This window comes from Salvia miltiorrhiza, chromosome 3, assembly GCF_028751815.1.
Source record: "Salvia miltiorrhiza cultivar Shanhuang (shh) chromosome 3, IMPLAD_Smil_shh, whole genome shotgun sequence".
Lineage (NCBI taxonomy): Eukaryota > Viridiplantae > Streptophyta > Magnoliopsida > Lamiales > Lamiaceae > Salvia > Salvia miltiorrhiza.
Genome location: NC_080389.1, coordinates 26,494,895 through 26,566,983, shown reverse-complemented (window position 1 = coordinate 26,566,983; position 72,089 = coordinate 26,494,895). Strand labels below are relative to the sequence as shown.

At 37.4% G+C, this 72,089-nt stretch overlaps 4 protein-coding genes and 2 non-coding genes across 7 annotated transcripts; 5 read left to right on the top strand and 1 right to left on the bottom strand.

Moving 5' to 3' along the window:
* The first annotated feature begins 13,369 nt into the window (after window positions 1-13,369).
* LOC131013957 (NAD(H) kinase 1-like) lies at window positions 13,370-24,217 on the top strand. 2 transcript variants are annotated; one of them, XM_057941893.1, is made up of 11 exons: window positions 13,370-13,783; window positions 14,365-14,512; window positions 14,598-14,717; window positions 17,040-17,236; window positions 17,814-17,927; window positions 18,052-18,146; window positions 19,468-19,574; window positions 20,357-20,430; window positions 21,630-21,708; window positions 21,858-22,165; window positions 23,712-24,217. In XM_057941893.1, exons 1-11 carry the CDS (start codon window positions 13,739-13,741, stop codon window positions 24,018-24,020), a joined length of 1,596 nt encoding a protein of 531 aa, XP_057797876.1. In that variant the 5' UTR covers window positions 13,370-13,738; the 3' UTR covers window positions 24,021-24,217. The 2 variants fall into 2 exon arrangements, with proteins under 2 accessions (XP_057797876.1, XP_057797877.1); XM_057941894.1 differs by lacking the exons at window positions 13,370-13,783; window positions 14,365-14,512 and having other exon boundaries at window positions 17,027-17,236.
* On the bottom strand, window positions 22,330-22,401 carry TRNAC-GCA (transfer RNA cysteine (anticodon GCA)). The gene has a single exon. It is a non-coding gene; the product is annotated as a tRNA-Cys (tRNA).
* A 4,708-nt stretch (window positions 24,218-28,925) lies between the features above and the next one.
* Window positions 28,926-28,997, top strand: TRNAM-CAU (transfer RNA methionine (anticodon CAU)). The gene has a single exon. It is a non-coding gene; the product is annotated as a tRNA-Met (tRNA).
* Window positions 28,998-43,038: 14,041 nt separating this feature from the next.
* LOC131013956 (uncharacterized) lies at window positions 43,039-48,134 on the top strand. The gene is made up of 3 exons (XM_057941892.1): window positions 43,039-43,821; window positions 44,585-45,130; window positions 47,897-48,134. Exons 1-3 carry the CDS (start codon window positions 43,048-43,050, stop codon window positions 47,990-47,992), a joined length of 1,416 nt encoding a protein of 471 aa, XP_057797875.1. The 5' UTR covers window positions 43,039-43,047; the 3' UTR covers window positions 47,993-48,134.
* A 3,196-nt stretch (window positions 48,135-51,330) lies between these two features.
* Window positions 51,331-53,531, top strand: LOC131018599 (uncharacterized). The gene is made up of 2 exons (XM_057947310.1): window positions 51,331-51,654; window positions 53,049-53,531. The coding sequence occupies exons 1-2, from the start codon at window positions 51,331-51,333 to the stop codon at window positions 53,529-53,531; spliced, it is 807 nt and encodes a 268-aa protein (XP_057803293.1).
* Window positions 53,532-55,688: 2,157 nt separating this feature from the next.
* Window positions 55,689-68,223, top strand: LOC131013955 (uncharacterized). The gene is made up of 4 exons (XM_057941891.1): window positions 55,689-56,572; window positions 57,042-57,370; window positions 57,503-57,716; window positions 67,995-68,223. Exons 1-4 carry the CDS (start codon window positions 55,802-55,804, stop codon window positions 68,088-68,090), a joined length of 1,410 nt encoding a protein of 469 aa, XP_057797874.1. The 5' UTR covers window positions 55,689-55,801; the 3' UTR covers window positions 68,091-68,223.
* Window positions 68,224-72,089: the final 3,866 nt, after the last annotated feature.

Below are 72,089 nucleotides of genomic sequence, written 5' to 3'. Positions count from 1 at the left end.
ACTACGAGATATGGAAGTTTAGAGTCAAGAGCTTTCTCACCGCCCAGCATTGCAGGATGTGGGAGGTGATTACAGACGGTCCAATTATCATCAAAGAGAAAATCACGAGCACTTCCACATAAATAGGGAAAGAACCCTACTATGAATCGAGGATCAAGGAGAAACACGAGTACATGTTTGAAGAAAAAAAGCAAAACGAACTGGACAACCTCGCGAAGAACATCATCTCGGGTACCATTCCAGACAAACACGTGATGAAAATCATAAAGTGCATAACCGCCAGAGATGTGGAACACCCTTGAAAGGATGTGTGCTGGATCCGAGAAGATTAAAGAAAACAAGCTGTCTATTGCATGTCAAAAGTTTGACAACTTTCTAATGCTGAAAAATGAATCAATTGATGAGATAAAATTCAGATTCAACCAAATACTGAACGAAGGACAAGCCATTTCCAAGGACAAGTACACTCAACGCGAGATCAACTTGAAGATTATAAAAAGTCTAACTCTTGGAGATTGGCAGATGTATGCTATTACTCAGCAAACCAAACCCAATTTCAACATACTGAGCACAGAGCAGTTGTTCTCAAACCTTAAAGCCAACAAATTTGATATCCGATGAAACAAGGACAACAAGAAAGCTAGAACCTCATATGAGGATGCTCCCTCAGCCTCCAAAGGAGCAGCATTGAAGGTTGCATCGAATAAATATTTATGAGAATTTGTACTTTTAGTTATTTGCTCAAATAGATATTTTTCTAAGTAAAGCTAGTTATTGATGTGAAGAAAAGTAATGTTATTTTCACTCGTTAATACTTTTATTCTTAACTATTTGGTCAAGTAATTATTGTCATAATAAAAAGTAATTATTGTTACAATGAAATGTAATGTTTCTATATTATTACATTTGTTGACGATAATTGTTACTTTTATTCATGAGAATTTATACTTTTAGTTATTTGTTCAAATAATTATTATTGTAAGAAAAAGTAATTATTGATATGTATAAAAGAAAGGGGTTATTGCCAAAAAATACTCATAGTTTGCCAATTTTCTGATTTATAACATGACTTTAAAATTTGGCCAGAAAATACATCAATTCAAAATTTAAAAAAGACATCCCCCCCAAGCGTTACCCTTTAGAGGTAAAGAAGTTTCTGCTCTCCTGTCATAACCATATAGGAGTTGTAATATATTTTATTATGAATTCATAACTAATATAGGGTGATCAACTTAGTTATACCTAGCCTAATAATATGCACTTGGCTCAACTCCTATGAGTAGAATGCTAGTGAACTATTAGTCATTCTAATATAGTTTAGTTCATGCGACCTTTTAAAGGCGAGGTGCCTCTAACGTCTTGCGGTTTCTACTATTGCAGGTATATATTATTAGATAGATGGGATAAAACTACGTTTTAGCTATCACTTTTACGACTCTTAAACTACGCTAAGAATAGTTGATTTTACGACTCTTAAACTACGCTAAAACTAAGAATAGTTTTTTTTTATGACTCTTAAACTCAATTTTAACATACTTTAAATTTGTGGTAAATAAAAACATATGTGGCATATTAATTTTTATTTTAAATCTATATGGCATGACACAACACACACAACTTACACACACACACACAAACACACACCAGACGCACACAACACACACACACCCACTCACACACACACCTCTCTCTCGATGCTCCTGCCGCCGCCATCGCCGGAGGCGGCATCTCCGCCTCTCCCTTTGTTCTCTCTCTCTCTCTCTCTCTCTCTCTCTCTCTCTCTCTCTCTCCTCCCTCATCTCTCGTCTCTCAGCTCTCCCTCTCTCACAGATCCAGATCGGACCTCCCTCAGTCCCAATTTTCATCGTCTCTCGCAATCGCCGATTCAGATCTTCAGAAAGCCCTAATTCAACCGCTGGAAAATGATGGGGAACTATGGCGACGCCATGATGCGCAATCAGAATGTCGCCGTTCAGGCCTGCACAAAAGCACAGAACCTCGCATCGCCGCTGGACAGGGACCGCGCACTGTCGCCGGTCACCGCCTGGTCTCATACACGTCAGGCGTCGTTGCCACGTCCAGGGCTGCGCCCCACAAACTCTGATGGTGCCCTGACCTGGGGAGCAACCTCCTTCATCCTCTCGCCAGTTACCAGGTCTTGAAGCTTTGCAGCACACCGACCTCTGCCGGAATCGCGCCGTTGAGGGGTTTCTTTAATTGGATAGGGAAGATTTTCATTTATTAGCAATTTTCCCAATCCATTTCATGCTGGAATCAATTCCCCCAATTTAATTTGCTTCATTTCCTTACAATCTTTGGTGATTTTGTTCAATATTTGCAGAGAGAGAGAGAGAAAGAGAGAACGAATGGGGAGGCGGAGACGCCGCCTCAGGCGGCGACAGTAGCATCGAGAGAGAGAGGGTGGGTTGCGGTGTGTATGAGTGTGTGTTGTGTGCGTCCGGTGTGTGTTTGTGTTTGTGTGTGTGTGAGTTGTGTGTATTGTGGTCATGCCACAATGGTTTAAAATAAAAATTAATACACAACATAGATTTAAAATGAAAATTAATATGCCACGTAGATTTTTATTTCTCACAAATTCAAAATATGTTAAAATTGGGACTAAATTTAAAATTAGTGTATTTTTTGGCCAAATTTTAAGGTCATGTTATAAACTAGAAAATTGGTAAAATATGAGTATATTCCAGCAAAAACCCTAAAAGTAATGTTATTTTTAATCGTTAGAACTAGTAATTTTGTATATTTGGTCTAATCATGGTCGTAAGGAAAAATAATTATTAATATGATGAAATGTAATATTTCTAAATTATTACATTTGTTCACGATAATTGTTATTTTTATTCATAAGAACAAATGTATATCTTTTGTTTATTAAAAGTAAATATTCCTATAAGGGTTCAAGATTTAGTGTTTAGGGTTTAAAATTTAATTTTCAGGGTTTAAGGTTTAGAAAATATAATACTTTGTATTGAATGAAGGTAAATACTTATATTAATATAAGTATACTTTGATGTGAATAAAGGTAATTAAAAAAAAAACAGAAATAGATGACAAAACTAGAGAAAAAGTTAAAAAAAGTGTTGAAAAAAAAAAGTAAACAGAAAATAGAAGGAGATGAAAGAGTTAAAAAAAAAGAAAAAAAAAAGACAAAAAAAACTTAGAAAAAAGCAAAAATTGTAAAAAATCAAGAAAAAAAACAGAAACAAAGGGGAAAAAAAAAGGGGGAAAAAGAGGAAAAAAATGCCCAGCAAGAATATCCTTGGAGATAAGAAAATAAGATGTTGTTATTGCCATTGCACCACACCACAATTTTAATTTTATTTACTAAAATATATTCTATATACACGAACCGTGCTGTTCACGGTGGAAAATGCTCTCTACTCGGCTTTTGGTAAGGTCTTCCGCCGCCGCTGCCTAGGCGGCTCCGTTCGGGCTCTCGTCTGGCTGGCCGGCTTTGGTTTTCTCCGGTCGGCTTCATGTCTTCTCTTTCTCCATCAGAATTTCCCCCGCTCTCGGCTCCTTATGCGGCGCTGCCTAGGGTTTCTCAGCCCTTCGTCCAAAACCCTAGGAACCTTGCGAAATCGGCGGGAACGGTTCCGTCGCTGGTTTCGCCTGTTGTTACGATGCATGGAACTTCAGTCGATCAGGCTGAGGTTATGTTTGATTGGAGTTTTTTTTCGGCTTCTGTTAATGGTAGGGCTCCGCCGCCTTTGATGGAGGAGGCGCAAGTTTGTTCTAGGGTTCCATCCTCTCTTCCTCCAAATCGGGATAAAGTGGGATCTGTTCAAGATAGTTTCTGTCCGTCAGCGGCGACTGCGATTATGGAGTCGATCCCCGGTGATCTTCCGTTCAAGGACTCCTTAATGGTGGAACCTTCATATTCTCATGGATTTCAGGTTTGCAATAATAGGGTTTTGACTTCGGATCCGGTCTTATTTGGCTCTTCAACGCCGCTGATTATTGTGAGGCTCCCAACCACCTCTGACGGTGCCTTGATGGTGGGTTCGTCGGCGTCAACTTTTGCTTGGCGGCCGGAGCAGGTCTTTACTGGTCAATGCAGTGCCCAGTGTAAGGGTCTTAGCAGTGATGTTGCAGAGTTCAGAGCTGCGTCTGCTCTGGTACTAGAGCTGCCCTTGCTCTCTAGCCAGAGCAGAGAAGGAACCGAGTCCAGAGCTGTTTTAGCTCTGATGCCAGAGCAAACTCTTCAGAGCCGTTCCTGCTCTGTCATCAGAGCAGAGCCCACCAGGCTTCCAAAGCAGAACGACCCCCTTCGTCAGAGCAAGGGGTTCACGGAGGCCAGTTCTTCTTCTGTGCTAACGGCAGAACATCTTCAGCATAGGGACCAGAGCTGTTTTAGCTCTGGGTCTGGAGGCTCGGCTGTGACTCAGTGCTTTCCTGAAGTTGGTTTCTTCCCCGGCGGGATTTCTACGAGTTCTACAACTGGCACCTTGGGAGTGCAGTCGTCTGCCGGTATCGCTGCTATTTTCTCTTCATAATTGATGGGAAATGACCGTGCTCCTCTTCCTAAAGGAAAGTCATTTGCTGATTCCTTCAGAGCTGGCTCTGGACGTCCCGCTGATGTCCCCGCTCATAATTTTACGATTCTAAAGCCTGGCATGTTGGCGGACCGCCCATGCTTGTCGATTTCTTCTGCTTTCCGACAAAGGTAGATTAAGTCCTTCCAACATTCTCTTCATGGTCGGATGTTTCTCAGAAAGGGTGAGGGGCCACGTTTTGCCGTGGATCTTTTTTCAGAGCTTTCTGCCATTCGGAAGCCGTCGTCTGCTTGGAAGGTAATCCATCTGGGCAAGGGCTATTTTACGCTGAAGTTCACCTCTCCAGAGGACTTTGCTGTTGCTTTTGCTAAGACTGCTTGGCGTCTTCGTGTCGGGATTCTCTTTCTGCAAGCCTGGACTCTGAATTTCAATCCTAATAAGCTGGAGTCCTCCACGGCACAGGTTTGGGTTCGTATCTTTAATTTACCTCATGAATTTTGGCATCCTGAAGTTTTGGTTGGTATTGCTAAGCATGTTGGCACCCCTTTACTTGTGGATGGCATGTCTGCGAGGGCGTCGGTTGGTTATTTCGCTAGAGTGCTTGTAGAGATGAATTTAGCTCTTAAGATTCCCGAGTTTATTGATATGCAATGCGATGAGGATGTTTTTGAAATTGAGTTTAAATATGAGGATTTGCCTTCTTTCTGCTGTCTTTGCTATTCTCTTGGCCATTCTACTGAGTCTTGCAGGAAACTCAGTTCGGAAATGGATAAAGAGCCGTCTTCTTCGACTCAGCTGGCAGAGCAGAATGTTGGTAGGTGTGGTAGGCGGCGCAGGACTAGGTTTCGATGCAGACGTGCCAGGAGCCGGACAATTTGGCGAACACGTTCTGTGGATCCTCTAGATGGCAGAGCTGAACCGAATAATTTGCCGGTTGTCTCGTCGGGGACGACGGAGAATCCTACCTCGGCTCATGAGGTTCCTTCGGAAGAGACACTTCGCACTCCTGTAGTTGTTTCATCGGGCATCTCCACGTTCAACTCCTTCGAGGCTCTTGATGATGGGATGGAGACGGAGTTAGGGAAGGGGCCGAATGATATGCGTATCATCAAAGACTCTACTTTGGTTCCTTTGGAAAGCTCTTAGCTGTTGTGAGTTCCCTGAACAAGAATCTTGATGTTGCGCTGGTGGATGTGGCTATCTCTGGCTCTGACACTTTGGTTGGTTCTTCTTCCCAGAAGACCTTGCAACTGGTGCAGCAAACGATTACTGGTACTCTTGCGTCCGGCTCTCAGCGAAGCTTGGGCCCGCCTTCTCCTCACCCGAAGAAGGTCTTGGCTGCTCGTCCCCCTTTACCTCAGGGTCGTCGTGGGAGGGGTGGGCGGACTTCGTCGGCCACGGACTCTGGCAGGTATAACTATGTTTCTTTTAGAAGCTCTTCCTTGACAGGAGGAGTTTATATTGATCCCCCTGGAAAGAAAGGGGGGAATAAGCCTTTAATGACAGCTCGGCGTGGCTGTTCTCCTGAACCTGTAGATTTCTTGGAGAAAGTTGCAGCTGCTCAATCGGCTGGCGCAGTGATTCAGAATTTCACCATTGATTCCTCATCTTCTGGAGCCTTATAACGAATGTCAGAAGTCGCTGCTAGAGTCTCTCCGTAGAGATGGGGGGATGATGAGGCTGACGTTGATGTTGATCCTCTTCAGGAGAATGGCCTTCTTCCAGTTTCCCGATGAATGTGTTGTGTTGGAATATCAGAGGCATCTCTTCTTCTATGCCTCTTCTTTCCCAGTACTGCAGCACTTATAGACCGAGTTTTCTTGGTGTTCTCGAGCCTAAATCTCGGTTCTCTGGTATCCCGAGCTCTTATTGGAGTTCTTTGCATCTCTCCCCAGTTCATCAGAATGATCATGGCAGACGTCGTTCTAATATCTGGGTTTTCGCTGATCCCTCTTTGACTCCGGATGTGGTTTTCTCTTCTTCTCAGGTTGTGATCCTTAGATGCTCTATCATGGGGATTGTCTGCACGTTAACCTTCACTCATACTTCCTGTAATTACACTGAGCGACGTCAGCTCTGGCTGGATGTGGATCCTTTCATGATGGGTCATTTTCTTATGATTGGTGATTTCAATGCTGTCTTGGGTGCTCATGAGCGTCGGGGTCGTAGGAATCCAGCTTCTAAGCCTTGCTCTGAGTTTTGTACTTTCATTGAGGATCACGACTTGATTCAGCCTGATTCCTCTGGTCCTTTCTTCACTTGGACAGATCGGCGGAGGTTCCCTTCTCCGATTGAGTCTGTTCTAGACAGAGCCCTTTTCTCTCAGGATTTCTCAGATGTTTGGTATTCTGCTTCTGCGTTGGTTCTTCCTAGGCTTGGTTCCGATCACTCTCCTATTCTTTTGAGATGCCAGGATACGGCCTCTACCCCGGCAGCTCGTCGATTTCGGTTCCTGAATATGTGGTGCTCTCATGAGTGGTTTTTGGATCAGATTCATGCCTCTTGGTCTTCGCCGTTGGATTGTCTTTATCATATGGTTCGTGTTATGAAAACGTTGAAACGTCTCCGCTCGACTCTCAAGGCCTGGAACCGGGACACTTTTGGGAACTATAATACTGCCCTGGCTGAGCTGCAGCAGGATTTGAGTCTCCTTCATGAGGGAATTGATGAGCAGGGCTACACAGATGATCTTTTTGACCAGGAGGTTAGTTTGCAGGCTTGCATTGGCATGATCCTCTTGCGGAAATCTGAACATCTGCGGCAGCAAAGTCAGGTTTCTTGGCTTTTTGACGGTGATAGAAACACCAATTTTTTCCATTCTATGGTGAAATGGCGTCGTTCGAACCAAAATAAAAAGAAGCTTAGTATCGATGGCGTTATTTCGGATGATCCGGCCACCATGGCGGCTCATGTGGTTCATTTCTATGAGGATCTTTTTTCTGAGCCGAGTTCTGGGGTTGTGGACAGATCCTGGGTTTCTGGATACATTTCATCTTCTGTCAATGCGACTCAGTCTGCTTTGCTTACTACGCTCCCCTCTGCTGATGATATTCGCTCGGTGGTCTTTTCTATGGATGGGAATAGTGCCCCTGGCCCGGATGGGTTTAATGGTGCCTTCTTCCATCATTCTTGGGAGGTGGTGGGGGAGGATATGGTTGCCGCGGTGAGACGTTTCTTCTCTCTTGGCTATCTTTCTCACGGGCTCAACTCCAATCTTCTCTGCCTTCTTCCCAAGAAAGCGGATGCGGTTCTTGTTTTGGATTACCGGCCTATTGTTCTTGGTAATTTCTTCTTCAAAGTCATCACCAAAATTCTGGCCCCTCGACTGAATGCGGTGGCAGCAGAGATTGTTTCAGCCAACCAGTTCGGCTTTATTTCGGGACGTTCTATTCAGGAGTGTATTCTGCTTGCTTCTGAAGGTGTCAACTGCATGGAACATTCGATTCAGCGGAGGAATATGGCCCTCAAGGTCGATATCCGGAAGGGTTTTGATACTTTGAGCTAGGAGTTTGTTGATGTAGTTTTGGACAGCTTTGGGTTCCCTCTTCTTTTCTGTCAGTGGATCAGCGTCATCTTCCAGTCGGCTAGGATCTCTGTCCTCTTTAACGGGGAGCAGCACGGGTTCTTTAGCTGCTCCCGTAGGGTTAGGCAGGGTGATCATTTATCTCCGATTTTGTTTGCTTTAGCTGAGGAGGTTTTGAGCCGCCTTCTTTTGGATACTACGGATAGGGCTTCATTGGTCGTATGAGGATGTCTCGTTCTCTGCTTTTCCCTTCCCATCTCCTGTATGCCGATGATGTTATTTTATTTTGTAAAGCTGACAGACGTAGTTGCAGGATGATTGAGTCTATCCTTCAGATTTATGCTAACGTCTCGGGTCAATACTGCAATATCCATTTTTCATGATATTATGCATGGATCAGTCTATTTTGGCAAAGGGGTCTCTCTTCAGTTACGTCGCCGGCTTCAGAGGGATTTGGACTTCTCCTCTGGTTCCCTGCCTTTCGTCTATTTGGGTCTACCTATCTTCGCTGGCTGTGCCTCTTCTGCTCGTCTAACTTGCATTCGGGATCGCATCATTGCTCATTTTCCTAAGTGGCAAGGCATGCATATGTGTGGTCACCTCGGTCATTCAGAGCGCGGCTGTTCATAGCATGTTAATTTATAAGTGGCCGGCTAAGCTGCTTCATGACCTGGATCGTGCTTGTCGGTCCTTTATTTGGACGGGCAACACCACATCTAAACCACAGTCTTCGGTGGCTTGGAATAGTATTTGTGCTCCTAAGGCCCAGGGTGGATTAAACGTTAAGTCTTTCTCTCACATCAGTCAAGGTTTCATGCTTAGGTTGGCGTGGTTGTTGATCACTTCAGATTCCTTGGGTTTCCAGCTGTCCCGGCAATGTTATTTGGATTCCTGTCTGCGGCCTCGTTCTCCTTGGTTTTCTTCTACGATTTGGCTGGGTTCGAGGGATTCTATTCGCACTTTGATCAGTGACACGCATTGTTCTATCGGATCTGGCTCTTTTATTTTGTTTTGGATGGATAACTGGCTTGGCTACCAGCTGGTGGACAGGATTGGGGTCCCGGCCGTCGATTATCAGTTTCTCATGCAGCCTATTTCGGACTATTATTTTGATGACACTTGGCACTTCACTCTAGATTTCGTGCAGACTTTTCCGGACATTGTTGTTGACATCTTGTCTGTTCCTATCAGTGGTGGGGAGGATCGCCGGGCTTGGACTCATTCTCATTTTAGAGATGTCTCCTCTGCGCTTGCCATGGATCATGTTCGTCCTAGTTACCCAGATGTGGATTGGGGCAAGTGAATTTGGGCATCGTTTATTCCAGTGCGCCCGCCCATTGTGACTTGGCGGTTTATTCTGGGCAGGCTCCCTAGGGCCAGTTCTATGAGTCGCTCTAGGTACATCGGTCCGGGTTGGTGTCCTCTTTGCAGGAATGCGAGCGAGGATATCAGTCATCTGTTTTGGGAGTGCGATGTTGCTAGACAGGTTTGGGGTTCCCTCATCACTTGGTTCAGGGTGGATAGTTCGTCGATCCAGGAGATTGGGAGCTTCATCATTTGGGCTATGAAAAGGCCGGTGAGCAAGCAGGTGAACAACCTCTGGCGGGTTGGTGTTATGTCGGCCATTTGGAGTCTCTGGAATCTCAGGAACATAGCTATTTTTGATGAGGCTCCGGTTTCCGTTGTGGCTCTGGCTATTCAGGTCAAAGCCTTCATCCTGGAAGCCTCTCGTATCAGTCTGGGGGAGATGGCTAATTCTGTTGAGGAGCTTCTTATTCTTCATGGTCTTGGGGTGCCGGGTAGACCTCGCCGTCCTACGTCTTATATTTATGTGTTTTGGCTTCCTCCTCCTCACCGTGGCAAAAGATTAATATTGATGGCTTGGTTCATGGCTCCTCTCCCCTTATTCATGCTGGAGGGGTTTTTCGTGATTCCTCGTCTGTTTTGGGTTGCTTCCATTTCTCTACAGGCTGTGGCGGAGCTTTTTGCCCTCATCATTGCTCTTGAGCAGGTTGTGGTTCAGGGTTGGGACTATGTGTGGATTGAGACGGACTGCACTTACATGGTCGATCTCTTCTGTTCGCGTTCCCACACGGTTCCTTGGAGGTTCTTCAGTCGTTGGCGGAAGGTACTTTCTTCCATTACTGAGCTTCATATTATTATCACTCACATTTACAGGGAAGGGAATCGTGTTGCTGACTTCATGGCCTCTTCGGTGGTGGAGGAAGGACTCTGGCCATTTGTGATCCCGGATATACTTCATCTGGTTAGCGATGACAGAAGATGCCTGCCTTATGTTCGTATTGTCCTTTAAGAGTGTTGTGTTTTCCAGGGAAGTTACTGTCCTATTCTTGGTTTTTGTTTTTTGGTTTCCTTTGGTTTTTGGTTGTTTCCTAAGTCCACTGGTTTTGGGTGGTTGACCCTTCTTTGCGTGTTTCCGAGCCTCTACCGTGCTTTGGTTTAGTGTTGGCTCCCGGGGGCTCTGGCTTGTATTGGGTTCTGGTGGTTGGCCTGGTCCTTTAGTCCGGCGTTCCTTGGGTGGTGCAAGGAGTCTAAGGTTTGGGAGGCAACGGCTTGATTAGCTTTCCTTGAAGTGATTTGTCCGATAGATGCTAGCAGGAGTGTCTTCATTGCAATAGGCTTAATATCTCTGGTTTGTATGGTTTGGTTGATCTGAACTCTTGGTCTCTGCTTCTCTGATGGTCGTACCATTATGAGCATAGGAAACCTCGCGGGAAGTCTTTGGTTACCCCAATTACTACATCCCATGAAGATGGCCTTCAATGTGAAGTTTCTAATAATTTAATTTAAGAATGAGATTCATAAAAGTAATTGCATTAGGAGACTCACTGCTAGCGGAGAATCGGGTCTGACCGGATTGGTTGTTTTTCTTGATGTTGCTTCTCTGTACCTTGCTCTGCACACTCCTCGAGGATAGAGGTTCTTAAGGTCTGGGTTTGGTTTGAGATGGTTTGGTTGTTGAGCCTCTTGGGTCCCTTCGCTGTTCCGGATGATGTGTTGGGGCTTGCGTGACCGGGCTGGAGTGGTGCTCTTCCCTTGGCTAGCGTCCCTGGGAGGGGGGGGTTTTGTTTTGCCGTTTTTCCTTTTGCTCGGTGTCTTTTGCGCTTTTGTTTGCTTTGCCTATTTTTTTTTACGCTTCTTGGTTGGCAGATGTGTGCGCGTCTGCTCTGGCGCTGGTTTGGTGTGCATGGTTTTCTGCTCTGGCTCTACCTGGGGCTGCAGCTCTGGTGCGGTCTGCTCTGGCGCCTTTGCACTCTGGCTCTGGCTCTATTGCTTCCATCCTGGTGCTGGTTTGCTCTGGATATGCCAGAGCTGGTGCTGGTCTGCTCTGGACCTGCCATAGCTGATGCTGGACTGCTCTGGTTCTGGGGTTCGGGTCGTTGCTCTGCTCTGGTTCTTTGCTGTTGCGGGTCTGCTATGGATATGCCAGAGCTGGTGCGGTCTGCTTTAGTTCTGCCAGAGCTGGTGCTGGTCTGCTCTGGTTCTGCCAGAGCTGATGTTGGTCTGCTCTGGATCTAATGGACTCGATGCTCTGACTCAGTCGATCGGGTCTGCTCTAGATCTGCTAGTCAGCTCTGGCTCTGGATGTCAGCTCTGTTTGGTCTGAAGGTCAGCTCTGCTCTGAAGGTCAACTCTGCGCTTCTCTAAAGATCAGCTCTGCTCTGGCGGTCAGCTCTGCTCTAGAGGTTTGCTCTGCTCTGGAGTCGGCCCTGCTCTGAAGTAAACTCTGCTCTACTAGTCGGCTCTGCTCTGTAAGTCGGCTCTGCTCTGGAGGTCTTCTCTCCTTTCGCTACTCTGGTTGTGCTCTGGTTCGGCTGCTCTCTCTGCAGTTTTCCCGGTGCAGTCTTGCTCACGTGGGTGGTTGCTCCTCCTAGTGTTGTGTTGGCTTTGCGTGTTTTTGTTCCTGCTTTGCTTGGGTTATGTTTTTTTTCCCGTTTTTTCTGTTTTTGGGCTTTCTTTTGAGGCCCCTCTCCTTGTTTGCGCATGTGCTCTCAATGTTTCTTTACATTTTTTTCTTTCTTTCAATAAAATTTCCATTTCAGCAGCGCGTGCAGGGTGGACCGCATACCATACGGCCACCCGCACCCAAGACCAACTGATTTATAATATGGTGGGACTCTTTCTTCACTCAAAATAAAATTAATTATCATTATTGATATTACTCTTTAGGTGAGACTATTTATCCACTCAAGACACATTAGCTAATTTTATTAAAATTCATCTAATCTACTTAGGGCCTGTTTGATATGGGTTTATAGGTAGGATAAATTAAATTAATACAGATTAGTTAGGCTACATTTACTTTGATGGATAAATTTATTTATGGAAAAGGATGGATAACAAAAATTTATGCCTTTAAGGCTAAAAAATGCCTCATTTCTTTTCCAACATTTGACTCAAAAGCATTTTTTCTTTCTTATTTTCACTTCAAGGATGGATAATATTATCCACTCAAAAATGGAAGGATAATATTAACCATCCTTAAAGTGAAAATAACGAATGAAAAATGGTGAATTTGTCTTTTATGTCAAATGTTGGAAAAGAAAGAAGACATTTAAAGACATAAATTTTTGTTATCCATCATTTTCCATTGATAAATTTATGCATCAAAGTAAACACAGCCTTATAGAACTATTTTTTGGGGCCATATGAGTATCAATTATGATATTAAATTATATTTACTTACAAACTTGTCATCAATTCAATTTAAAATTTATTTTAAATTAAAAGTATGTGTCATTTTAATTTTAGTGGCACGAAGTTTAATAAGTATTAAATGAATATGTTATGAGTGAAAATGAGATTTCACTTTGTTATGAATGGAGCTATGGATCAACAGTGATTTTATTATAAATAAATTAAAAAAAAAAGATAAAAAGTAAGCCTTCGCAATAAGGTAATATTTAAAAATGAAAAATAAATATTTTATAAAAAATATTAAAATGACAAATTAAGTATATTAAAATCGTATTATAATGGACTCAAATCTCAAGACTTCCTTCGTCCACAAAACATAATTTATTTTTGTCATTTTGGGGTGTTCACAAAAATTAGCCCATTTTCATTTTTGGAAACTATCTATCACTTGGTGAGCCATATTCTCCACTCACAATACAATTAATTATTATTATTATAAACACTATTTTTTAAGTGAGATTCTTTCTCTATTCATAATATAATAATTATTTTTATTAAAATTGATGTCGTTCATTTTTAGGATTATTTTTGATGGACGAATGGAACATGTTTTTGGGGAGAAAGTAGATTATAGGAAAATAATTTTGTTTTGAATAAACTAAAGAGGAAATATGAAAAACAATTTGGTAGAGATAGCTGGTTATCAGTCGTCCATGGAATTCCAAGCCACGCGTCTGTTATTTGGGTCCCAGCAGCAACTCAAACTCCCTACTCCTCTCTCTCTCTCTCTCTCCATACCTGCAACCAACATACTCCCACCCAACTAAGACTGCCTACCTCCGTTTTCCATGTCTTCCACTCCCATGGAGTATATTTTATCTAACTAATTTCGGACTGCATTTATACATATATCTAACAAAATTTAGCCTCTTTTTTTCTTTTTTAAACCTCCCATTTTCTTCCCTCTGCTAGTCGTCCGTTCTTGACCAGTTTTCAGCTGTGTGTGTGTGAGGCGGTGTATTCCACACCTACACAGAAATATATGCATAATAGACGCAGCCCCATGTCTCCAAGCAACTCCGCCAGTGTACGTGAATTATTGATTGTTAAGGGCGATTTAGAGTTTCTATTTTTATTGACTAGATTACTGCTGAATTTCTCGATTATTTTTTTACTTTTGGTACTTGTTTTACGAGTTTAGGCGTCCCTTGCTTCTTAATAGGTTGCTTCCTCTCAAGTGTTTGTGTTTTTGTTTCCTTGCCTAGAGGAGATGATTTTTTCCAGTATTTTTAGGTAGATATAGACTGTTTCTAAATAGTACGTGGTCATAAATGCGTGTTTGACATTTAATTAAGCTGCTGTTAATTGGGGATGCTGTAAAATAACTAAATCTTTCCATCATTAGTGCAAACAAACCTTCTGAGATAATCAAATTGACAGATCACGACTTGAAAGATAAGTAAGATTGCAGTGGGAATTTGTGGATCGAGCCATATGTATTTATTTTATTTTTCTGCACCTTTAGTCAGATCAATTTTCTGCATTTGGTATTTCTTTGTTCCAAAAGTTGTTCCAACGTAAATTTATGATCAAATAATTCTCCCCACTCCCTCCAAGTGTAAAAAGGAAAATCAGATTTGTTTAGTGACTAAATGGCTTCTCTAATAGGGCAATGGAATCGTGTCACCAGCAGAGAATGGCTGTCTAGATTCTACCTCGGTGTTGAGCTCAGAAAAATCTATAGAGGAACTTATTCAACAGCCTCCTCTCCAAGGAATTGAAGATAATCTGATTGAGTTCTCTGAGGCTTTGAGAAGTGAGTCTTTAGATTAATCATTTGTTATCTATATGCTACTATTGGAGCAATATGTTGATACTAATTTGATTAAATATGGTTTTAGCCGTTGCCAAGGCACTGAGACGGGTGACAGAAGGTAAGGCTTCTGCTCAAGCCGAAGCTGCTGAATGGAGACGTAAATATGAACTGGCGACAGCACATAATCTGCTGTTGGAGCACAAAGGTTATTTCGGTGTTGCTCACTCTAGTATTTTTTTTGTTTGATCTCTAATTTGGGTCGTATATAACATGGAATTCTTCTCATGATGTGAATGCTACCATTCTGTTTGTTTTGCTCTCTGTGATGAGAGCCTGTGTGCTTTTAGTAACAAAAAATTGCATTATTTCATCATTGGTTGAATAATTTTCCTGAGTTGGCCGTATCTGCCAAAGATTCTAAATGACAGGCCAATGTAGTCAATGAATTTGGAGTTTGGACGTTCAGATCCTTCGCTTTCTAAGAAGATATCTCCTTTTGCTCCACTTTTCCCTCAAAATATGACAAGGATTATTTGTGTATCAGTTCGAAATTTCTTGTTGATATTACATACCTCATCCTTTTCTGTTTGAGTCTTGTTATATTTGGGTATTTGGCATTTGGATCTTGTCTTCGTAGTGAGAAATTTAAAATTCTACTAACATTGGTGGGACTCCTTACACAGGACTTTAGGTTGGATGAATTTAGACTATAAGATGTACCTAGTAAGCTTCTTTACTGAACAAGTTAGCTTTACATTTGAATTATTTATTTATTTAGTTCTTAAGATGACCTATACTCAGCATATAGGAATATAATATAGTTGTTGCCTAACCTTCCTTTGCTGATCTGCTGATAGGAAAATCGAGTGGTAGTGCTAGCCAAGGTTTAATAGTCACCTTGTCTTGTTAAAACTTTAATCACCGTTTTTCTAAGTGGCATCTTACGGTAGGCAAAGCTTAAGAAGTCTATTATGTTGCGAAGATCTCTGTGGGTGGAAGGAACTCAAGATATTCTTTCATGCTACTATATGATCCTCTTCATATGGTTCTTAATGACATCAGAAATTCAGAATATGTGATTCTTCTCATTCTTTGCATCTCCCTTGAAAGCTGGCTTTAGGTTTGTACCATACTGATGTATTAGCTTAATCCCATGAGGCAACTAATGTTGATTTCTTAATGTCCCCTCCTCATATGTAGTTGATGGAACCTCCAAAAGAAATGAATGTTTATTACATTGTGATTTAAGTGGACCACTTTTATTCTTTTTAATAATATTGTTTAGGCCATCCCAAAGTAAATCAACTATTCGTGTATTAATTTGGCCTAATTTCTGAATTTATTTGGCTTTTCCCCTTTCCTGTACATTGTTTGACATTTATCAGTACTATACTATATTGTATTGATTATCTCCTTCTTAGTAAATTTTGCACTTCAGAGTGCTCTGCTACTATTTAAATTCTTTGATACACAACACTAACTTCGTGCCAAATTTGGATGACATGGCAGCTGGAGTTAAGATTGGGTTACTTAACCTTGTTCCCGAATTCTCTATAATGTATGAAGTGTATAGATTAGCCTCCGATTCTTTAGTCCTCTGCTTCTCTCCAACTAAATCCTTGTTTATGGCCTCTATTCAACGATTAAGCGAGTTTTATCTGAGAATCTGAGATTACCTCTATGTTACATTCGATCAACACCAGAGGCAACAAGATGGCGCTCACAGATTTCACATCCAAGCCAAGCTGTACTTTTAAGTGAGAAATCATCCAGATCGTTGAAAAACGCGGCTTTTGGCCACTAAATATTTTTTGGAAAAGGCGTTGGAGTTTGTTTCCATCTGTGTCTTCAAAAGTTTGCACTAGAATTTTGTTAGTTGCATAGAAGAGCTCAAGATTTTATTTTTATAGTTTCTATTTGGAATATGAAATTAACTTTTCAAAATTTAAGTTAGGGTTCTTAAAAGTTGTTTTTCTCGAGATCCATCATGACATCCTTGCTGGAAATCATATCGTAATTACAGCTTTCATGTCATCTCAATTTTTACTAGAAAAAAAAACTCATTGATTAAATTACTGAAAGTAAAAGCAAATAATCAAATTGCAAAATAACCAAAGGAGGTGATTTTTATTTTGTAATGAACTCCAAAGTAAACTAAGCTGGTCTTTGGTATGGTTTGGAGGTCAAACAAATTATGCAGAAAGTGAGGGAAACAGCAAATTTTGTGGTATCATTTGGTATATACATAGCACTGAAAAGTGAAATTGCAGTTGAATGTCTGAAAGATATCTGATCAATTAGTGGTTAATTATATCTCCTCTGATTTGTCAAATATCTGTCTTGGTCACAGCAAATTCCACGTGCAACCAACAAACCAAAAATTTTAATGAGTTCATAAGTTTCCTATTTAGTTTCTTGAAATGATTTGCAAGATATCTTTTAAAAGATTTTATATGCCAGTATCTAGTGATGTCTTTTATGCCTAAATAATTCTTTTAATAAAACATTCTAAAGTTTTGCTTGGCAGTACTGTCATTGGGAGGCCAATCTAGCGAGTCAAATGTTGAGATAGCCAGAAACTTGGATGATCACGCTGCTGTCTCAAATCAAAATAATGATCAATGTGAGTTATGCAGCGGTAAAGATGATATTTGCGCTCATGAGGTTCTTCAAGATGGTGAACCTGGTTCTGACTGCTCTGCTTCGCATAAGATGATGAGGAAGGTAAGTAGCTACTTCCTGAGTTTTGTGAGAAGTTAGATTCCTGTTCGCCGATATATTTTTAAAAAGACCAGTGCTTTAATTGCTTTATGAATTACATAGATTCACAATATCTACCAAACCACGATTGCACTGAAATTCTTCAAAGAAAGAAAGAAAGAAATGATAAGTAAACATGAGGTAGTCAGAAATCACAGTGTTGGAAGCACACCTGATATTTATACATCTGTCCTCTCTGTAGTTATTGCAAGCCATTGCTCATGATGTGAAAGTACGTAAACAAGTAAATATAAAAAATTACCCTTATTTTGAAATGGCTTGTTGGCTTGGCTCTAGACATCATGGTTCTTTTTGCTGAAGTAGTGAAAGTACGTAAACAAATAAATATAAAAAATTACCCTTATTTTGAAATGGCTTGTTGGCTTGGCTCTAGACATCATGGTTCTTTTCGCTGAAGTACTCAGAGCCAGCTACGTATATTTATGCAGCACCCATTTTTTTGTTAGTCATATCAGATAAGTGTTTTTAAACACTTTTCAAGAATTGCAATTTAACTTGATGTTCTGGCTTGTGGTGACAGGCATCATTTAAGCTATCATGGTACTGCAAGGGTGAAAAATCTGATCGCCACAAACATGATGTTGTGTCTTTTGAGAAGGGTAATATAACAACTGCAGAGCGTAGCAGTAAACAGGTATAACTAGTATCATATGCAATTTGTTTGCGATTCCTCAAACTTCTCTGATTAAATGTAATTTTGTGCCTGACTTCCAACTTTTAGTATCACAAGAACACTATTTTCATTATTATCATTTCAGATTTCCTTGAAGTGGGAATCACCGCCACAGACTGTGCTTATGTTAACAAAACCAAATTCTACATCTGTCAAAATCCTATGTTCTGAAATTGTCAGGTTGGATTCCTTAAACACGTTTTGTTTCCATACTTGTTTCGCTCCTTAGTTTTATTTTTTACAATATAGATTCATATATGGTCAGAAAATTAGAGTTGAGCTTTTCAAATTAGTGGTTCTCGGAATATATGAGCTTATATGTGATAACGCGTACATAAAAGTGGTTTTTGAGTATGACTGTCGACAGATTATTAATGTATTCATTAAATTACTGAGAAATGATCCTGCAGAAGTATGCATAATTTGATTGACTTCTACCTTATAAAATTTATCCGGAAGTGATAGGTGAAATGAACTTTTCATGTTCTTTGTGAAAATATTTTTTCTGTGTTCTATGTAACTTCCAAGATGTGACTGTCATAATCTTAAATGATGACCTTTTCTAGCTTTTTCTGAAGAGAGGTAATCTGATGATGGTAACTGTGTACCAGAATTCTTTGATATTGTAAATTTCAATGTCCTTTATTTTCCACGTTGGAACAGTGTCTTAGACAGTTGAACTTTACAGTGAGAGACTCAGTCACTAAATACTGTTCACTAAGAAGTTTAAACATGTTGTTTTGAGAAAAAGTTGCGGTTACGGTGCATTCCCTACTTCATCTGATTTTGTCAGTGTTAACACCACTAACACCACTACCAGTAACTTCTTGTGAGCACTAATATATGTATATTATAGAGATGGATTCCAGCTGAGTGCGTTAGTCTTACTAAATATTTACTTGTTTTTAATAAAAATAAATGCAGGCTGCCACATGGGAAGTTTTGAACCATATGGTGCATCTGTTCATACTTCATATGATTATATCTGGGGCTTTGGTCCCATCTGATACACATATGTTTCTCGTGCTGAGAATTTCTGTTGGCCAGAGCCATTTTCTTCAGATCAATATCGAACTCATCAGGAGCTTCTTCAGTGATAACAATAAACTTGAGAAGTTCATGTTGCATGATCATTCTCACATTATCTATTCCCTTAATATTAAATTGCAGAATTCTCCAATCTGTTTCTTCTTTAGTTTAGTCTCCTAATCATCATGAATGAATGTTTCTGCCAAGATTTTGAGGATCAATTTTATATCTGACTTCATTTTGGGCTTGTGAGTTTTCTCTGATATTTAGATGCCCCCCTCCCCCCTCCTGCTTTTCTTCTTCTTTAAATTCTTTGTAATTGACTATAAAATGTATCTCTAGAATGTTGGTTGTCTGTTTCAGTACTAGTTAAATCAATGGAATGTGATACTCTAACATGAACTTTTACTATGTTATTTCTTAATAAGTCTCGAATATTTTAAAATTAGAGAATCCTTTACCTCCTTTGCAGATGGTTAAAAGAGCAGAAAAATTTGACAATATTTGTGGAACCGCGAGTGAAGTCCGAGCTTCTGACAGAATCGTCGTACTATAGCTTTGTACAAACCTGGCTAGATGGTGAGCTAATTTTTCCTTTTATAGTAGGAATTAGATATATTATGATAACCTTTATACCACTCTAACTCCATTGGCTCTCAGTCTACAATCTAATCAAATCCTTAATTCTTTATACAGTTTCTGTTATTTTATCTGCTTAACTTTCTCTGTTGATATTATAACTTCTCTTCTTCACTCCATACCTGCTATGTTTTTTTTCCAGTGTGAAGTAAGGAGTACATTTAACGGTCAATCCTAGAAACTAATTTTAATTGGCTGATGACTCCAACATTTGTATGTCTCAAGGAAAAATTTCTGTAACTAACTGGAAAGGATGAGGGGATCCTTATTAGTGATTACAGAAACAGTTTTTTGTGCCCCTTTCAAGGGTATAAACTTCAAATTGAAACTTTAATCCCTTTTTGAGTTAGTTAGTTATATATTGCTGCACACATATGAAGAATTGGGCAATGAATTCTTTGCAGTTTGTCGGCGAACTATCATCACAAGAAGTTGTCAAGCTGTTGATGTCCCTTCTTCTTAGCTCATTATCCAAAAACTAAACCAATTCAGACATGTTTAATTGCAATTCCTTGTTCTGACAGATTAAATTTATTGTTATTGTTATGTTCCAAAAAAGTTCGATATATATCTGAGGTTACAGTTTCCTTGCTTTCATCTTTCTCAGGAATAATGCATGAGATCAATTCCTTTGTGCAAGCTTTGTTACGTCTTTAGTACTTTAAATATGATAATTGGTGGCAGTATTTGTTCTTTATGCTCTAAATGATCTGCTTCCACAGACAAAGATGTGCTGACCCTGCATACAAAAATTGATCTCATTGTAACGCTTGGTGGAGATGGAACCGTCCTATGGGTATGTGTCTTCTTATTCTGCAACAAATGTAATTAATTTCTATAAAAACAGAAGTTATCCCCCCAGCCCACCCCCCCCCCCCCCCCAAGAAAGAAATGTAATATGGCCAATCCTCAATAAACAAGACTGGAGCAAAGATGGATAGGAATTATACAATATGCTTAATTTCAGTATGCCAATTGATAATGTATTCCTTTGTAGAAAGAAGTTAGTTGAAAAATATTGACTTTGTTCCCCACAGTTACCGTTGCATGATCTGTCTCCAGACACAGGGAAGCATATTATTATTGTATGCAGTTTTGAGTTCAATAAGAGAAAAAGTATAACATTAATATAATTTATAACCTATTTAACTATGAAACAGTAATAGATTGACAAGGCAAAACGTTAATTCAATGACATCACCGAAAATGAATTTCTTATCACTGTACTAGATTAACACTGTAAAATAATTCATATTTAATTGAGTAACAAATAAACAATATTGTTATCTGAACCAATTTTATGTATCAATGCACTTTCTTTTAATTGCAAACCACACGTGGGGTTGGGACAATTGACATAACCTTTTGTACAGATTTTTGTCAAGTTAATTATATGACTAAGCATACAATAAGAATGAAAAGGTAAAACTTCTAAACAAACTTAAAACAAGTGCAGATCTGCTTGTAAATTTTGTGAACAATCACTTTAGCAGATGGGCTTGATTATAGAGAAAAACTGAACACAGCTAATTAGTCAATCTTCTCAGTTTCACATTGGTTACTAGGTTTTACTTGATGCAAAAACTTGAGCCAGATATAAGCTAAACTCCTGTTTATTATTCTCTGGTGAAATGCTATTTTGTTTTCATCATCCATGTTTTAAGCATCAATTTCCTACAATTTTGGATACAAATCCTCAAACATTGTGAGTCTGTAAATTAAGGTTGCTGGTTTTATTGCCCCGTAGGGCGTGATCTTGGAGCATCTAATAGTCTATTTTTTGTCAATTGCTGTTATTGCAGTTCACTAAACTGTATCTAGAAATGTTTGTTTCCTTTCCTTTTTTAACTATAAGCTTTAGGGATGGAATATGAAGGTTGTTGGAAAATTTTCATTATTACTCATTGCCTGTTCTTATATAGTTTTTGAGGATTTTATTATGATACTCGTTACCGTTTTAGTAATCAAGATAAATATATTCTCTCATTTATGCAGGCTGCTTCTATGTTCAAAGGTCCGGTTCCTCCCATTGTGCCATTTTCTTTAGGTTCTCTGGGTTTCATGACCCCATTCCGTATCCTTTAGTTTCCTTCAAGGATTCCTTATTTCACTTTCTTAGCTTAGCTTTGTTTTCTTGCATAGTTGCCTGCTGACAAATTATTCTAGTATCTTATGGAAAAGCTTTTGCCAGTCCTATCAATTTATCCTTAACAAAATAATCAGATAGTGAACATTATCGCGAGTATCTTTTATCAATCCTACGTGGTCCTTTAAGTATCACATTAAGGCATCGATTGCAGTGTCATATCATCAGAGATGAGGCCAAAAGTGATAACGAGAATGAAGGCCCTATGCTAGTCCTGAATGAAGTAACAATTGATCGTGGAATTTCTTCATTCCTAACAAATTTAGAATGCTATTGTGACAACTCTTTTGTGACCTGCGTACAAGGGGATGGTCTGATTTTGTCGACGACATCTGGGAGTACAGCATATTCCCTTGCTGCCGGAGGATCCATGGTCCATCCACAGGTACGTTTCACTCTGTAACTCGGTCCATATTTGTATATCAAAAGAAAAATTACCCACATAGAGTTATAGTTAATCTTTATGTAGCTTAGTAGTTAAATTTTCCCTTCAATTAGCATGCCAGTGAAGTGCATAAAAAAGTGAATCAGTTAAAAAATATCAATTTTAGGGCCCAACCGGATTCGAACCGGTGACCTCTTGATCTGCAGTCAAATGCTCTACCACTGAGCTATGGACCCACTTGATGATAAATTTGGTCATACTATTTTACTGAAAAAACCGAACATAAGGTTAATTGATGAAATAGTAGGCTGATATTGAAATCTAGGTGAAGCCTTTAGTTAAATCATTGGTTGCCAACTCATTGATGATCCTGTCATATATGTTAATTGCTAGGATCTTCCATTGGGTTCTGCTATAACAACAGAATTCTACTGATTCTTCTTGAGGACTCTACCACATTTGAATGCACCATTAACCATTGCAAGTTATTAATTGTCTATTTTCTTCTCGTGTTACTGGTTCATACTTGTGTTATGTTGATTCTTTTATTTTATTTTCTCTGTCTGGAAGTGCATTAATTTGCATCTGCTCGAGTATTATATCTTTGTCCACAAAAGCTGAAATAGTTTGATCATAAATCATTGAAATGGTCTCCTAAAAAAATAAATCATTGAAATGGACTCGACTAGAACCCACGCGAAGATTTGGAAGTTTGTTTTGTCAGGGTGCTCATCCTAGAATTCCCTAAGCCTTTTAGGGTACCTTTATTTTATTTAACAACGCACTGCAAACAAAGGACACTGTCGATCAAAGAGGATAGTGAAAATTAAGATTTTAGGGAGTATTTGGCTAAGCGTATAAGCTCTTGAAAAATGTTTAGTAAAATAAGCTCTTAAACAGTTTATAAGCCGTTAAAATATGCTCCAACAACTTATAATTTCCTTAAAAATTAAGTCCCCAACCCCAACTTAATTTCTTATAATCTAATAAGTTATAAGCAACACTCATTTTACAAAAATAACTCTACTGATTTGTTATTTCATCATATACCCTTCCAATTTGACGTCTCTTTAATTTTCTATCTCTAACTCACAATTCTTTCTCTAGCTTGTAAGCTCAATTATTCCAAACACTTTGACAACTTATAAGCTCTTGAGAGCTGAGACATTACATCTTATAAGCTTTTGATGCATCTTATAAGTTATTGGAACTTAAAAGCTCTCTAGATTAAGCTTAGGTGCATATATATATATAACACCCCATAATATAGTCGGAAAGCCTTCCCTTTCATTTTGCAGTGTCTCAAAACATGATATGGTCTTGATAGCATGAGATTGACTTGAATTCAACTTTAGTCTTGAAAAACACACATCTTTTTGAACATGATACATTTAGTTTATATTTCAATAATGATCTTAATTGTATCATTATCAATTTATCATCTCTGTTTGGAATAATCATACATGATCCCTCTCAAGCTCCCTTAACTTTGTACCTGAAACCAACATAATTTCGGACCGGAAAATAATTATTTCTATGTTTACAGGTTCCTGGAATATTGTTTACACCTATCTGCCCTCATTCTCTATCGTTTCGGCCTCTGATATTGCCTGAATACGTAACGCTGAGAGTAGTGGTGCCCTTCAATAGCAGAAGCCAAGCATGGGTGTCATTTGATGGCAAGGACAGGAAACAGTTAGCCCCCGGAGACGCACTCGTGTGCAGCATGGCCCCTTGGCCGGTTCCCACAGCGTGTCAAGTCGACTCGACCAGTGATTTCTTGCGCAGCATCCACGACGGTCTTCATTGGAATTTGAGGAAGACTCAGGCCTTTGATGGCCCTCGCGATCCCTGACTTTGTTCACTTCGTTGCAATATTGTGGAAGAGAGATTAACATTCTTATCTGGTAGTTACTGGAATTTGTAAAATTAAAATGCACCTAATTTATTTACACCCCGTGATAGATAGGGAAGAATAAACAACTATATATCATACTCGAATAAATCGTTGAGTCTATTCACATGGGACTCTTTGTTCCATTTTCGGTCTCATTTTCATTTTTATTTTTGAACAATATAATGTTTTTTCTTTTTTAAAGAATGTTAGATATTTGATTTTGTTTTTAATTATTAAATATATAAATGAAAGTATGTAAAAATCACATCAAACCGTATTAGTATATTTTGGTTTTGTTCGAGTTAGGTAATAATTATATGAGGCAGCACCTAGGGATGGTAATCGGTCCGATTTGGTTATAATCAAACTGATTTTTCGGTTAACCGGAACCGATTAACCATGAAATAGGTAATTGATAATCGAACTGATTTTTTAACCGGTTAACCAATTAACCGGTCTGGTTAATTAATCAGTTAACTAAATTAAACCGGTTTAGTTTAGTTTATTTTTTAAAAAAATTAATATTTATTAAAATAAAAATTCTTAATTATCTATTTTGATACTACAATTTTCTAGAATGACTGATTAAACACAAACCCTCGTGTTCTTAATTTCAGAATGTGAAAATAATTTACACGTTTAAATAGAAAATAATGATTATACATATTAGTAGGAGAAAAATAATTGGAAGGATATAACAGAAGAATCACATTGAAAAGCTTTGGTAATGATTTTGAGTATCCTTCTTCTCAATAACAATTGTTACTCCTCACTATTGAAAATAAAAATGTACAGCTAAAAATTGATTGGTTTAGAATCCGTTTATTGTAGAAATAAAAATGTACAGCTAAAAATAAAATATATTCCTCGCTATTGAAAATAAAATCCGTTAAAATATTATAAAATATTAGAATATAATAAATATACGTATTAATTACTCCACGCGTCTCACAAAAACATGAACATTTTGCAATTTTGGGGTGTCTCACAACTAGGGATGTCAATCGGGCCAGCCCACCGGATTTTCGGGCTAGCCCTATCGGGTTCCGGGTTAGTCGGGTGCGGGCTAATCGGGTTGGAGATTTTTTCGGGTTGTAAATCTTCAACCCTAACCCTAAACTTTCGGGTTTCGGGCTAGCCCATCGGGCTAATCAGTTAAAGGTGTAAAAATAAAATTATCATTTGTATTTTATTATTCTTAATTATCTAATGTATAATGTATAAAATATACATAGATATTAAAGATATAAATTATATAGCAAAGCATGAAATGCAAAAATATAAGATATTCAAGATTACATAAACAAAATTATATTAAATGAGATCGTAAAATTTAACATGTATCAATGCACTAGAATCAATCTGGATTATTACTGAATAATTAGTGGTTTTGCCATGCACGTCTCATTGACAGAAAAAAAAATGGTATTACTTAAAATGAGATAGTAATAATTAATTTCTAACTAATGAGATACTCCCTCCGTCCACGAATTAAAGCCCCATTTGAGGGTGGGCACGGATACTAAGAAAGCTGAAAAAGGTGTTGTGGGTGAAATATAAGGGTAGTTGACTAAAGTGATAAAGTAGTTGACTAAAGTGTTAAAGGTGTTGTGTGGTGGGTCCACTAGTGATAAAGTGTAATAAATATAGAATATAAAAATGATAAAGTTGTTGTAAGGTGGGTCCATTAGTGGCAAATGGTAGTAAATATAGGAAAAGAAGAAGAGTAAAAAGGTACATAAAGCACAATAGGGCTTTAATTGGTGGACAAAAATTTAAGTGCAAGTAGGGCTTTAATTCGTGGACGGAGGGAGTACTAATAATCAATTTCTACAAAAAATCCAAATTAATTTCACTTTTTTAATGAGATTGCACACACACACACACATATATATTCTAACTAATTAATTTCACTTTTTTTAATGAGGCTACATATATATATTTAAGCAAATACCATAGATCTAAACATAGCAGAAGTTGTAACTGGATGCATCAGTCACAATTATGTCAGCCCACCGGGCCAGCCCATCGAGTTTTCGGGCTAGCCCTATCAGGTTCCGGGTTAGTCGGGTGCGGGCTAATCGGGCTGGAGGTTTTTTCGGGTTGCGATTTTTCAACCCTAACCCTCTAATTTTGTCGGGTTATTCGGGTCGGCCCACGGGTTTCGGGCTGCATCGACATCCATACTCACAACAATATGAACAATTTTATTTTGGTACACTACCCAACCACAATCCTTTTACTTTTCTTCTCTACTTTTCATAAAGCGGGACCCATTTTCCACTCACAATATACTTTTACCTAACATTTCTTAAAACTCGTGTCACTTACAAATGTTAATGTTTTTGTGAGGCGGATGAAGTATTATTTAACCGGTTAATTAATCGGTTATTCGGTTTAACCGGTCAGTTACCAGTTAAACCGAATAACCGGTATATTTAAAACTTAATAATCGGTAACAGAACCGAACCGGCTAATTTTGATTATCGGTTAACCGATTAACCAAAATTTTGATTCGGTTACAGTTATAACCGAATAACCGGAACCGAATTACCACCCCTAACAACACTCTAATATAGCCAAAATCTTTTAGTCATAGAAAATTCTAGTCATACAAATAAAAAATATGGAAATAATAATATTTATGACCAAAATATCTTTTTTGTGTGTAACAGTGTAAAATCAAAAAAGTGTGTAATAGTGTATTTTGAACTGTTACACACTTTTTCAAAATTACACATTTTTACTATTATTACACACTTTTGCGAAAAAGTATGTAATAATATAAAACACACTGTTACACGATTTTCGCGATTACTACACGATTTAGTGAAAAATCATGTAATAATGTATTTTACACTTTTACAAATGTGCGTAATAGTCGTTATTTTGGAGGCGGAGATGGATGTTTAAAAATAAAAATAAAAATCATTAAGGATATATTTATACATTTACATCAAAACGGTTTAATTTTTCCAATTTTTCATCCTCATGATATTTTTTCCTTTTATTAAATGAGAATGTGTAGTTTGACCTATTAACTCTATTTATATAGTTTGCTTTGATTTGGGCGATAACTCTATTTGAAATTGCGAAATGAATCATACACCATGATGAATTTGGCAATTCTCCCAAAAGTTAAGCAATACCATATAATCTATATATATATAAAAGTGGAACCAATATGCCTATACTATTTTCCCGCCCAAAGTGTAGCATTAATTTTAACCTTAATTAATTAATTAATTTACACAATTCAATATTAATTTCAACATTTATTTACATAATTAATGCTGATTTTTATTTATACTAGCAAGTTCTATTTCTGATCTATTAAATTACGACTATAATTTGTTCTCACTTTCAATATAAATGCTCAATTGAATTAGCATTTATATTTATCTTAAAATATTGGATTTCATGAGAATCAATACTACAAAAGTATAATGATATTTTTTTGGTAAAAAATAATCTCTCATATAATACACTTATAACATTAGGTTCTTAAACCACATTAATTTATTCTAAACTTAATAATTATCGTCAAAATATATAAAAAATTGTTTTCGTGTAAAATGATTATATGGATAGGAAGTTAGTTGAAAATATGTTCACTGAGACATAAATAAAATTAAAAAATATTTAATTATTTATATAGGTTAAAAGATTAAAAAAAATAAAAAATCAATTTCACCCTAAAATTGAAAACGATGACATGGAAAAAAATAGTTACGATAGAGTATTTTTTTTAGGTAGTATGCATTTTCTTCATGAAATTAGATGATAATTGTTAAATTGTTTAGATTTTGAAACAAAATAATCAACAACACTAATTTTTCGTTGATAAAAATAGGTAAACAATTAAACAGAACACAAAAACTTAGGTTCTATTGGGTGCACTGTAGAATCGGGTTACACCCGCACTCAGACTTTAACCTGCATTTTGATTCAAATCATGTAAATGACACTATTCAGTTATACAAATATCACTGCCTATAATTGACATTATTCAGTTATACAAATTACACTATAACATTTTGAAACATTATAGTGTCATTTACAATTTTATGATGTCAATGACAGGAAGTGTCATTTACAATATTATAATGTCAATTATACGTGGTGTCATTTGTATAACCGAATAGAGTCAATTACAGACAGTGTCATTTGTATAACTGAATAGTGTCATTTACAAGGTTCGAATCCGGAAGCGGGTTTTTATTTGAGCGCGGGTCAGAGTTTGAACGCGAGTGCAACCGTCTAATCAGAAAGCTACATTTATATATAAAAGCAGATCATGTGTTCATTGAAAAAATTGTAAATACATTATTTTTAATGGCTATGATAAAATCAACAACAAAATATGTTTAATTTTATGGATTTCAATAATAAATTATTGTTTGCATAATTATTATTAAATTTTAAAATAAGTGTATAAAATAAATGATGTGTACATAATAGTGAAGCTTAATAAATATGATCGCAACTCATCGTTTAGTTAATTTCACTTTAAACTTTTTTTTAGATAATTTCACTTCAAACTATTGATATAGTATATGATTGGTGATTTCATGTCACTTACAAAGATATATTCCTAAATTTATACCACTTCAAAAAATAATATTAACTCATCACAATCACATTATTTTTATATAATATATATAGATTTAATACTAATATAAAATAAAAAAATATAATAATTTTTTTTAAGAAAAAAATAAAAATTATAATATCTAAAAAAATATAATACCCGTGCATCGCACGGGCAAAATACTAGTTCTTTCAATATATGGAAATTGATAGGCATTGTCAGAAACAGTTGAAATGGTATTGTGATATATAAGTGCCAATTACAATCACTAAATCAGAGTGGCGCAGCGGAAGCGTGGTGGGCCCATAACCCACAGGTCCCAGGATCGAAACCTGGCTCTGATATAATTTTATTTTTTTTCTAGAAATTTTTACCTTTTAATGCTCGTCGTGAATAGAACAAGAATATGATATAAAAATACATTTTATTTAATTAATATTGTTAACTCAAAGTAAATGCTTCTTTGCAGTTTCATTGAAGCAGCAATGCCAGTTTAAAATCTACTTGTGGTCAGAATATGAGTGCAGGTTATACTTTGATAGAAAAAATAAGCTTCGAGCAAATATTAAGTAGGTGTTGATATTATCCCTACAAAAACACAAAAATAGGTGTTGATATTTTTTCGTTCCGTGTTGGTCCCAAGACTCCCAACACATTATTGAAACTACCTTAGTACAAATTCGCTACCGAATTACTATACGATCGATTTGAGCTTTTATTTGCTACATAAGAGTTGGCCCTACATGTATTTTTGCATAGTCTTCCCCAGGTTTGGTAAAACAAAAATTTGAAAGATGAAAAGAAAAGAAAATTTATTCAAAAAAGAGTACAAAGAATTAATATTCAAATTCAAGCAATACATCAAAAAAAAAATGCATAAAATAGCGCCGATTAACTTAAATAATTGAAACAACTCATGGGAACTAAGACCCGGCCGGTCATGGGACAAGAATAAAAATTCACGAGAGTTTACAACCTTGAAACATCTCCAAGTGCATATGATAATATCTTCCATAGTTTTATCAACATCCGGGTTCCCATTTTCAAAAAATTTCTCAATTTTAACTTTCCACACCTTCCAACGAACACATCAGATAATAGTCGTCAGAAATAATAACAGAAGGTGCTCTTTTCCGTCTTCAAAAAAATATATATAATTTGTCGTTTTCAAACGTCTCTAAAAATGATCATTTTTTATATTTGAACATCATTTCACTCACAACAAAGTGAGCCTTAATCTTGAAATTTTTCAATCACATATATTCATAATACTTTTTAAAATTTCGTATCACGCGGCATATTTTTTGAAAACGCACTTAAAAGGGCAACTTTAACGACTGGACTTTTGGCTGTTAAAATTGAAAATACAGTCGTTAACAGTTAACACGATTAATGACCGATTTGATTGGCCGTTATTGCGTGGTCGTTTCAAAAATTAACGGTAGTAAATTCAATCGTAATAAATATTAATTTTGGTTGTATTTTTTTGCTATTTTTTATTCTTAACGATTGAAAGTTTATATATTTTTAACAATCGAATTTTCTATCGTTTAAAAAAAAACTTTTATTTATTTGTAATTTAATTTAGCTTTTTGCTCCACAAGTATTTCAGTATTTTTAATGTATACTCTTTGACGAACTTCCAAGTGGGTCAGCATTCTTAGTTGTGCTCTAAGTCAAGAGCAATTAATCTTGAAGTTTCTTTCGAGTAGTCATGCATATTATTGATATAATTAGCACATTTTAATTCATTTAAATTCAATTTCAATGTACAATATCATTCATGCATAACATTAGAATATGTCGAGAGGATATCTAAGACTTGTGGTGCCGACAAAAGAATAACGATAAAAATAACAATCAATTTTAAAATAATAAAAAATTAATAAGATCTGTATTTTTTTAAAAAAATTAAATATTATTGTTAAAAAATAACGATTGATTTTAAGAAGGTCCCAACAATTTTAATATAATAATAAAATATAAAAAATAAAAATAAATAAAAAATTCAAAAAAAAATATTAACGACCAAAATAAGTGTACAACACATTGTAGATAAACCTTCATTTTTCAATGTGAGATTTAATATAAAATCAACTAAATGTAGCTTTACTATTTATAGTGTACTTCACATTGTTTAGAAACTTATATTTTTCAATGTGAGATTCAATACAATATCAGTTTAATGTAACTTTACTATTTATAGTGTAGTATACATTGTACAGAATCCCACATTTTTTAATGTGAGATTCAATACAATATCAATTTAATGTAGTTTTCAAATAGTTTTAATTCTAATTTTTTATTTCTTTTTTAATTATTATTTTTTAATTTAAAAATACATTTAAAATAAGAATAAAATAGAAATAAAAATTATTGTAATATTTTTTTAATTATTATATTTTTAATTAATATAATGTAATTTTAATTTAATTAAAAAGTATATTAAAAATAAAGATAAAAAAAATTAAGAACCCGAATATAAAAAGGAAACAATATACTCGCATGGCCATTTTGAATAAGGAAACACAATATTTGGCCACTAATTGAAAAAACACAAAATATGGCCATTAATTTTTTGAGTTAATATATAAAACTATCCACTTTCATATTGTAAAGATAAAAATTGTCCACTAAAATAAAAATAATAAAAACTGTCCACTTTTTGATTGAAAAGACAGAAATACCCCTTACTTTAAAATTTTAAAAAATAGCCACTCATTCCTCTCTTTCTCTCCTCTCTCTCTTCACCTTCACGTCTCTCTCTCTCGCGCGCCATTGCCACCTCTCCCTTCCTCTGCCACCATCTCTCTCTCGGCGTCGGAAATCCACCACACTCTCCGATGCTGACCCCCGCGCCACCCTACGAGATCTAGAATAAATGTGTTCTGAGGCGCAGATCCGTAGAGGAGGTGAAGGAGGTGGCGCAGATCTGAGGAGGAGACGCTGCAGATTATGCCAAAACCTGCATAATCTGGAAGCTTCCTCCCCACACTTCTGATGCAGATCAAATCCAGCACCGTGAAATGCTCGTCGATCCAGATCCCGGCCAGAGGAACATTGCCGTCGGAGATGCCGCGGTGGAGATTCACGGCGCTGAGTCCAGCCGATGTCAATCTCCCAATCCTCACATCGATCTCGAACAGCGAATCCTCCGTCTCATTGTCTTTCTTCACGGTGGTGACGGAGATGGAGGGTGCGGCGGAGAAGAGGCGGTTTGCGAGGCCTTTCGATTAGGGTTTCATCGAATTTCAAGCGCATTCTCTCCTCCGGCGAAGCGTCGCCGCCCCGGCCTCAGAGCGTCCGCGGCGAGTTCCTGCGACAACTTCGACGCCCCGGCCGCCAGCTCCTTGGAGCGCTTTGACGCCTCCGACACGATGCGGGAGAAACCGGCAGAGCCGAGCCCCTGCGTGAACTGCTGCGATTTCGTGGCCGCCTCCTCCGCGAATTCCCGAGCTCTCAGCTAGAAATCCATTGCGAATTGGGAGATTTTGTGATAGAATTGAAGAAGAGTTTGGTTATGGAGATGGGCATTACAAATTTTTTGATGCCAAATTGTGAGTTGGCGTAATTTATGGAACTCTATACAGCCTTAATACACATCTTCTCTTCTCGGGAAATTAAACTTTGATTTTGCTCGTATAAATACAATAGCTTCATGCCCACCAATTATTTTCGATTTTATAATTGTACCAGTGCACTTTTAATTTGTTGATATTGGATAGGAAATTAAATCCATATTTTATTTTATTTTAGCATTTGTAGTTTCAATATTCGAAATTTTTTAAGTGGAGTGTTGATTTCATTAAGGGTGCGTTCTTCAATTCACAACTAGATCTATGAATTCACAACTTAATGTTCTTGATTTCATAATCAGATCTATGAATTCACAACTTAATATTTTTGAATTCACAATGAGATCTATGAATTCACAACCAAAATAAATTCTAGTTTTAATTGTGAATTCAAACTTTAAAAACCCCAAATTCACAACTACTTGAATTCACAACCAAAATAAATTCTGGTTGTGAATTAAATTTTAATTGTGAATTCACAAACAAAAAATTCTGGCTGTGAATTAAATTTTAGGGTTTAGGGTTTAGGGTTTAGGGTTTATGGTTCACAACTAGGGTTTAGGGTTCACAACTAGGGTTTACGGTTTCAGTTCAGTTCAGTTGTGAATTTACTGTTTCAGTTCAGTTGTGAATTCACAATCGTAATAATTCACAACTAGGGTTTACGGTTTCAGTTCAGTTCAGTTGTGAATTTTCTATTTCAGTTCAGTTGTGAATTCACAATCATAATAATTTACAACTAGGGTTTAGGTTTAGGATTTAGGATTTAGGGTTTAGAGTTTAGGGTTTCAGTTCAGTTCAATTGTGAATTTACTGATTAAGTTCATTTGTGAATTTACTGTTTCAGTTTAGTTGTGAATTCACAATCGTAATAATTCACAACTAGGGTTTAGGTTTAGGGTTTCAGTTCAGTTCAGTTGTGAATTTACTGTTTTCAGTTCAGTTGTGAATTCACAATTGTAATAATTCACAACTAGGGTTTAGTGTTTCAGTTTAGTTCAGTTGTGAATTCACAATCGTAATAATTCACAACTAGGGTTTAGGTTTAGGGTTTAGTGTTTCAGTTCAGTTGTGAATTCACAAACAAAAAATTCTGGTTGTGAATTCGACTGGTTGTGAATTGTGAATTCAGGGTTTTAGGTTTTAAGGTTTAGGGTTTAGAGTTGATTTAGGGTTTAGGATTTAGAGTGGGCTTAGGCTTGTGAATTCACAATCAAAAAATTTTTGTTGTGAGTTCGACTGTTTAAGGTTCAGGGTTTAAGGTTTATGGTTTAGAGTGAGTTTAGGGTTTAGGGTTTAGGGTTTAGAGTGGGTTTAGGGTTTAGGGTTTAGAGTGGATTTAGGGTTTATGATTTAGAGTGGGCTTAGGCTTGTGAATTCACAATCGTAATAATTCACAACTAGGGTTTAGGTTTAGGGTTTCAGTTCAGTTTATTTGTGAATTTACTGTTTCAGTTCAGTTGTGAATTCACAATTTTAATAATTCACAACTAGGGTTTAGGTTTAGGGTTTAGTGTTTCAGTTCAGTTCAGTTGTGAATTTACTGTTTCAGTTCAGTTGTGAATTCATAATTGTAATAATTCACAACTAGGGTTTAGGTTTATGGTTTAGTGTTTCAGTTCAGTTCAGTTGTGAATTCACAATCGTAATAATTCACAACTAGGATTTAGGTTTAGGGTTTCAGTTCAGTTCAGTTCAGTTGTGAATTCAAAACCAAAAAAACATGGTTGTGAATTAAATTTTGATTGTGAATTCACAAACAAAAAATTCTGGTTGTGAATTCGATTGGTTGTGAATTCAGAATTCACAACCAGTGTGAATTCACAACAAAAAATTTTTGGTTGTGAATTGTGGGATTTTTTAAATGGGTGATGTAAAGTGAACATTTTTTTAATTTTTAATGTGAAGGGTATTTTGGTAACACTGGCCATTTTTTAAAATTTTTATCTTAGTGGACAATTTTTAAATTTACAATATGAAAGTGGCCATTTTAAAAATCCACTCTTAATTTTTTACGTTTTAGAACTATTTTGCCCTTAATTAGGGCGGACCAGATTCGAGTCGGATTCGGATTTGCGCACGGGTTAGGCACACATGACACTATTATTCAGTGTTGCACGAATGGTACTTATGACCATATTAGTGTCATATACCTGTGTGCTGATATTATTTAGATGGATACATTTATATGACCATTTTGAACACTTCCCTGTAGGGTTTAGATTCCCCATTTAGGATTTAGATTCTCCATTTTGTGTGTTGCACGAATGGTACATCTGGCCATATTAGTATCATTAGTGTCATATACTCTCCTATGTAGTGTTGCACGAATGGTACTTATGGTCATATTAGTGCCATATATTTAGTTTTTTTTTTCGGTTGGCACGTGCCACGTGTGCCTAACCTGCGCGCAAACCCGAATTCGACTCGAATCCAGTTCATCCTAATTAAGTGCAAGACAGTCTTTACATGTAATAAATGGTCAAATTTCATGTTTTTTCAATTAGTGGCTACATTATATTTTCTTATTCAAAATGGCTATTTCAAAAGGGTTTTCTATCAAAAAAATTCCACTATAATAAAGAGACTTAAACGATAAAAACCATTTTTAAGAGCTCGTATAAACCGTCTCCACTTTGAATGCTCTTACTACTCTTCAGAATTATGTTAAATTGGATCTCATATGTCTGTATCCACTATTATTTGGAAAGTGAAGTTATTTTCTCCCTCATGTTCTGTTGACTTTTTAGTATAGCCGATGATCGAAGCAACAAAAATCTTTAGTTCATTCTGTTAAATTGGTTGTGAATAAATAAAAAAGATGACGATGCCTTTGAATGGTAGATCTTCGGCGATGTGGATCACAATTATTTTTCATTGACTTGCGATTAAAAAAAGATAAATATGAATAGGTAAGGGGATAAAATAGACCCACATGATGCAATCCAAAGCAAAAAAATGATATAAATGTGTTCCTGCTAGCTGATATATATGCATATGACCATAATTGATGCATTGAAAGTCGAAAAATAGTATTTTATTTCGTGTATCTTCCAATTAACCTAAAGTCGTTTTGCTTCTACATCACTGAAGCATGTGATTCTTTTATTGCTTTTTAACATCTTCAGTGTAGGATTAAAGCAACGAGACTATCGTACTAACCAACGCACAATGTATGATTTTCTTTTTTCTTTTTCGCCGAGAGCTCCTTTTTATCCACTACGCATTAACGGATTGTTGATAAGAATACTACTTTTAATGCGATTTAAATCGATTTTATAAAACACATAAAATCGTCAAATTTATAATTTAATGTGTGTTATTCATTGTCATATTATTTTGTATTAATTTTTTTAGTGGTAGTTAGAGGTGTCAAAATGGATAACGAGTATCGGGTATTCTCGATCCGACCCCGATATTCGAGCGGATATCGGGTACTCGATACCGGTAAAATCGGGATGTGGGCCGAGTGCGGGTGTTATATGTAGTTTTATCGATTATTGGGTATACTCGACGGATATGCGTGTATACCCGAATGCCTGTTTTTTTAATTAATAATTAATAAATATATATATATATAGGGGGCCGCTCCAATGAGACCCCCTAATTTTAGTGAGATCTAGGGCACGATCTGGTGAGCTTATTTTATCAATCCTATGGCTGATATTGTATCTGGAGGGTGATTTTTTTTCACAGGGTTCGAATCCTGGAGGGAGCAGAATATTTTAAATTTTGTTATTCATCAGCATATACTGCATTGTTCATTAGTATATACGGCCCTATTCATCAGTATATATGTTTTATTCATTACGAATTTTTTAAATTTTATTTTTCATCAGTATGTACATCTTATTCATTAGATATACGTTTTGTTCATTAGTATTATATGTCTTATTCATTGTCCTAGTGTTTCACGAAAAATAGGGGGTCTCACTGGAGCGCCCCCCCTATATATATATATATATATATATATATATATATATAGAGGATAGAGTTCTATGGAGACCACTTCTTATATAGAGAATGAAGACCAAATCTGGTTCCTTGATCTAACTTAATCTAATGGTGGCAATTTAATTGATTAAATTTATTAATTTTCATTTATTTTATAATTAAAAGGTTAAGCATGTCATTTTCTATTTAACTCTAATCCCACTCACTCTCTCTCAATTCACGCTCTCTCTCTATCTCTCTCTCTCAATCACTCTCCCCCCTCCCCGCCGCCTCCCCAATCCCCTCCATCTCTCCTACTGCTCCGTCGTCTCCCTCCCCGCCGCCTCCCAAATCGCCTCCATCTCTCCTGCTGCTGCTCCGCCACCTCCCCAATCGCCTCCATCTCTCCTCCTGTTGCTCCGCCACCTCCTCCTCTGCTCCGCCTCCCCAATCGTCGTGGGCGCCTCCTCCTCTGCTCTGCTAGTTCATGCACCCATCTGTACTTCGACCGGCGGCAGCAACGACCGCAAATCCGCCCAGCCGCCACCTCCCTTTTTCAGATCTTACATCGCCGTCGCCGCCCTTGCTCCTCCGGTGAGGACGCCGCCTATCGCCCTTGTTCATCGATTTTTTCCATGTGTTCATCGATATTTTTGTACTGTGTTCGTAGAAAAATATAATGAACATGATAATGTTCATTGTCATGTTTGTAGTGTGTTCGTAGTGTGTTTGTAGAAAAAAAATAAATGTTCATCGATTTTTTTGTACTGTGTTCGTTGAAAAATAAATGAACACGATAATGTTCGTAGAAAAATAAATGAACACGATAATGTTCGTAGAAAAATAAATGAACATACTAATGTTCATCAATATGTTCGTAGGAAAACAAATTAACATACTAATGTTCACCTATTATGTTCATTGACAGATCAGGTCCCAGAATTGGAAGAGAGTAATTTTTGGAATTTGTTCAACCAGATGCCATAATTCGTGGATTTGAGTGGACGTTTTTGCCCTTTTTGGATTAAATAAATGTAATTAACCAATATTTAATTACATGAAAAATCAAATCAGGAAATAATCTGGATCATTGATTGGATTGAGATGAATTGCCTTGATTTGGTCTTCATTCTCTATATAAGAAGTGGTCTCCATAGAAGCTGACCCTATATATATATATATATATATATATATATATATATATATATATATATATATAGGGTGTGGTTCTAGAGAGAACTACATTATTTGTGAGAACGGGAGAACCATCATATCTAATGCATTTACTGTAAAAATTAATGCATTCGCTGTTAAAATTAATGCACTAAAAAAATAAAAAAAAATGCTCCATTCAGGATTCGAACCCAGGATTTGCATTCATCCAACAAGATTATGCATCCACCGTAGATCTTGATGATCGAATGGCTGAAAATGGTTCTCCGGTCTTCTTTTATTTATGGTTCTTTCTTGAACCTCTCCCTATATATATATATATATATATATATATATATATATATATATATATAGGGTGTGGTTCTAGAGAGAACTACATTATTTGTGAGAACGTGAGAACCATCAAATCTAATGCATTCATTGTAAAAATTAATGCATTCGCTGTTAAAATTAATGCACTCAAAAAAGTAAAAAAAATTGCTCCCTCCAGGATTCGAATCCAGGATCTGCATTCATCCAACAAGATGATACATCCACCGTAGATCTTGATAATCGAATGGCTGAAAATGGTTCTCCGTTCTTTTTTTATTTATGGTTCTTTCTTGAACCTCTCCCTATATATATATATATATATATATATATATATATATATATATATAGGGTGAAGTTCTATGGAGACCACCTACTTAGATGGAGAATAGAGACCACATCATGTCCGTTGGATGAATCTAAATCAAGGGACCATAAAATTCCATGATATTAAATTAATTTGGTATGTTTATGAAATCCCGTGAAATACTCCATTCCTTTTCTGATGTGATACCATTTGTCAATGAACGTAATAGCTGAACATTAGTATGTTCATTTATTTTCCTACGAACATATCGCTGTTCATTTGTTTTTCTACGCATATATCATCGAACATTAGTATGTTCATTCATTTTTCTACGAACATAGCAACGAACATTAGTACGTTCATTAGTATTTTCTATGTGAACATTAGTATGTTCGTTTATTTTTCAACGAACATATCAATGAACATTAGTATGTTCATTAGTATTTTCTACGAACGTGTGTGAGAGAGAGAGAGAGAGAGAGAGAGAGAGAGAGAGAGAGAGAGTGAGTTTGGAGAGAGGGACGGATTAGTGAGGGAGAGATTTGAGCATAAATAAAAGATTTGATTAATTGTAATTAGGGAAATAAATAAATATGGAAAAATTACAATAATTAATGGACGGAAAATAATCACCGTTAGATTAAGCAAGATCGACGCACAAGATTTGGTCTTCATTCTCTATATAAGAAGTGGTCTCCATAGAACTCCACCCTATATATATATATATATATATATATATATATATATATATTGACAAAATTCTAAAATTAGCAAAAAGAAGTTAAACAAACATATCTGATATCCACGTGAGAAAATGGAAAGCAACCGGCCTGCTGTTCCCAACACCCTATCGCCACCGATAGTACACTGCGGTTTGCCGTCGCCGGCTATTGATTTTGCCCAGACGCCCAACTTAATAAGCTTAAATCTTAGGATCACATTATATGCACAAATTGCTCTGGCGTTCTTATATGAATTTTATATTTCAGACATGCTTTTAGTGATGCAAAAAGAAAGCAGGGGCTGGAAGATTGCCCATTAATATAGCTCATGGGATGACAAAACTGTATCACAATTATAAAGATGCAGTAAAAGAAACCAATCTTTAAATGGTTGAGCAAAGACCATTTCCAAATTTTGCATTCTGATACGCCATTATTCCATTTAGTCATGTACAAATTTTGCATTTTGATGTGCCACTCCAATTGATATGCAATATTCATTCAGCAGCAAGTAATCATTGGTCAAACTAAGAGTGCTCTGTGTATGTAATCTATAAAACAAATTAACAATAGTTAAATTAGGTCGCATCATTTGAAACTAATGTCGGGTGTGCGGGTACCCTCATACCTTTATCGGGTATTCCTGTAGAGTATTAGGGTACCCGATAATTTCCTGCGGGTCGAGTGTGGATAGAAATTGAAGGTTAAAATCGGGGTTGAGTACCCATAAGTTTTTAGTAGGGTACCGAACCCGACCCAATTTGAGGTAGTATATTCAATTTCGACCGCAGAATGATCGTATATCACCCGGTGCACATATTATCGTTTCAAACTGGTGAAATATTGTTAGTACACATGTAACTTTGCATGTGATTGACATTGATCATTTAATTTGTCTATTTATAATACATCATTTTCATATATGAATGTTGTATGGGTATTACATGGTGGTCCTTGTAGCATAATCATATTATTCATGGACACAAAATTTATTAGACTCGTTCATTTTCTTTTGTCTCATAAAAATATATATAATTTATTATTTTCGTTGGCTCCATAAAAGTGTGTAATTTTTTAAAAAAATATTAATATTTCAACTTATTTATTTACAAGAAATTAAATATCAGTTGCAAGTCTCTTTCCCCACTCACAACATTATAAATTATATGAATTCATTTCTCCACTTACACATTCAATTTACACTAGCATTTGTATTGCACGGAAAATATTTTTATATTCTATATTTATATAAAATCGATATTAACTCAATTATCATATTTATAAATACAATAAACAAATTAATTTTAACTAATATATTTGAGTTTATATTGGAAAAAAAACTAAGAAAAAATCATAATGATAAAAATAAAAATAGAAAATAATCGAAAAATATATTTATTAAAAAAATATGAGATAGGAGAGAGAATGTTTTAGAATTTTACTATTTAAATAAATATAAATTTTACATTTTAAATCAAATATTTACATAAAATATATAAATTTAAAGTTCTTATCGTGATCTTTAATTTGATATGGATATTAAATATTTTATACTTAGTCAAATTTCAAAATTTTAGAAAGAAAAAAAAAAGATAAAGAAAAAGAAAAAAAAAAGAAAAAAAAATATAGTTTACAAATAAACTTTATTATAACTACAAGATTGCCACTCAATTTTGAAATTGATTTGAAATTGAAAATTGCCTGTTTAATATAATATAGATGTTACAACGTCGGAAATTTTTAATTTTAGGATCCAGTCTAATTTCAATTTGATTTGAAAATTCGTTCCGAGATGAATGTACAAGTCCACATGGGCCTCTGTCCCATTTTTGATGTCTTGATTATACTCTTATACTATGTGGTAATTTCAATTTTTTTTTATAATTTTAGGAGGGTGTATTGGTTTGGACTTCTGTTGGATTTTTTTGGACTTTAAAATGTGCATGGATTTTCGTTGGTTTAGGAAATTCATAGAGTCTATGCAGAATTTGACTGACTTATTTTATGGATTTTCATGGATTTCCATCGGCTTGATAGGAATTAGGAAGGCAACAACCCAACGCTGGTTGGAGCCTAGCGCTATCGCTGGAATTGGAAAATTATGTTAATATATTTAGTTTTTTTTTTTTTTTTAAGATTTGGAATGAAGATCAGATTGCCAGTAGAATAACAAGATGAAGCAGGAGAGTGCAGATGGTAAGCTTTGCGTACATGGTGTGATTGAGTTGAGTCTGCTTTTTTGTTGGGAAATATTTCGTATGCAATAATTCCACTATTTGTTGAGAAGTATAGAACTCTGATTTTAATGGGTTTGACTTGAGAGGCCCTCTGAATATATGATGAATCGATGATAGGCATAATTTGATAACCATGTTTTTTGTTTCCAATAGGAATCATGGCGTGAAAAGTCTCGGGTTGAATTACTAATTTGCAATACTTAGCGTGACAAGTCTCTTTACTTAAGAAAAAAACAAAAGATGAAGCAGTAGAAGTGCAGAAGGTGAGCTCTGCGCGTACATGGTGTGATTGAGTCTGCTTCTTTTTTTGTTGGGAATATTTTATATGCAATAATTCCACTATTTGTTGAGAAGTATGGACATGAATAAAAGTTTATATTTTTGAAAGAATCAACAGAAATCTGGTGTGATGAGGTGATATTTCTCTCTTTGTATTTTTGGAGGAGAATCCATCAAAATCCATAAGTTTTAAAATCCACAAACTTTTGAATACCTAAAGATTTTTTAAGATTTTTTAAAATCCATATTGAATACCTCTAGATTTTTAAAGACTTTTAAAAATCTGAATTGAATACCTCCAGATTTTTAAAGTCCAAAAAAATCCTACAGAATCTCAAACCAATACACCCCCCTTAGATTTTTTTTTTAAAATTAATTTACTACTATATTTTAATATACTTCAAAGATAACTAATTAGGATTTACTAATTCAATTAGTATTTATTAATTTTATATTTAGATGAATTAATTCAAAATTAGAGTATTATAAATTTTTAAAATTTTAATTATTTTGTGATCAATTTTATCATTCATGATATAGTATCGTTCTTTATGAAGAAGATCAATGCACAACTTTACATAAAAAATAAATTTTTATTCTTTTCAATTCCATTAAATTAGAGGGATTTTATTTATATTGTCATAATATCATTTTTTATTATTGTGAATTAATCTTTATTTTTTTTATTTTTTAATACTCAGCTCAAATATATTCAATTAAAATTATTTATTTTAATATATTTATTAATATGGTGATTGCGTTGGTATCAATTATATATATATATATATATATATATATATATATATATATAAATGTTTTCTATGCAATGCACATGGTGCAAATGCTAATTTATAGTCCCCTCGTCCCATAAGAAAGTATCACATTTTTTTTTAATCACAACCACTAATTTCTACATAATTCCACAATCAATGCAACTATAATAACTCATTTTTACTTAACACATTATCTATCAACCTCTTCTTAAAACTCATGTCATTTTATATGTGATATTTTCTTATAGGACGAAGGAATATAAATTACTCCCTCTGTTCCGCGAAACACGAGTCATTTTTTTAGATATGAAATTTAAAAAAATAGTATTTAATGTGTTAAATGTGGTAGGTAAAAATTTGAATAAAGAAAAAAAAATTGTCATGTAAGAAAACATAACAAATTTCATGAGACGACCTAAAAATGAACATAAGTACTTACTAAGGGAAGATGACATCATTGGAATAAAAGTTTAGTCATAGCGACATTTTCTCGTATTTTCGTACAACTTATAACTTTTTTTTTTGACTTTAGGAGAGAGAGTGGTAGGATTTGATCCCTGAATCTCACTATTCGTAAATAGGATTTCGCATCGCTTGATGTCCCGTCTCCAATATATCATATACCACTGAATATGTATGTACTCCGTCCAAAGTCATTAAATGGCCCTGCCCTATCGGTTCTTACATTTACCGATATACTTAGATCAAGATTGCAATAATTCAAAATCAAATTGAGGAATTTCATATTTATTATACATTGAATATTGCATTAATATACTACAGATCCTTCCGTCCATTATTTTACTAAAAATTAAAGAGAATACGTAAACGATTATATCAATGTTAAAACTACACGCTTGCTGGTTGGCGCGCGCGCACACAAACACACACACTATATATATACATATATATATATATTAATATTAATTTCTTCTTATAATGATCTCACGAGTGCGCGCTAAGATATATGTCACATGGGCTATCAATAATCTTTACACACTCTCCCACAACAGACACATGCACACTTGAATACATATATGTGCCAAAACTCAATTCTGTAATCCCAGCCATAATTTTATCAAAATTATGAAGATGAAATTTGTAGGGCAATGCAGCAGTCTGCTCATACTCGGCCTCGCTCTCTATCTAATCAGCATTTCATGCACCAACAAACGCCTCCTTTTCCCCGCTTCCGATTTCTTCTATCCACTGCTCAAACCCACACAGTTTCCCGAAACACCACTACCCACAAACACCACTCCCACTAATCTCAGCCACCTCGTTTTCGGGCTGCTTGGCTCCGAGAAGGGGTGGTGCCACCGCAGGGCCTACATAGAGTCGTGGTGGCGGCCTAACGCCACACGGGGCGTTCTCTTCCTAGACAAAGCCCCATCGGCGGCGCTCCTGCCGTGGCCGGGGGGTCTGCCGCCATACAAGGTGTCGGATGACCTGACCGGAATATTGAACAAATCGGATATCCGGGCGCAGAGGATGGTGCATGGGATCATGGAGGCGGTGAGGGAGATGGGCGATGAAGAGTTCCGGTGGCTGGTGATGGGAGACGACGATTCCATATTTTACGTGGATAACATAGCGGACGTGGTGGCGACGTACGACCACAGCAAGTATTTCTACCTCGGCGGGCAGTCGGAGTTCATCATGTCGAGTTATTGGTTCTCGTTCAACCAGGCATTTGGTGGAGCAGGGATCATCTTGAGTGCACCTCTGGCTAAAGCTTTGGCTGCGGATATGGAGAATTGTTTGAAGAGATATGCGTTCTTGAATTCTGCTGATAATACAACCAAGAATTGCATTGCTGATATCGGAGCGAATCTATCACCCCAAATGGGGAATCACCAGGTCATTAATATTCTTTACTACATTTTCATGCTTCCGTTCTTTTCTTTTTCTATGACGTAATTAAGTTTCATCATATATATAGATTAATTACGTTAGTGGTTGTGATGGTTTTGCTGATGACATGAGAAATGAAAATATTTGGTGTACATAGAAGTACTATATTAATTAGGAGTGTTTGCGTTTGTTTTGGTGTGATTTAACATAAAAAATCAAATCAATATGGCTCAACCTTTTGAGATGAAATCGAACTTTAGTAATTAAAATCAAAATCAAACTAAATAAAAATGTATTAATACTATTTGATTGGTTTGATTTTGTTATTTACAAATAATTAAGTTTTATTTTCTAACTTAATATTAATAAATAATAACATAGTATTTAAGATCTTCAAAAAGTATAAAAAAATAATGTCACTGAAAAGTACTTGCCCTCCGTCTCATTAGTAATGTTTCATTACTTTTGGGCACGAAGATTAAGAAAAAAATGTAGTTAGTGTATAAATTAAGTGAGTTTATGGAAGATATTTAGGATTATTTTAAATAAATTTGTGTATAAAGTGAGTTGCGCCCCCATTATAATAATATTTTAAATTATTAATATTTTACTAAAAAGAATATGAGACATCACTAGTGGGACGTCCCAATATAGTAACTAGGACATTACTAATGGGACGGAGGGAGCAAAAAATATTTTTTTTATCCTCATTTTATGGCGACAAATTTACAATAAAAAAATAACACACCTAACAAGTTAAAAGTTGCAGATTGATTTACGTGGTGATATATCGGGTTTGCTATCATCCCACCCACTTTCCCCGTTACTCTCCCTCCACCACTTGGATGTCGTGGATCCGATCTTCCCGTTCAGGGACCGTTTTGAGTCCGCACGCCACCTTATGACAGCGGCGGCAGTCGAACAGTCCAGGATGTTGCAGCAAATTATTTGTCATGACAAGGAAAGCAATTGGAGCATCTCCATCGCTTGGGGCTATTCCGCACAAATATACGAAACAATATTCCCGCGTAGCTACTTGCAGATGCCCCTCGAGACATTCAAACCGTGGATGAAGACTTCGAGTCCCCCGCCATATTATCGGTTCAACACTCGACCGCGCTCAAACGACCCTTGTGAAGCCCCCCATAGTTTCTTTCTTGAGGTGGTGGAGAAAGCAGAGGAGCGTCGTGAAATCATCACCACGTATGCTCGAGCGTGGCCTCGGCCTCTGCCGCCGTGTTCCTTAACTGGCGCTCATTCAGCAGATGGTATCAACATGATTCAAGTATATTCACCGGCCTCTAAGCGGAATCAGGTTAGCACCATTCAAGTATATATGGCAACATTTGCACAAACAACTACATGAATAAATTAATAGATTTTTAGTGTCACAAAACTGAGTTGCAAATACATCAGGGTACGTACATATATGACATATTTGTGCTAATGTTTGGTATGGTGAGCATGTAGTTGGCTTTACAAAACTACGAATACAGGGTATTTGGCTAAGTTTATTTAGAGAGTTTATAAATTTTAACAACTTATAAGATACTTTCTTCATCCTCAAAAGTTTGCTTCAAATTTTTTTTTTTTTTGGGTGTTTTCAACAATTTTGCCTCAATCTATTTAGTTTTTATTTTTGTGCATGACCCCACCATCAACTTTACAAATTCTTACTCTTTAAACAATATATTTGAACATGATCCCACCATCAAATAATTTTTACCAACTTTTATTAAAATTCATGTTGTTATCCTTGGAGCAAACTTTTGAGGGATGGAGGGAGTATATCTCAAAAGCTTATAAGTGGTTAAAGTATTTTGAGAATTTAGCATATAAGTTTAAAACAGAATTATGAATTAGAGACAGAGAAAATTGAGAAGTGATGAAATTGGAAGGGTATATATATGCAGAGATAACAAATCATATCATGGCCAGTTTCATAAATTGATTGCGATGCTTATAAGATTATGAAAAAAAAAGATGTTGGGTTTAGAAATTTACTCCCTCGGTCCCTGAAATAAGTTTATTTTTTTCTTTTTTGGGACGTCCCCCAAATAAGTTCATCTTTCTTTCTTTCCATTTTTGGAGAACTACCCCACAACTAATAATACTTTATTTATTCCTACTTTTCACTTTTTCATCACTTCTAATACTAATTACTCCCTCCGTCCACGAAATGAGTACCCATATTTCCTTTTTCGTCCGTCCACGAAATGAGTACCCATTTCCCTTTTTGGCAAGTGTACCCCACACATCTCTTTAATTAATACACTAAAAAAGTGGGACCCTTAAACTATTCACACTACACTCCATACATTTCTTAAAACCCGTGCCGTCCACAAATGGGTACTCATTTCGTGGACGGAGGGAGTATAACACTTTTTCACCTTTTCACCACTCTCAATACTAATTATAACATATTTTTCTCCACTCTCAATACACTTTACTATTTTTCCTTAAAACACTTATCGTCTCAAAGAGGAACTTATTTCAGAGACGAATGGAGTATTATTTAAGAGCTTATATATAAGTAAAGTCAATGTATTAAAAATTTCATTCTGATATAGTCAAAATAAAACTGTCCCACTTATATAAAATACTTAAAAATAATTACCTTTTTGTGCACAAATACAAATTTCCCATGATATTTAAAAATTCTCTCTCTCTCTCTCTCACGCAAGTACTCAACCTCTTCTCTCTATCTGCTCTCATCTCTCTCAAATCTCACCCTTTCCCTCTGAAAATTGTCGCCGCCACCTCCTCCGGCGAAATCCACCACCTCTTCCTGAGGCGAAATCCGTCATCGTCATTTCCGTGCGCCTTCATCCCTCGACGTCTCTCTCTCTCTCTCTCTCTAACAACCTGGTTCCCTCCCCCTAGTTCTGTCTTTCTCTAATGCGATGGACGACGAGATAACGCTGCAGCCATCTTAATCTCTCGGTGTCGCTGGTTTTGGCAACTAAAAGAGATAATGTTGTTCCTTCTAAAGGAAAATGGCAAACTGAGTGAAGCAGCATTTAGATCTGTGTTCGCAGTTTTCTCTCGTTTCAGTCGCCGGTTTTTCAGTTGCGACATTAAAGAGTGAGCATTTCAGTGAGTTTGATTCAACATTGATCCACCAAGTCAATTGCTTGCCCATTTGAATTTTGCTCAGTCACTCGAGTGTTTCCATTTTGTTTTAGCTTTTCTTAGCTTGAAATTCTAATTAAAATTTGGATTGCATTGCGGTCGCCGGAGCTCCGATGAGTTTTTTAATTTGAGATGAATACGTGTTGTTAATGTTCTTAAATTCACAACCAATTCATTGAATATATAATCGAATTGCTAGTGTTGATTGTGAATTTGAGTTTTAAAGTTCGAATTCACAATTAATGTTATTGCTAGTTGTGAATTCGAGTTTTAAATTTGAATTCACAACTAGCAATAGTGTTGGTTGTGAATTCAAATTTTAAAGCTTAAATTCACAACTAATATATTATTTTTAGTCGTAAATTTAAGCTTTAAAATTTGAATTCACGACTAGCATTATATCTAGTTGTGAATTCAAGTTTTAAAACTCGAATTCACAATTAGAAATATTATTGGTTGAGAATTGTCGCTCAAAAACTCAAATAGTTGATAATTTTTAAGTTTTTTTACGTGAAAGATAAAATGGTGGCTAATTTTAAACTTTTTTTTTTAATTTTAATTAGTGGATAATTTTTATTTATACTATTTCAATTTGAATATTTTTAAAGTCTACTCATATAATTAAGTTGTCTCTCGTGCTTCATAACTTGTCTCTTGTTTTATTTATTTAGAGGCTCTACAAAGAAGACAAATTAAATTGATTTACATAGTCTTCTAGAAAAACTGAACAATACTATTTCCTTAAATATGAAGTTTAGTTGAAGTTTGAACGGTCATTCTCAGATTTTTAGTGAATCCTATGGTGTGTTTATCTGATGAAAAAGGAGAGAAAAATTATAGTATGTTTAATGGATTAGGATATGAAATTATAACAAAGACGAAAATGATACCAAGTGATTCTTATTTATTTAATTTGAATTGTAATCTCAAGTTACTTTTGTTGTCTCAGATGGATAGATGTGAGTGTTGTGACATCATCGGAAAGGACAATCTTATGGCCGAAGTCAGACTTAGGGAATGCATGGCTGATGAAATAATTGCTTAAAGAATTGTTTCAGAAAATATATTTGGAGCTTGCCTTACATAATTTTTTGGTATGTATGCTGTAGTGGTTGTTTGTATATGAAAAATGAGAAATGAGAAATAAGAAATGAGAAATGAGAAATTAATGCATAATTTTAGGACAAGTCTGTTAGTGAATATCGAATTTTAAAAATAAAAAATTTATTAAATTTAAAAATAGAAAATTACAATAATCAAAATTCAAATGTAAATTACGACTGGATATGATATAATCATGCCCAAATATATTTGATTATATCTTGTCAGAGGAGGTGGTGGATTCGTTTATCGAGAATGCTTGTATCTCGAGCCAAATATGCTCGAGATTTCGACAAAACTCCTTTCGTAGCTTCATGAGTGTTGACGATGTTGTTCCCCTCCTCTTCCCATTGCGTAGCTTTTTCAACTTCATCATCGATTATCATGATAATGTTGTGCAAAATAAATTAAGTAATGCTCGCAAACATGACATGTTGCTCCTTTTCTCATAGCCAATTTGATAATAACCTTACATGATTCAAGAACGTCAAAAGCTCGTTCTATGTTCTGTAGGAATAATAAAATTAATTAACATTCAATTTTTCTGAGCATCATCTCTTGGATTAAACCTAGCAAGCTTCTATTAATTTAATTGCTGCATAGAGGAGTTTAAAAATAACTGAAGAATTTGCAGATGAATTCATCAATAAAGATTAGCAGACTTCAATGCTCCATTTGACCCCTCAATCGATCTCCTTTCTTATTATGTCCAGAATAATTACTTCTTCATTTTCAAAAGAGTTTTATGTAGTCGCTTGTTTTGCCTCAATTGGAGTTATGTAGATAAAGTACAACTATAAGAAAAACAGGTTCTTGTGACGACAATCTAAGTGACGACAAAAATTTTGTCACTACAAATGTCTGCATTGTGATACCAATTTTTGTCGTCACAAAATACCGCAACAGTGACAAATTTTATTGTTGTCAGTAGTTATTGTCACTATATGTTAGTGACGACCATAATTTTATCACTATAATATATATGTAGCGACAATAAATTTTGTCGTCACAAAAATATGGAACAGTGACACAATTTATTTTTGTCAGTATTTATCGTCACTATATGTCAGTGACGATCATGTCGTTGTCACTACAAATATATATGTTGTGAGACTATTTTTTTTGTCACAACAAACTATAATAGTAACAAGTTTTGTTGTTGTCAATATTTTTTGTCACTAAAAGTCAGTGACGATCTTATTTATGTCACTATAACCATATATGTATAGTGACGATTATTTGTCACATCACAATAAAATAAATCAGTGATAAAATATATTATTATCAATATTTACCGTCACTATATATCAGTGATGATTAGACGATTATGGTGTTATCACTAGACATATATATTTAGTGATAATATTTTCGTTTGACACAAAAACTATATATCAGTGACATGTTTTTTTGTTGTCAATAAATCAGCCATAAGATTGATAAAATAAACACACGAGATCGTGTCTAAGATCCCTCTATATATATATATATATATATATATAGTCAATATATCAAACTAGCCTATTTCTTATAGTGAATTAAAAATTTACCCACTCAAATACAAACTTTAAAAATTACCCACTTTTTATGTTAAATGACTAAACTGCCCCTAAGATTAAAATTAAAAAATTACCCACAAATACATCATCACAAATACACTACACGTTTTCAAAAAAAATATCACATCTTCTCTCTCTCTCTCTCTCTCTCTCTCTCTCTCTCTCTCTCTTTCCTCTCTATCCTCTTTCGCTCTCTCTCTTTCCTCTTTCTCTCCACAAACGCATTGCTTCATAGATCTTCTGCGGTTACTTCACAGGAATCGCCTTGTCGAGCTTCCGATCAATTTATTTAATTAGAGACATCCAATACGTCTTGTGATCAAATCCAGGTTGTTTCAAATTTTACAGTGATTTTCTTTCTAGAATTAGACATTGTGACTAAAATTTGCAGAGGCAGAGATTAGAGTGATTAGAAAATATTGGTAAAGTGATGATGGGAAAGAGATGAGGTGTCGTCGTGGGCATGACGGTGGGCACGATCGTGCCCTCGGCATCCCTCGTCGTCGTGCCCAACCCGTGCCTCCCATTTTGGGCTCGATGGAGTCATCTTCCTCACCTCCATCGAGCCCTCAAGAACTAAAGCTACACATTCCAACCAACAATGTCCAAACCCAACCAACAACAATGTCGAAAATTTCAAAAAAAAAAAAAGACCTTCATTCTCAAGAAATTTTCAACAAATCTCAACAAAATCAAGCTATATACCAACTAAGCATGATTCTCTAAGCATTATAACACATATACATGCGTTTAACTAAGAATTTAAGTTTCAATTTTGTAAAAACATGAAAAGGGGCGAAAATTAGGGCTCACCAGAGGAATAAGATGTGTGAAACTCTCCTCGTCGGAGCTTGTCGCCGACACGGACGCCGAGTCATCACCGTTCGGGTCGCCCATCTCAACGGACATGATGAGTTCGATCATGAGGTGGTGTTGGGCCGTGAGGATGCGCCGATAGTGTCCAAACGTGCGAAAGTTTTCTAGAGAGAGAAGGTGGGGAGGAATTTGAATTTGGGGGTGGAGGGGGGGGACCGATTTTGACTTCCTCTTTTTTTTCCTTTTCTTTAATGATATAATATAAGGGTATTGCAGTTTTTTAATTTATTTTGGTATACAAAAGAGTTAGTTTTAAAGAGGGGCTATAAAACACTATACTTTTAATTAAAAGGTGGTATTTAAAAACTTGGACCCCATAATTTTTTGGTAGAAAATAAATAAAATATTCCCTCCGTCCCACCGAAAATGGTGCGTATTCCTTTTTGGGCTGTCCCACTGAAAGTGGTGCATTTCATTTTTTGGTAATAATTTTACACTACAAACAATGTGGCCCCACACACATTTACACACCTTTACATTACAATCTTATTATCCTTAAATCCCGTGCCAAAAAGAAGTTTACCACTTTCGGTGGGACGGAGGGAGTACATAATTTCATATATATTAAAAAAAAATTGAATACGAATCTAGTTTCAAGTAAAATGTCTTTACTTCTTTAAGGAAATTATTCTTGTCAATAAATATACATTATTTTATGTATTACTACTTCAAATTAACATAGCTTTGCTTATTTTAAAGCTATTTTTTGCATATTGTATATCAAATTAAAGGTAATTTCATGAGCTTTCCGGACATTACTTTTGACATCCCTATTAGTGGGGTAGAGGACCGCCGTGCTTGGACTCAGTCACACTTTGGATAGGTCACTTCTTCTCTTGCCTTGGATTATATGCGTCCTAGCTTTCCGACTGTCGATTGGGGTAAATGGATCTGGGCGCCTTTTATGCCTGTTCGCAGATCTATTGTTACTTGGAGGGTTATTCTGGATCATTTCCAGACGGCCAGTTCACTGCGTCGCCAGGGTTTTATGGGCCATGGTTGGTTCCCGCTTTCTAGAGAAGCTGGGGAGGATATTGATCACCTCTTTTGGGAGTGTGCGATTGCTCGACACGTTTGGAGCTCCCTTTTTTCTTGGTTTCACTTTGATGGTTCTTCGATCTTGGATATTGGGAGTCTTGTTATCTGGGCGATGAAGGTTCCTGCCAGCAAGCAGGTGACCAATCTCTGGCGGGTTGTGTTGGATTTGTATACTGAAAGCAAGAACCTTTTATGCTTGTATACAATGATTCATATGTTCACTGTTTTAATCTCCTATCTGATTGTGTTCATGATTGCATATGTATGTTCTCTATCTCTATATAAGTAGATTATATGGTATGTTGTAGATCACAGAAGACCATATAATTGGAGTAAACTTAAGAGATATAAAATGATCACAGCCGAGATGACTTTAGGAGGAGTCATCATTTTAGGCTGCAGTATAGATGGAAGTAGTTTGTCTTGACTACTTGTCTATACTGGTACGTCATAACGTATTGATAGGACCACAGTGAGATGTATTCTTTTCTTTGACTTAAGTGAAGAATCAAGATCTCGGTGACTTAACAAAATCTTAATACTAATAAGATTTTAGATATATATGTTAATTCGTGTATCACTTTGATTTACTATGAGTGAGAGTTATATAGTAACTTGAGTACTCTGTATCTTGGGTGATAGCGGTTAATATATGATATTTGATTATCTGTATTAGTACCCGTATCCGATATAGGATAATGACATCCCCTTAAGGAGCTCAATAAAGTTTATTGCGCTAAACCCTGCAGGTTGATTAAGTTCAGGCGCAATAATAAAGTTTGAGTGGTACTTCTTAAGGATTACAAAGAGATTAATTAATTTAAGCTGTCAGAGCTCTAATTAATTAATGGATGTCAGATATTTTAAATACGGAGATTTAATAAGTCTAAATACAAGCCCCGACTCATCACCGGCAATAAAGGGGTAAGTCAATATTGGTTCTCTAGTGGAATGAACTAATATTTATAAATTAATTATGGTCTGGGCTGACCATGGAGAATTAATTTATTTGAGGCCCATCTTTATTCCTTGTATCTGGTCCCTGGACTGGCCCAAAGTCTCCTAGCCCTAGTACAGGCAGAAAATCGTCCCTCACCAGAAATAGGCGCCCCATACGTATTTAATTATTTAAATACAACTGTCTGCTCTCAGGAAAATACACACACACTAATTAGGGTTTGAGAGAGCAGAGGAGGCGCCACACGTGAGGAACAGATTTCTGCCTAGGGACTTTCATAGATCGTTGTCCATCCAACGGTGAAAGCTGAGCGGGATACAGTTCAGAAGGTCAGAACTGGAGTAATTCGATTCGATCATCGACAGTCTTTGCATACGCTTCTCAAGTAAGTAATCCTAACTCCAACATGCAGCAATTAAATTCATAGGAGCATGTTAGGATTAATCGTTGTATGATAAATTAATAATAATCAAAGAAACGATCATCGGGCAAACGGAGCATTAATTCAGGTTAATATTCCTTCAGGTTGGTGTCATGCCTGCTTTGTGGAGTCTTTGGAATCATCGGAACAGGTAGTGTTTGTTGAGGCTCCTATTTTTGATGTGGCTCTGACCATTCAAGTCAAAGCTTTTATTCTCGAGGCCGCTCGTTTCAATTTGGGTGAGATGGCTAATTCTGTGGAGGAGTTGCTTGTTCTTCACGGTCTGGGGGTGCCGGGCAAACCCCGTCGTCCTACTTCTTACATTTATGTGTTCTGGCTTCCTCCTCCTCATCTTTGGTGGAAGATTAACATTGATGGTTCTGTTCATGGCTCACCTCCTTTTATCCATGCTGGTGGTATTATCCGTGATTCTAGTTCGGTTATTGGTTGCTTCCATTTCTCTGCTGGTCGTGGTTGGGCGTTCGAAGCGGAGCTGTTCGCTCTTATCATTGCTCTGGAGCATATTGTGGTTCATGGTTGGGATTACATCTGGACTGAGACGGATTGCACTTATATGGTTGACCTTTTTCGCTCTCGTTCGGACTCAGTGCCTTGGAGATTCTTCAGCCGATGAAGTAGGGTGATTCATGACATTGCTGATCTTCACATTATTATCACTCATATCTTCAGGGAGGGGAATCGGGTTGCTGATTACATGGCCCCTTCGGTGGCTGAGGATGGTTTTTGGTCTTTTGCGATCCCTGGTATTCTTCAGTTGGTGCGTGATGACAAGCGGCTCCTACCTTATGTTCAGATCGTTACTTAAGGGTGATGTTCTTTCCAGGGAAGTTTCTGTCTTTTCCCTTTTGTTTTGCCGTTTGCTTGGGGGTGGGCGTTCTTTCTTGTTTACGTATGTGTGTGGTTTTTATCCCTTCTTCTTGGCTTTCCTTGCTCTTGCATGTGCCTCTCGTTTAGCGTTGGTTCATTTGTGTTCGGGTTTGTGGCTGTCTTTGTCCCTCCGGTTTCCAATAGTTCCTGTGTTGTGTAAGGGGTTTAAGGCTTTGGTTGCAACATCTTGATGAGCAATTTTTGACGAGATTTGTCCGGTAGATGCTAGGAGGAGTGTTTTCATTGCAATAGGCCTAATTTCTTTCTCTGGTTTGTTTTGTTTGGTTGAGTTTTTAGTAGCTGGTCTCTGCTCCTTTGATGGTATCTGTTGGGTCCATTATGAGCATGGGAAACCACGCGGGAATATTTTGGTTACCCCCAAAAGGTTTTTTTTCCGTGAAGTTGGCCTATCTATTGAAAGCAAAGCTTTTGATCATTTTCTAAAAGGATGAGATTGAATATTTTGGTTACCCTTAAAAAGACAAGATTTCAATTTGAGTGGCAATTTTGGAGTTATAATAAAATTGAAGGTTTATTTATAAATTAGGGAAAATTGCACCTAAATATACAAACTTTGTCGAAAATCCATATTTGACGCGAAGTTAGGATTTTACATTTTAATACACCAATTTAAGAAGTTGTTCAATTTTGACACAATTTTGAATTCCGGCGACCGGGATATTGACGTGGCAGCCGGAATCGCCACGTCACACACACACACACACTCCACCCTCTCTCTCTCACACCCCACTCTCTCTCTCTCCACACGTCAGCTTCCCCACACCCCCTCCCCCGGTCGGACCCTCCCCCTCCCCCAGAACCGCGTCGCACCGCCGCCGTCGAGCCCCCAACCGCAAACCCTCCCTCCCGCCGTCAGCCACTTTCCCCTCCCAGAACCGCGTCGCACCCGCCGCCACTTCCCTCACCGGCTTCCCCCACCACCATCACTCTCTCTCATTCAGGCGGACCTGAATGCTTGCTGCTCGCCGGACCAAACCAGAGAGGGGCTACGATGCGGCGGCCTCGCCGACTCACAGACAACAGGAGCGGTAGTTTATGACGAAAATAGGGCTCGGCTGGGGCACCTGGCGAGAAACAGAGCGACGAGAGGAGAGAAGCTCCGCCGCGAAGGCGTCGACCTAGGACGCAGCCGCTCGCCGGATTTATAAGAAGGCGGCGGTGGACTGCTCATCCCTTTTGCCTCAATCGAGAAGAGTGAGGGGGGAGAGGTGAGCAGACGAAGGGAGCAGCGCCAGTGGCCGGCCGCGGCCTCGCCGGTACTCCAATGACTTATTGCCGGATTCACCGGAAAGAGAACCGCGGCCTAAAAAAAGGTGCTATATTTGCAAAACAACCAAAGTTACATGCCTATAAAAAAACGGTGCTATATTTGCAAAACAACCAAAGTTACATGTCTATAAATTGCACCTAAATACACAAATTTTGAAAATTTGTCTTTATAATTGCAAGCGCAAAAAAAAAAAGGTGCTATATTTGCAAAACAACCAAAGTTACATGCCTATAAAAACTTTGAGCCCCTCTATTAAAGACAATTTTTTTTACTAGCTAAACAACAAATTCATAATGTTGTCTATTAGAATTTTCTGTAGTAGATGCGTTTTTTTGTAAATATTATGTATTATGAATTAAAATTAAAATATAAGTACAAATGTCCTGAAATGAAAAGACTAACATTTATTATAAACGAATAAAAATGACAAAAAATCTACGCAGGTCGTGGAGAGAGTATATCATAATGGCTATTTGTTTTCCATTGACTCAAAAATATTTTGTATCTATTATAGGTCAACTAGATTACAGGATTATATAACTGTTCACAATGAAATTATTGGTCAACTATTTAGGTTTGGTGTTATAATGATGTAGGGGCTATCGTGACTTTGAGTGTTTACATGACTCTCCACGCAGATACATTCACACTCATATACGTTTCTATTATGTATACACACTATATTTGCAGTTTCAAACTCAATCTATAATCGCATCCAAATTAATATGAAAACAAGCTTTTTATGGCGATGCAGCATGCTGCTGATACTATGCCTCACTCTTTATCTAATCAGCATTTCATGCACCAACAAACTCCTCATCTTCCCCGCTTCCTATTTCTTTTATCCACTGCTGAAATCTGCACAAATTTCTGAATCATTTCCCACAAACACCACTCCCACTAATCTCAGCCACCTCGTCTTCGGGCTGCTCGGCTCCGAGAAGGGGTGGCGCCACCGCAGGGCCTACATAGAGTCGTGGTGGCGGCCTAACGCCACACGGGGCGTTCTCTTCCTAGACAAAGCCCCATCGGCGGCGCTCCTGCCGTGGCCGGCGGGTCTGCCGCCATACAAGGTGTCGGATGACCTGAGCGGAATATTGAAGAAATCGGACATCCGGGCGCAGAGGATGGTGCATGGGATCATGGAGGCGGTGAGGGAGATGGGCGATGAAGAGTTCCGGTGGCTGGTGATGGGAGACGACGATTCCATATTTTACGTGGATAACATAGCGGACGTGGTGGCGACGTACGACCACAGCAAGTATTTCTACCTCGGCGGGCAGTCGGAGTTCATCATGTCGAGTTATTGGTTCTCGTTCAACCAGGCATTTGGTGGAGCAGGGATCATCTTGAGTGCACCTCTGGCTAAAGCTTTGGCTGCGGATATGGAGAATTGTTTGAAGAGATATGCGTTCTTGAATTCTGCTGATAATACAACCAAGAATTGCATTGCTGATATCGGAGCGAATCTATCACCCCAAATGGGGAATCACCAGGTCATTAATCTTTATTACTCCTTGATGCTTCCAACGTTTTCTTTTCTTTTCTGTGACGTAAATTAGGTTTCATCTCCTATTATAGTTCCATACAAATTAAATATATTACTAATTGTGTTAGAAATGAAAATATTTTGAGTAGATCGTACAAAATACTGGAAATCAGTTGATGTCCCCTAAATATAGTTTTAATAAATTATACTTCCTCCATGCCATTGCAAATACCTCATTACTTTTAGACACGGAAAATAAAAATGTGTTGAAAATAGATAAAGTGGGTTGGCGGAAATTATTTAAATAATATTTTTTGTGAACACCCCAAAAAGGAAAATTACGGCTATTTATAGGATGGATGGAGTATTAATTTGCTCATATGGTTTGTAATTGTATATTATTTGAAAAATGATTAAATGTATAACCGGTAACTCTTCATTTTTGTATAAAACGGGTTCAATATTAAACATTGCAGATTGATTTACGTGGTGATATATCGGGTCTGCTGTCAGCCCATCCACTTTCTCCATTACTCTCCCTCCACCACTTGGATGCCGTGGACCCAATATTTCCGTCCAAAGACCGTTTCGAATCCACTCGCCACCTCATGACAGCGGCAGCAGCCGATCAGTCCAGGATGTTGCAGCAAATCATCTGTCATCACAGGAAAAGACATTGGTCTATCTCAATTGCTTGGGGCTACTCTGCACAGATATACGAAACAATCTTGCCGCGCAGCTACCTACAGATGCCCATCGAGACATTTCGTCAGTGGCAGATAACTCCTCGTCGTCCATATTATAGGTTTTTTTTTTTTTTTTTTTAAATAAAGATCAATAATGATTCCTCTCTCTGATGATTCGAATCTCCAAACTTATTGTTGGAGATTAAGCATATTACCTCATGAGCTGCACTTTATTGTCCTATGTGAGACAGGTTCAATACGCGGCGGCGCTCGAGCGGCCCGTGTAAAGCCCCTCACAATTTCTTTCTGGAGGCGGTGGAGAAAGCAGCGAAAAGTCCTGAAATCATCACTACATATGCTCGATCGCGGCCTCGTCCTCTGGCCTCGTGTTCCTTAATCGGCTCTCATTCAGCAAATGGTATCCACATGATTAAAGTGTATTCACCCGCAGCTAAGCGAAATCAGGTTCGCATATTTATGAATAATTTGCAACGCATCAATAGATTTTTGGGTTAGTTTTAAATTATAATCCGAATTATTTGACTTTAATGTGATTTTTAAGTCTAAAATTAAATATACATTAACTTGTACTTTATTTTCTTTATTCACTTTATTAATAACCTTAGTCAAAATTTTCGGACAACTTAATCTGATGTGTCTTCATGAAACATGGATAAGAAATTGATGTCCTACATACAACCAGAATTGTTTTAAAATGTTGGAAAAACAGCGTAAATCTTCTTAAGTTGCCCGAAAGTTATAACTTGGGGTATTAAGTTAACAATGGAAACATGTACCGACTGTATTTGTAATATTTTAAATTTAGATTAAAAAAATCATCATGAAATCAAATTTCAAACTATAGGTATTTAATATAACTCTAGCTAGCAAGATTTTCCATATCACAAAATTGCATGCATGTGTTGCATATATATCAGACTATATGTGACATAGTTTATAACATTTAGTGTGGTGGCTTATAACGAGGGTTGGGATATGTCTCATTAAAAGAATGACATGAGACTTTCAATTTTCAGTACCTTTTCATTAGAGTTAAGCAATTTATATGGAGAAAAGGTCATCAAACTGTTGCGGATAGAGTTTATCATAGACCGTCGAGAGCGAGTCCACAACCACTTATTTATTATTTCTTGAGTTCTTAGCATATTATGTTTTAGTGTAGTTTAAGTTTGGACTGTCAGTTCCGGTTCGAATCGGAACCGAACCGGCAGTTCCACGGTTCCAAAATTTGGAATCGGAATCGAACCATGAAAGTCTCCTCACGGTGTCGGTTCAAACCGTGAACCGGCGGTTCACGGTTCCAAAATATGGAATCGTTTTTTTTTTTTTTTTTTTTTTTTTTTTTTTTTAAATTTTTATTTTATGTTTTAAAGTGTTGATTTGAAGTATATAAAATATACACAATGTTAAACTATTTATTTAGGTTGTAAATGATTGAGATTTAGTATGAATTACATGTGGGAATGAGAGTTGACCATTTTATTTAGATGGTATATGGTTGGAGTTTACTATAAATTCGATGTGGGAATAAGAATTTGAGATAGATAAAAGTAAATAATATAAAAGAAGCACATGAACTTATGATTTTTCAATGCACATGATTTCCACATCGAATTTTTACTAAACTTCAACCATTCACAACCTAAATAAAATGTTTAATCCTCATTTATCATCCTCACATCTAATTCTTACTAAATGTCACCCATTTATAACCTAAATAAATGGTTCAACGTTATTTATGATGAAATTGCGATTTATATAAAAAGAAAGAAAAAAAGACGAAAACCCTTGAGAGCACAACGGAGCAAACTAAGGGCCGGGCCTCATTAAAACCTTATCAAAGTAAACCCAAAGGGAAAAACCTTTGATAAGGAAAAAGAGTGCCCGTTAAAACAACAAAACAAAGAAGGGTCGGAGATCGGGAAGGACACTTCAGAGACGCCGGCCTAACCATTGTCCCCAAGCATCCCGGTTTCTCACACACCCAAGCTAAATGACACCACCTCTCCGGGAAAAAACCGGCCATACAACTCGCCTCACTAGCCCACCAGCCACCCCCCGAAACCCCCGCGAACAGCCTTCTTCCTGACAGAGAAGACACGGCCGCGCTGCTCCACCAACAAAACCAGAACCTATCCACCAACACATCCCCGCACTGCTCAGCGCCGCTACTCCCATCGCGCACCCTCGAGCTACAACTGCCGCAATTTTGCTCCTTCTTGAGCACAAACAAACCAAACGCAGGAAGAACGCTATCTAATACGAACATAACTGTGAGAAGACATATCTCTAGCAACAGCTTCTTTAATCTCATCAATACCATAAGGCCACCAACCTTCTTCACGATTGTTATTTGCCATGATATCTGCCACGGCATTACCCTCGCGGAAAATATGGGTAACTTGCAGCTGGAAAGAAGCAAGCAACGAAAGAGTACGCTTCCAAAGGGCCACAAAACGCCAAGGAACATCCTCCGATTTAGTATTAAGCAGATTCATAACGTAGGAGGAATCGGCTTCAATCCAGAGTTTTAACCAACCGCGCTCATATGCCATAGAAATTGCCGTGATCACGGCAAGAAGCTCGGCTTCAAACGCAAACCCATGGCCTCCTTTCACATGGAAACAACCCCGAACATGACACCAGCTATCCCTATAAACCCCTCCCGCAGCAATAATACCCGGGCTCCCCAGAGCTGATCCATCCGTATTTACTTTGATCCAATCCATCACCGGCGGCCACCAATAAACATTGACCATTTCAGGAGGTGGAGCAGCGCGTGAACGAACACCAATGGCGCGAGTAATAACATAGTCGCCCCAAGCACCCGAAACAGATCCGAGTTTCGTGAAATGGGCTTCCATCTCCTGGAAATGAACTTTGATAAACTTCAAGATATTAGGCCCATGAAAGTTAGCATTGTCGAACACAATCTTGTTCCGATCATACCAAATTTTCCACACAAGACTCATAATGCCAGCCTTCCAAAAACTAGAAATCAACGAACTGAAATTCCTATTCCACGCCTCCACCAAAAAGGAATGAAGATCTGCACAATGAGTGAGATACTCCACGCCAAACCAAGCAAGAAACGAGCTCCAAACCTCCTTCACCCGACTACACGACCAGAAAATATGATCTATAGATTCCGCGTCTCTCCGGCAAATATAACAGATATTTGGCATAATTAAACCCTGACGGATAAGAATATCAAGCGTCGGCAAGCGTCGATGAATAAGTCTCCAGCAAAGGATAAGCTTTGGCATAATTACACCCAAGCCGCCTTCTTCTTTCAGAGCGCAACAACGACTCCACTTAACAGGACAAGAACCGCTCTTGTCAACACAACCCGTCCAAATGAAGTTTCTGCATTTTTTATCCAAATCAAGGAGAAGGGATTTAGGCCACCGGAACACCATCATAGAGTGAATTATCGAGCTCTGGATGACAGATTTCACAAGGCACAACCGCCCCGCCATTGAAAGCTGCCGACCTTGCCAGCTATCGAACTTTTGAATAATCCTGTCCTTTATACTCATGAAATAAGAAGCCTTAATTCTTCCAACAAATAAAGGAGCGCCGAGGTAGGTAACAGGAAGCGAGCCGTACGCAAACTGTAACTCTTGCTGAATTTGAACGCCCATGCGTCTAGGAACTCCCTCACCCAGAAATAAGCTAGACTTCTCATGACTGCAGATTTGGCCAGAAAGCAAGCCATAATAATGCAGAATATCCTTGACTTTCCTAGCATTGCGAACCGAGGCCTTGCAAAAAATAATAATGTCATCAGCATATAACAGATGAGTTGGAAAGTTAGCCCCCCTACTAAATCCCATCGGCACCAAATGACCAGAATTCACACAATTCGTTATGAGATGGCTTAAGACATCCTCAGCAATCCCAAACAAGATCGGGGAAAGAGGATCGCCTTGTCTAACTCCTCTAGAGCAACTGAAGTAGCCACTTAACTGCCCATTATAAAGAATCGAGATTCTGGCGGAATGAAAAATAATAGAAATCCAATTAACGAACTTCTCATGAAAACCGAAAACTCTAAGGACTTGAAGAATAAAGCTCCAGCTCATCGTATCAAAAGCTTTCCTAATATCAATTTTGCAGGCCATGTTGGATCCCCGATTAACCCGTTTCATACAATTGAAACCCTCCGATCCCAACATAATACAATCATGGATCGAACGACCCGCAATAAAACCAAACTGGTTAGGAGAAACACAGAGGGCAGCGATAGTACTTAGCCGAGAAGCAAGAATCTTAGATATGATCTTAAAAAAGAAATTTGATAAAATGATCGGCCGAAGATCAGCCACCGTTACCACCTCTTCCTTCTTCGGGATAAGAATCAGAGTACTCGCGTTGCAACCATTCGGCAAATAAGATTTCCGGAAGAAGGTGCGGACGGCACTAACGACGTCATCCTTCACTATCTTCCAGCTAGAATGAAAGAAAGCCCCCGAGAAACCGTCCGGTCCGGGGGCACTAGAGGACTCCATACTATGAACCGCAGCCGAAATCTCCACCTCATCAGGAAGGCGAATAAGCATCTCATTCTGAATTTCCGAAATTGAGTGATCAATAATCGCCTCCAACTCCACCGTTTCAACCCTACGATTCTCCGTCTCTTCGAATAATTGAGAGAAATAATCTATAATATGCCTCTGAATTTGCCGAGCATCAGTAGTAACAACTCCATCAATCTTCAGGTGCCCAATATTAAGATGCTGCTTTCTAAACTTGATCATGTTGTGAAAAAACGACGAGTTATGATCGCCGTCATGCAGCCACGTGACTATGCTTTTTTATCTTAAGAGCTCATTTTTGCGAGAAAGAGTGACATTCAAACTTGCCTGAGCCGCAATCTCCTCATTAAATAAGTCTTCCGTGTAACCCGAAGCGGAGATCCGCTCCTGGACTTCAGCAAGCTTCTCGCCCATCTCATGTATAGAAACATCGACATTGCCAAAAACCTCCTTATTCCAAGACTTAAGCACCCCACGTAGCCTCCGGAGCTTAGCCATCACCCGAAAAATGGGGCAATTCGTCTCAACCTGTTGATTCCAAGATTGCTCTACCACATCCAAAAAATTGACATGAGAGGCCCACATAGTCAAGAAACGAAAAGGATTCCTTCGTCGGATGTCCGAGCCAGAACATTGAAAGACCAGCGGCGAATGGTCCGATGTGATCCTCGGCAAAGCGTGAGTATTAATCGTACTCCAAATCTGAGCAAAAGAATCCGAGACCAGCACACGATCTAGAAGAGACTCAACATGGCGAGGAAGAAAGCGACGCCCAGACCAGGTAAATTTAAGTCCCGAGGTGGGTGATTCAATAAACTGCGTGGCTTCAATGAACTCGCAGAAATCCCTACACGATTGGCGATTGGGGCTGACAGTACTAACACGTTCATGCGCTCCTTTCACCGCGTTAAAATCACCCATAAAAATGGTGGAGCCATTCGTGTGGTGAAGGAGATCAATCCACAGCTTTCTACGTTCCATAGGACAATTAGAGCCATGAACAACTGCAATGCGAAAATTAAGAGAATTCCAAACACAATCCGCAATGACAGTCTGATCCGAAGACCAAATCACATTCGTGACGACAGAGGGATGAGCCAGGAGCCAAATGTTCGAACACATCTGATGGCGAAAATTTTGATGCCGAGCAACCATATTGATGGAATGCCAATAATTAGCAGGAACTTTACTGAAATCCACTTTAGGTTCCACAATACCAATGATAATGGGATTAAAGGAGTGGGAGTGCTCCTTTAAGACACGTCTAGATTCATCCGTAAGCCCCCGGACGTTCCAGACGATAATATTCATATCAAATAGTGCGAGTTCGTTGAGCGTCTTCCCGCTCAACTTCGTCAGCCCAACTCTTTTTAGCTATGTTCTCCATTGCACTAATACTAGGATTTTGACTAGAATCAATCACATAATCCCGTAGTTGTTGTCCAGTATCAACTTGCTTTCTGAGCCGTCCCTTAATGCTGTCAACCCTAGGAACCCTAGACGATTGTTCATGCTTCAGCCTAGACGTTTGCTCATGTTTAGGCGGCCTCCCTCGGCCTCTCTTTGCAGTAGTCTCCGGAGGATGTTCCATCAGCTCCTTAGCAAGAGCGAGGAATTGTTCAAGTCTCTGTGCCTTCTGTGCATTCTCCAGAGCAATAATCTCATTTTGTTGCTGCACCTCCTCATCTGCCATCTTCTCGCTATCAGAGAACGAATCTTGTTCCGAATCTTCGCTTTCCACAATCTCCTGAAGAATGACCTTATCGTAAACAGAAAGCTGCACCGGCTTCGAGCAATCCTGAAGAATATCTGGCCCATATGTCTCCTCCACATGAGTAACATCCTCGGCTTCTAAAGCGTCAAAGGTATTTTTCATGGGAAGATCTTGTGTTCGTTCTTGTGAGTGAACTACACGCTGTTGTTCCTTAAGTTGGCGTACGCTGCCGATCTGTTGCCATTCATTCCCATCGGCTTCAGGGATAGCATCCTGCTGCTCTTTCTCACTGGTATCCTTTTGTGGGTTCATCTGATTAGCCATAGCATTATCGTGAGAAACAAGACTTACAGCCGTTTTACCCCGCTCGCCGTCCTTATTCCCAACCTGCTTCTCCATCCCCAACTCTCCCCTTGAATCCGAAGTTTCCTGCCATTGCTTTCCCAAAACGTTTGTGGGTTGTTTTGGATTAGCGTTTTTAGCTCCACCCCCTGCATTAAAAATATGGTTCAACGTTATTTATATTTCATACAACACTTCAAAATATAGTACTCCCTCCGTCCGCCAAAAGTGGACCACTTTGGCTAGGCACGAGAATTAATAAAATTGGTGATAATTTTGATGTAGTGGAGAAAGGGTCCCACCACTTTATGAGATGTATGGTTGAGATTGAATTTGGGGTGGTTTTTTTGTAAATAAAGAGTGTTTGTAAGGATAAAAGATTAAAGTGAATGGTGGGACCATTTCTATAAAAGGAAAGTGGTATACTCTTTGCGGACGCCCGATATAGTAAAAGTGGTCCACTTTTAGCGGACGGAGGGAGTATAAATTTTAAAAATATATAAAAATAAAAAAATTGACGGTTCCACGGTTCGGAACCGTGAACCGCCGGTTCGAGAAAATTGGAATCGGAACCGAACCGTGGAGCCACGGTTCTGGTTCCGGTTCAAAACCGTTGACCACGGTTCGGTTCGACGGTTCGGTTCTCGGTTCCAGTTTTTTTGGGCATCTCTAGCTAGTTCCTATGTAGGATTCGCAAGCCCTTTTATCCTTAGCTTCTCTTGGAAGCTACTCTTGGCTTTCCTTGGAAGCTCGTATTAACTTCCCTTGGAAGTCAAGCTAGGAAATAAAAGAAGTCTTTTCTTTTTCAGAAAGACTTATCCAAAATTTTGGCTGACAACTCAGTGATGTTGTTTGCCATTTGGAAAGAGAGACTTTCTATTTTGTTGTAGTTTATAATTTATTATCAATATAATTCTTCTTAGATTGGTCATTGTGTTCGTGTTCTCTTTACTTCTATCAATTTGGTCCGACCTGTCGGATGCCAAAGACCCGAAGTATGACTCGTGAGGAGATAGAGGTTTAAGACAAGGAGATAGAAGAAGAGAACGATGATATTAGGGCTGAATGGGAACAATTGCACCCTAAAATTGAGATGATCGAAGAATGAAATGAAGATATAGCGAAACTTTGACAGATGATGACCCAAATATGATAGGTCTACAATTTGTAGGGTCAGCCTAGATAAAGGCATGAACCCAAATGTGTCTTTGCTCCAAATGGGGCATCATCGAGTCGGGGTGTGAATAAAATGGCTTGGAATGGAGAGCAACAGACTGCCTCAACGGTGAATCTCACACAGGAGCGTCAGCCTCAATCAAATCCTGTGTAAGAGTTTGGAGCTCAACATCAAGGCTGGGGTACTGCAAATCCTGGCATCATCCAGCCCATCGGGCGATCGAACGGAGCTATTCCACCTCCACTGGGTCTAGAAAATTATGTATTTAGTTTGGATACCAGACCATTAAGATTTAATTTTTTGGGGGCAGTGCCTTAGAGAAACCCAACTTCTCATGAGGCATTTATGGCACCAACACACATCAATCTGCCCTCGTTTGATGGGAGCAATCCTGAAGGTTGGATAGGCAGAACTGAACAATATTTTACTCTTCATGGCACCACTGAACTTAGTAAAGTTGAAACGACGCTGATTGTAATGGAAGGGGATTCCCTTCACTGGTACCAACTCACACGCTCCAGATTTCCATATATAATATAAAGCCAACTAAAGATTGAGATGTTAAAGATGTACGGCCAGGAACCTATGGCTAATGCATTTGAAGCCCTGATGTACACTACTCAAACTGAAACAAATTATCAGAACAAACAAATAATCAGTTTTGTAGCAGTAAGTGGTGCCTCAGGAATGGAAAATCGAGATTCACCTATTTCCTAAAGTTTTATCTCTATTGGATCCAATTATAATTAGCCACCCACATCAATTCGTCAAATTTCACTTAAGGATTACTTGGCAAAATAAAAGGCTAGACTATGTTTCAGATATGATGGGAAAATGTTGCCAATGCACCGTTATGCTAATAATACATTACAAGTGTTTGTTATTTTTGATCGTGATGATGAAGACGCCTTGTCGGTTGAGGAAATGGGTCTGCCACCCGACAAAGAGGAGAAACATAATGCAACACCTTATAAACAAATGTTGGAACTTTCCCAACTTGCAGCGTGGGGTTTTGATGAGCCACAGATAATGAAACTAAAAGAAACCAGTTGGAATAAGGATTTGCTTGTTATGGTGGATAGTGGAGCAAGCCACTACTTCATATCCCGCAACATGGCCACCAAACTTGGGCTTCCGATCAACACAAGCCAAACTTCTACAGTTTCTCTTGGTGATGACCGTAAGGCCACTACCGTTGGGGCATGCCGAAAGTTGCCACTCGAATTGGGAAGCAAAAATTTCAATGTGGAATGTTATGTCTTTGAGCTGGGGAATGTTGACCTGATCCTTAGCATCTTGTGGCTAGCCACCCTCGGGAAGTACAAGTTGATTGGAGTCAGATGACAGTGAGATTTCAACGTAATGGCCGAGTTCATACTCTTCGAGGTGAATCAGGTCTAATTTGTCATGCATTGTCATTGGCCCAAACGTTCAAGGTGAAACACGTAGAGGCAAGTTGGTAAGTGTGGGCTGAGTATTGTTATAATACTAGCTTTCATTCATCACTAACACTTTTTGAAATTGTGGTTGGGCGCCCTTTTCCTAAGCTTGGGAGATTTTTACCATTTGAGATTTCAGGCAGTGGTCAATGAGTTAGCAGCTAGAGATGTGCAGTTTGAGGTCGGCCACATGGTTTTTCTCAAGCTTCGACCAAATCTTTGGTCCTTATTCTGATCATGGTGTGTAAAGCCAGCTGCAAAATTTTGTAGACCTTTTGAAATTCTGAAGCGGATTGGTCCGTGTACTTACTTGCTACTACTTCAGCTTCTTTAAGTTTGCATCGAGGTTTTAACTACTCACAACTTAAGGTAATGGTGGGAACTCATTTGGTAGAAATAAAGTAGCCCAAAAAGTAGTGGTTGTCTGATCCTGAATTGGTTGCTCAATGGATTTTGCATGACCATTGGGTTTGGCAGAGAGATGAGTGTGTCTATCAGTTATTAGTGCAATGGAAGCATAAGGAGATTGACGAGGTAACTTGGGTGGCAGAGGATGAGTTCAGCCGGCAATTTTTAAAATTTAACCTTGAGGACAAAGCTGTTTGGAAGGAGGGGAGAGTTGTTGTGGATAAAGTTTATCATAGAAGGTCGAAAGCGAGTCCACAACCGCTTTGTTTATTATTTCTTAAGTTGTTAACACATACAGATTATGTTTTAGTCCATTTTAATTTTGGGCTGCTGGTTTCTATGTGGGCTTAGCAAGCCCTTTTATTCTTAGCTTATCTTGGAAGCTACTCTTGGCTTTCCTTGGAAGCTACTATTGACTTCCCTTGGAAGTTAAGCTAGGAAATAAAAGAAGCCTTTCTCTTTCGGAAAGTCTTATCCAAGATTTTTGCTGAAAACTCAGCAGCATTGTTTGTCGTTTGGACAGAAAAGTTCCTCTTTTCTTGTAGTTTATCCTTTCAAAACTTAGCGGCGTTGTTTGCCTTTTGGAGATAGAGAGTTCCCTTTCTGTTGTAGTTTACCTTTTGATTATTAATATAATTCTTCTTAAATTGATATTTGTGTTCGTGTTCTCTTTACTTCTATCACAAACATGTAACCCCCATGCCTCATAGCGTGTCTTCTTTTTATTTATTTGGAGGCCCTGTCAAGAAGTGAAACTTAATACTCACAACGTTTCTTTAAGAAATAATAGCCAAATACTACATCTTCTATCACAATATAATATATGATATAGTTAAATAATTAATCTTAGATTTTTCATTTAATCTCAATTGAATTATTATTTGAGACAACAAATTGCAGAGCTCAATTAATAAGATGTTCCCTTTAATTTGTAGATTGACGATTCGAGTAACAATGAGAGTTTAGTATAGCATTATGTATTTTCTCGATGGACTAAATAATTAAAATTTTTAGGATATGTGCATTGTCAGATATCATATTGATACAATTCTCAGTTATTTATTTGAATTATCATATTTCTTAATTTTGTTCTTTGTGTTTCAGATGGATAGATGTGAGTGTTGTGACATCATTGGATTGGACAATGTTATGGCGGAAATCAGAATTAGGGATTGCATGACCAAAGAAATAATCGCTTAAATTAAAGAAAGTCTCATAAAATATAGGGAGCTTCCCTTATGTAGTCTCATGGGGAAGTATGTTGTAGTGGCTGTTTGTATACGATTTATGAAAAATTGCAAAAAAATTTATCACAAGTTCTTTTGTACTATAATTTTGTCATGTGTTCATCAGATACTTCTTTTTTTGTTTTGGTGGATACAAAATCATTAATCGTTCTAATTGTTGTTGGAGTCAACCTAACTTCAACTTTTTGTCTCGATCGCCGACCGGTAATTGTCTTACAGGTTACCGGCTACGAAAATATGAAAGTTGCGTAAATTATTAAACATAGACCCCTTAATTATTAGTGTTTTAAAAAACTATAAAAATAATAAATTAAATTGTTTTTTCAAATCACACAATAAAAAAATTGATAAATTAACAATTAAACAAAGAAATTTAATGACCCCATCACGGTGAACTTAAGTCCAACTAACCATTCTATTGTTACGCCGCACACACACTTAATACATTCAATTTTAAAATATTACTCTTATTGCATTAACTGAAACAAACTTATCTAAAACACACTTTTAAGATTGGATTAAATGACTTGCTCTCTTTTCATGTTTTTAATGTCCAAATGGACATTTTAGTAGGATATTATACATAATTGTATGTAGGCAATTGATTTAAATTTATCAATGTTTGATTGATTTTTTAGTATCGAAGACATCTAATTTTTAAAATTTGCATAGAATCGATCCACGTTACGAATAGACGATCGTAGTTATTTATTTACTCAAAATTGATTTTTGCCGACTGGAAAATAATTTATTAAAGTTAATTTGTTTGTTGAAATTTGGAGTTGTGTGATAAAGGGATAAGCATTAATGATAAGTGTTGGAACACAAAAAGATATATCCAACCTCCTGCTTTTGATGACACCAAAATTGATAGAAAGTCTCTCTAGACTAATACTCTTTTTGGACTTAAGTGTTTTAGTCCTCAATAGTTTAGACTGAAGCGACAAAGACTGAAGACCGTGTCTGAAGACACCAGGCTAAAGACTGAAGACTGTTGACTGAAGCTTGAGATTGAAGATACATGATCAGCAGAGCCGACTGAAGTAATGGCACTGAAGACTAATTAACAATACTCGGACTGATACTTTAGAATGCATCAGTCCGTTCCTCAAGAAGTTAAAGTAGTCAACAACTGTACATGGTGCAATTAATGCAAAGGACAGAAGCGTTAAATAGGCTCAACGTTCAATGGATCTATTCAAGACATTGCCTTTAAATAGGCTCAATGTTCAAGTTCACTCTTCACCGATTCAAACACACAAGCTGAACCTCTGCCGAATTTGCAACTTAGTCTACTCTTAATCATCTAAAGTTTGAATCGAAGATGAGAATACACAAAGCTCAAATTAGATTCCTGATTACCTACATTCTCTTAGAATACTTAGGCAATCTATTGTAAACCTTTAGCCTAAGCACATATTACAGAGAACCTGTTCTCTGTAATTTAGTTCGAAGATCAAACCCCCTTTTCAACCGAGCGAAAAGAGTGTTTGAGTGATAAAGTCTTAGACAATTGTCTTGACTCGAAGAGTTCTCAGCCCCCGCAAGCAAGATGAGTGAAGTCTTACCAAATCTGCGAGATTGAGAAAAGAGATGAGATGTCTAACCAAGTGTGTTGGCACTGAAACAGTTGTTTCAGTCGTAAGATTTGTTGTGCACCTATATGAAGGAATATTAAATTGAATTAATACTCGATTACCCGATGATCGTTTCTTGGATTATTATTAATTCATCATACAACGATTAATTCCTAACATGCTCCTATGAATTTAACAGCTGCACACAGGTGTTAGGAAAACTTACTTGAGAATCGGATGCACAGATGGTTGATGATCGCGTCGAATGATTCAGACTCCAGCTCTGATCTTCTCGACTGTATCCCGCTCAATTTCCAACGTTGGATGGACAACGAGCTATGGAAATTCCCAAGACAGAATATCACTCACGTTTCCTGCGCCCCCTCTGCTCTCAAAAACCCTAATATTTTTCAGTGTATTTTCCTGAGAGCTGACAGCTGTATTTAATAATACAGAAAAGATAGGGAGGCGCCAGTTTATTAGTGAGGGCCGATATTTCTGTCTTCTAGGGCTTGGAGACATTGGGCCAGCCCAGGGACCAGATACAAGGAATAAAGATGGGCCTCAAATAAATTAATTCATCCATGCTCAGCCCAGACCATAATTAATTTATAAATATCAGTTCATTCCACTAGAGAACCGATACTGACTTACCCCTTTATTGCCGGTGATGAGTCGGGGCTTGTATTTAGACTTATTAAATCTTCGTATTTAAAATATCCGACATCCATTAATTAATTAGAGCTCTGATAGCTTAAATTAATTAATCTCTTAATAATTCCTTAAGCAGTACCACTCAAACTTTATTATTACGCCTGAACTTAATCAACCTGCAGGGTTTAGCGTAATAAACCTTATTGAGCTCCTCAAGGGGATGTCATTATCCTATACCGGATACGGGTACTAATACAGATAATCAAATATCATATATTAACCGCTATCACCCAAGATACAGAGTACTCGAGTTAGTATATAACTTTCACCCATAGTAAGTCAAAGTGATATACGAGTTAACATATATATCTGAATACTTATTAGTATTAAGATTTACAAGTCACCGAGATCTTGATTCTTCACTTGAGTCAGATAGAAGAATACATCTCAAATTGTGGTCCTATCAATACGTAATGACGTACCAGTATAGACAAGTAGCCAAGACAAACTACTTCCATCTATACTGCAGCCTAAACCAATAACTTGTCCTAGAGTTATTTCGGCTGTGATTATATTATATCTCTTAAGGTTATTCCAATTATATGGTCTTCTGTGATCTACAACACACCATATAATCTACTTATACAGAGATAAAGAACATACATATACAATCATGAACACAATCAGATAGGAGATAAGAATAGTGAATAACAGGAATCATTGTATACAAGCATAAAGTTCTTGCTTTCAGTATACAAATCCAACAATCTCCCACTTATACTAAAGCAAAACTTTTAGTATACAATGTGTCTAAATACTAGCTATTACAAAAACTTCACTTCATCTCTCCCACTTATACTGAAAGTTTTTCTCTAAGTGGGTGGCATCAACCGCAATCCCATCCCTCGAGCATGCTTCTCATATGTCTTTTGCGGTAAGCTTTTCGTGAAAGGATCAGCTAGATTCTCCAATGTATCAATCTTTTCTACTAGCACATCTCCTCTGTTTACGATTTCTCGTATGATGTGGTACTTTCTCTCTATGTGTTTTGACGCCTTGTGGCTCCTGGGTTCCTTGGAATTTGCCACTGCACCCGAGTTATCACAATAAATTATGATACTCTTAGGCAAATTAGGGACCACTCCTAGATCCAAGAGGTAGTTCCGGAACCATACAGCCTCCTTAGCAGCTTCCGAAGCAGCTACATATTCGGCTTCCATGGTGGAGTCTGCAATGCACTTCTGCTTTGCACTCCGCCACGATACGGCTCCACCTCCCAAGGTAAACACATAACCAGAGGTAGATCTCTTCTCATCCCGGTCAGCCTGGAAATCCGAATCGGTGTAACCCAAAGGAAATAGACTGTCTGACTGGTAAACTAGCCTATAATCTCGAGTCCGTTTCAGGTACTTGAGAATATGCTTTACCGCAGTCCAGTGTCCTGGTCCAGGGTTCGACTGATATCTCGCAACCATGCCAACGACATAGCAAATATCAGGTCTCGTGCATAGCATCGCATACATGAGGCTACCTACAGCGGAAGCATAGGGTATCTTCCTCATCTCCTCAACCTCACTAGGCGTCTTAGGACACATGTCCTTAGACAGAGGAATGCCATGTCTAAAAGGTAGCAAGCCTTTCTTGGCATTTTGCATGCTAAAACGAGCAATCACAGTATCAATGTAAGACGCTTGAGATAAGCTCAACATCCTTTTCTGGCG

Bases quoted from the DNA above. Each gene is read 5' to 3' on its own strand.
- LOC131013957 (XM_057941893.1), top strand. From the start codon at position 13,739: ATGCATAATAGACGCAGCCCCATGTCTCCAAGCAACTCCGCCAGT. The intron at 19,575-20,356 runs GTGAGCTAATTT...CTGCTTCCACAG, and splicing joins TGTACAAACCTGGCTAGATG to ACAAAGATGTGCTGACCCTG. The intron at 21,709-21,857 runs GTATCCTTTAGT...CAAAATAATCAG, and splicing joins GGGTTTCATGACCCCATTCC to ATAGTGAACATTATCGCGAG.
- LOC131013955 (XM_057941891.1), top strand. From the start codon at position 55,802: ATGAAAACAAGCTTTTTATGGCGATGCAGCATGCTGCTGATACTATGC. The intron at 57,371-57,502 runs GTTTTTTTTTTT...TATGTGAGACAG, and splicing joins CCTCGTCGTCCATATTATAG to GTTCAATACGCGGCGGCGCT. The intron at 57,717-67,994 runs GTTCGCATATTT...TTTGTGTTTCAG, and splicing joins CCGCAGCTAAGCGAAATCAG to ATGGATAGATGTGAGTGTTG.
- LOC131018599 (XM_057947310.1), top strand. From the start codon at position 51,331: ATGCGTCCTAGCTTTCCGACTGTCGATTGGGGTAAATGGATCTGGGCG. The intron at 51,655-53,048 runs GTGACCAATCTC...TCATCGGAACAG, and splicing joins AGGTTCCTGCCAGCAAGCAG to GTAGTGTTTGTTGAGGCTCC.
- LOC131013956 (XM_057941892.1), top strand. From the start codon at position 43,048: ATGAAGATGAAATTTGTAGGGCAATGCAGCAGTCTGCTCATACTCGGC. The intron at 43,822-44,584 runs GTCATTAATATT...TAAAAGTTGCAG, and splicing joins CCCAAATGGGGAATCACCAG to ATTGATTTACGTGGTGATAT. The intron at 45,131-47,896 runs GTTAGCACCATT...TTGTTGTCTCAG, and splicing joins CGGCCTCTAAGCGGAATCAG to ATGGATAGATGTGAGTGTTG.